Source organism: Amblyomma maculatum, chromosome 11, assembly GCF_055883805.1.
Source record: "Amblyomma maculatum isolate TAMU_Amacu chromosome 11, ASM5588380v1, whole genome shotgun sequence".
In the NCBI taxonomy this organism is placed as follows: domain Eukaryota; kingdom Metazoa; phylum Arthropoda; class Arachnida; order Ixodida; family Ixodidae; genus Amblyomma; species Amblyomma maculatum.
The window spans coordinates 65,923,045-65,975,077 of NC_139354.1; the positions used below are offsets into that span (position 1 = coordinate 65,923,045).

General features: G+C 45.8%; 2 protein-coding genes and 1 pseudogene across 2 annotated transcripts; 2 read left to right on the top strand and 1 right to left on the bottom strand.

Annotated features, from left to right (window-relative positions):
• Window positions 1-6,909: 6,909 nt before the first annotated feature.
• LOC146174007 (uncharacterized) lies at window positions 6,910-10,011 on the top strand. The gene is made up of 3 exons (XM_084585320.1): window positions 6,910-7,497; window positions 8,566-8,665; window positions 9,176-10,011. The coding sequence occupies exons 1-3, from the start codon at window positions 6,910-6,912 to the stop codon at window positions 10,009-10,011; spliced, it is 1,524 nt and encodes a 507-aa protein (XP_084441446.1).
• Window positions 10,012-12,530: 2,519 nt separating this feature from the next.
• LOC146174008 (uncharacterized) lies at window positions 12,531-51,780 on the top strand. Its single transcript, XM_084583913.1, has 5 exons — window positions 12,531-12,784; window positions 26,467-26,627; window positions 26,736-26,830; window positions 49,311-49,400; window positions 51,556-51,780. Exons 1-5 carry the CDS (start codon window positions 12,560-12,562, stop codon window positions 51,705-51,707), a joined length of 723 nt encoding a protein of 240 aa, XP_084440039.1. The 5' UTR covers window positions 12,531-12,559; the 3' UTR covers window positions 51,708-51,780.
• On the bottom strand, window positions 45,949-46,588 carry LOC146174009 (uncharacterized; annotated as a pseudogene).
• Window positions 51,781-52,033: the final 253 nt, after the last annotated feature.

Genomic DNA, 52,033 nt, shown 5'->3' on the forward strand with positions numbered 1-52,033 from the left:
CTGAAGTGGAAGACCTGCTTTAGATAATGAATTAGATTGCTTTAGATAACGAATGCACGTTTTAATTTAATGCAGATTACACGATTAGCAGTTGTAAGCGCGAAAGTGACAATTTTCAAGGAGAGATGTCGACAAAAGCCTTTAGCGTTTTGGCTTCGTACCATTAGAGGAGCAGAATTTGTGTGACTCCAATTGTTTTGATTCTTCTTGCCTTATTTCTCAACAGATTTGTGTAATCATGTCGCGCAGCTTTATTAAAAAAGTGCGCTGGTTCAAGGCATTTCCTTCTAGGGCACGTTTTTTTCCAAAATCGATAGAAATTGTACATAAAGCCCGAAACACGTCAGCATGGTTGGCAACGTGCCCATTTCTCTTGGCTTAAAAAAATAAACATGTATTCTGCATTGGAGTAAAAAAACTTGGCAATTTGCCTTTTTTGTTCTGCATGGTATTGCATCTTATTGTATGGAGCCATTTCACGATGGGCCACCTGGATAGCTCGAGATGTATCACGCAGCTTCTTACAAGAAATCAGCTGAGTTCGACGCAGAGTTTTTAAGTGTGGCCCTGTTCGGTGTTTAGAACTCACAAAAGGAAGGGCGGTCTTTTTTACATTCTATATGGATAGCTGCTGCAGTCTTCGCTTACGCCATGTTCTACGAAGATGATGCACGGCACGCAGCAAGACAACATGCCAGTGACGTGAGTCAAACATTATTTTCCGGTAATTTTGCAAGATTCTTTTCCCCCTGCTCCCCATTCGTTCTTTCTGCGAATAAACACGCGGCATTACAAATTTTCTGAGATGCGCATTCGTAAGCATAAGTGCTATGCATTTCCAAATAAATAGGCCAGGAACTTAGCAGGATGCGGTAAAGCCACTGCTTAGCACCACTAAACAAATCACGACATTGGTAAATGCCCTCATAGTGCTGCTCCAGTTAAAGATCCTGATTCGTGAGTATGAAATTTGATGAGCGCTTAATCACGGATCTCTATTGCAGCTCCGGAAATCTCACAAATAATTGTATGCATACCTTCATGTCTTATCGGTATAAAGAGGACCGGCCGACATAAGAACGAGTTGACAGTACTGTGTAAACTGTGAAAATATCTGTGTACTTTCACGGCAGCTGTCACTTCGAGAGTACCTTCTTGTTCATTGATATTTATTTCCCGCTAGTTATATGCACCTATGTCTGCAATACGTATCTGTGCAGTGAATCAGTCGACTGAACACAACTTCGGTATGTGATGGGCTGAACACTTTATCACCACATCGGATATTTTTCAACCTGACGCGATTCCAAAAAAGTACAATATGGCGGTAGGTGATTGAAAAAGACACACCATATGCATATGTGCCTCATAATAAGGACTCTTTGGTGTACCTAAGACATGTTGAGCATAAAAAAATATTTGTGTAAGTATAAAGAAACGAAATTGGGAAATTATTGTGATTGCAATATGCTTTCTACCTGCATAACTTAGATGAGTTAAGTTAATTCGACAACTGCTTAGACAAAAGATGCGATGTAGGTTTTATACATGGAGTTGAACACATTACATCCCATACTTATTGTTGCTTTGACAGCTCTACTCTCACCAGACAACATGCCAACTCAGTTTTATCGGCATTGAGTAGCTGTTCAGCTGCATTTCTTTGCTAAGGTGCACGAATTGAGATATTTCCGATGCCGTCAAAACCACATGTCCTCGATGCACATGTATGCGCCTATTTGCTGCTTTCATTTTCCTGTGACATCCATCATTACTTGCCTGCTGAGTGATATCGCTGATGGGCATGCGCAAACCTTACGTTTCACGACAATGTAGGATGCATTACAGATTTCGTTTGTCATTTATGCACTTGCTGCTCGTTCAAATATGTTCGTACTTTGCACGGGGATCAGCTGGGTTTTCTGGGGCACATATCAGTTCACATTTGTTGTATGGCCACCACTGCACATGATCTCATACCACATTTGCAAAGATCATTTACATTATTTTTTTCATCGTGTTAAGCATTATCACATGATTATTGGTTCTATAGTGCTGATGTTGACCCATTCTGAAGTCTCCTAGGCATGAATGTAGCATCTGAATTGTGTGTTGACACTCAGGTCACATGTAAATTTATTCCTTTTCTGCTTGGATTGGATTTGCTATTTGCCTTCACAGATTGACTGCTTTGCTTTGCACCTATGCAGACTGTTAACTTAGCATTGCAGAATAAGGTTATAACAGAATGGTTACAACCTAAGCGGGCCGCTTAATCAGGGGTGGAATTGCTGCTCTAATAGCACCATCCTGCTTCAAACTGCTTTCCCTGCTGCATCCTGCTCCAAAATGCAATATTGCACCAAAACTGCTCCAAACTGGCTCTTCTGATGTTCTGCCGTCAAATTTAGCACAACATGGGAACAATGTCATTGCACTAGTAGCAGAAATATAGCACATCTTGCGCTGGGTTTAATTCAAATAAATTTTTGTAAGGGAAGGAAGCATGGGTAATAATAAACATTTGTTCACATGTAAAACTAGTATGACCCACCAGCGACTGGAGATAATTGCGAAACAAAAATTCGCTGTGCATGTGATGTAGCAACTCCTCTGTCTTTTGAATTGCCGGGGGAGAGAAGCGAGATCAGCAAGCAAAGCAGGTAGCACAAACTACTGTTGACCGTTAAGAACACTAGTCCGACTTCAAAAACTGCATGAGTTATTTTATTGATTCTGCTGTGAAAACAAGCAGGTACTTCACCATTGAGCCTCTTTGTCACTGACAACCTTGCCAGGCCTATGGCAGACAAAACCATACTTGAAGAGTTATGGGTTGGTACGTCAAAGCTGTCAATCACTAGGGAGCTTCTCAGTAGTGTTGTAGAGGCATACGGGCTCTATCGCCAAAATATTAAAAATGAGCACCAGCATTGCTCAAGCAAAGAATATACTATTGGCAGGAGGCAGTGAAGTAAAAAAGCTATAGGATGAACAGGCTACCCTTCAATTCCACTATGTCCCAAAGCTGTTCCGAAATGCTCGAGCATCCGTCCACTCCTGTAGACCTCCGCCATATTTACAAATGGACAAGACGATCGAGGTCGTGCTGTAGTTGTCTGCGATCCCACAGTAGGCAATAAGCACGGGAGCGGCACTAGCACCAAGCTTTCCAAGGCGCATTATTGGTTTCTGAAGGTGCCTTTTTGGCAGACGAAATGTCCATGTACTCAGGAATTTATAAGCCCACACATAGGATCTAAAAATATCATGTAATAGGCCATATTGAGGGCTTTGAGGTGTATTCTAAGTAAAAAAAATAAAATAGATATCTACAAGATAGGGAGCGGAAATGTCATGTCGATTATTCTGAACTCCAAATTAGTGTCGCTGCAAGAGCGTATCGAAGTGATAGACTGGACATTTGAGTCTATCGATTCAAAATGGGTAAACGCATTAGGTCACGCTACATGTTCAGTTATGAAGCACACCAGCAAGCGTTACGTTTGTTGCTAGTCTGTTGCAAGTTTTTGCTCAGGTTGGCCTGTGTTGTATTATATATCTTTACATGCCTTGTTCGTTTTGCATGTCACAGATGAGTGCGAAGTTTCACTGCATTGAACTTGCATAAAAATGAATCAGATTTGAGATTTTGTTGATTTGGAATCAGATTTGAAAACAGCAATTATCAAAGGCGTTTGACCTTAGCAACGTGCTCCACAACCAAATTTATATGCTCCAAAACTCGTTTCGTTGCTCCAAAGCTGCTCCAAAATTTCTTTACTACTGCTTCCAAAGCTGCTTGAAATGTTCTAGCCTGCTTCCACCCTTACTTATTTCATTTTATGCAATGACTAGCAAATGAGCTAACAAGCCTTGCAGTGGTTTTTGATTGCTATTTGAGCATAAGCAAAATTGATTTGCGAACCAGTGTGAACTGAAGGACTCAGTGTGCCTCACAGTTTATGGGTTCACAAAAATATTGTGTTCAGTGCAATAAACGATACGATGGCAGTTTCACAGAGTAACAGCCATGTAATTCGGTCTGTTTTACTTTCATACTCAAATACAAGGAGCTTTAAGTGCCCTCACACACTATAATATAGAGCTAACTACCACGGTGGGAGTTTTGTTTGCAAGCACATGCATGCTAATAATGAAAAATACATTTATGTATTTATTTCACTAGTACAACTAGAGGGATCTCCTGGCAAAAAGCTGCTTTTGCAGCTTGACGGGGCCTAGATAATCCTTACAAAGTGTCACACAAAACAGTGGCATCGATATGTAACAGAAGTACTACAGGAGTTTGATGCATGTAAAAAAGAGAGGAAAATAGACACTACAGGATACATAAATTTATTAAACTCGATAAATACAACTATTTGATGTAAAAATATGCCGGTTTTCGGGTCACCTACTACAAAAAATTAGAAGTATGCGTAAGGACATGCAGAAAAGTCACCCATACATGCTGACTGTTCACTAGTGTATAGCTTAGATTTACAGTGTAATCCAACCCCAGCCACAACACGGCCACCGCCCCCAAAGCAGCACTGCGTCGGATGTAGGCGCTTATCAAAACAAATCGATATGTGTACAGTGGGACGCGGAGGTAATGCTTCACATGGCCTGCCACCCAGCTTTATGGAATGGCCGGGTCAGACGCAATGAGGCTTTGAAAGCAGCCCCTGCGCCACAGCTAGAATGGATCACCCTGCGCATTCATAACAAGCAAAATGGACACATCAAATAGTAGACACAATCAAAACTTTATAAAGAAAAAAATAAAATTTCCTCCGTACATTAGTGGGCACCTATAAGATCTGAAGCAACAAAAACACAAATATCTCACAGCTCGACAAAATACTTCCGCAATTCTTTGAATTTGAAATTTCCAGTGTGTTTATATTTGTTGAGTATGTGAGGAAGGTTGTGTTTTAGTGTTTGGAGTTTATAAATAGTTCTAAAATGAGGGGCAAACCAAGTATCGGCGCTGCGAGTATTAGCAGAAGTATGTTTACTTATTAACGACGCCGTTTTCCTAATAAAAGCCTTGTAAGAGCAGTTAGAGAACGAAAACAAACGTAGCATGAGGAATTCATACATGCGGTCAATTCTGATAATTTGATACATTTGAAACAACCGCTTTGTTGGGGATAAGTAATGTACATTTTTGATGTGGCGTAGGGTTTTTTTCTGGAGGAGGATAATCTTCGCAATATTTTAGTTGGTAGTGGTTGCCCAAATTAAGTTACAATAATTAATGCGAGAGTTAAATAGTGCATAATAAACTTGACGCCTAACCTTTGCGGGTAATAGTGTTCGGCATCGTAACAATGCTCCCGTTGTCGCAGCGAGCTTTTTACAGATGTTATTCACTTGCGCCTCCTAGTTCAGATTAGCCGAGAAAACAACTCCCAGAATTTTATACTCATGCACAACTTCAATTTCACTATCAGCGTACCTAATAGCGCTTTGCTTTTCAAATGGTTTAATTTTGTTCGGAAAAAAAATGCTTTTGTTTTTATTGCAATAATATTTCTCTTGTTGCGTTGTGACCAGAGCAAGAGCCTTTCAGGTATGACATTGTACTTTATTACTAAGTCGGATGCATTTCTGTCATCTGCATTAAATATGAACTTCGCCATTTGGTCTAGTGTTACGATGTCAGTAATGTATAAGTTAGATAATAAATGACCAAAATAACTTCTTTACGGTCCGCCATGTGTAATGGTTAAAAAATGTGACTCTTCTCTGTCAACGCATACGCTCTGAACTCTACACAGGGTTACAGGGCCCCAATAGGCTTTTGTTTATTGTCTAAACAGCAAACTTCCATGTTTATGAAGTGTAAAGGCACTGCAAGACTCATCTACAGAAAATGTTTTCGTAATATAAGTCGTACATGTCCAAATAACAGGGTCCATATTGTATCAGGCTTGTATGATAGCCTGATGACGGAGCACATGTCATGCGCAGTGCGTGCGCCGCGCTATGGAAACCTATAAATACGATGGCCATAAAAAAACATCGGCTCTTCTTGTTCTGGCCGCCATGCTGTCGAGAGCCTTCCTGACGATCTGATACATGGTGTCAGAAGTGGCCAGTTAGCCTCGGTCGATGATGGACCGGCTGAAGTCCCCAGAACCCTTGCAGCTCTCGGGAAACCTGTCTCAGAACTGGAAGCGATTTAAGCAGAAACTGAAACTGTTCATCAAAGCGACCACGTCTAAAGAGGATCCTAGAACCGGTACAGCAAAAGCAGCGCTCCTCTTAAGCGTTGCCTGAGATGACGCGCTTGACGTCTTCAACACATTCAAGTTTGTGGCTGGTGAAGACAAAGAAGATTATGACACACTGGTCACGAAGTTTGAGGCCTACTGTGCTGAGGTAAGTAACGAAGTGCATGAGCGTTACGTATTTCGCTCGAGGAAGCAAGGGGATGGAGAGCCGTTTGAAAAATTTATCCGAGATCTCAAGAAACAGGCAACGCAGTGCAACTTCGAAGGTCTGAACGATTCAATGATCAGAGATCAGATCGTCTTTGGGACGAACCATTCAAAGTTGCGTGAAAAATTGCTCCGTGAGAAGGGCCTAACATTGATAAAGGCTAAAGAAATGTGCCGACTAGCGGAATCAGTTGCACGAAGAAATCAGATCTGGGAGAAGGCAGATAACAGTATTGACGCAGTCTCTCGGTATGTAGCGCCATGCCGTCACTGCATGGATCCACAAGAGACGACTGCACTCGACAGAACTGCGTATCGCTGCAAGAAGTGCAACCGACGGCACGAACAACGGCAGTGTCCGGCATATGGGAAAAGATGCAACTCCTGCCGAAAGCTCCACCATTTTGCAATTTGTTGTCCGGCCAAGGCAGTCGTCAGCGAAGTCAGCGAACTTAACATGAACGATGAGTTCGACGTTCTTGACGTTGGCATCGCAAGCAGCGACAGTAAGGACTGGACTGTGAAAGCCCAAACCACAGGTCGTGAAGCACTCCTGAAGGTCGACACCGGTTCACAGGCAAGCATTATACCCTTTTCAGTATACCGCAAGCTAAACATTGCCGAACTGAACCCTACGAGCTCTGTGCTGCGAGCCTACAATGGAGGCGTCATCACAAACTTTGGAACAACCGTCCACAAAGTGACAATTGGGAACGCCGCCACTACGGTGAAGTTTTACGTTGTGAAAAATGGTCGTCAGGCCATACTTGGGCTTGAAGCAAGCGAAGCATTGCGACTGGTGCGGCGGTCAGTCGACACTATCAGTGCTTCCGCTGAATATAGAGCGCTTAAAGATTTTAAGCACGTCTTCGAAGGGTTAGGTTGCATGAAGCAACCCTACAGCATGGTACTGCAGCCAGCTGCTGTCCCGGTCGTCCAGCCAGCGCGGCGGGTGCCTCTGTCCTTGCGTCAACCCCTGCGTGACGAGCTTCAGAGAATGGAGGCGGCCGGCATCATCAAAAAGGAAGACAAGCCTACCGACTGGGTAAGCCCTTTGGTCTTGGTTAAAAAGAAAGATGGCAGACTTAGGGTGTACATGGATCCCAGAATGATTAATGCGTATATAAAAAGGCAGCATTACCAGCTTCCCAGGCGAGAAGATATTGAAGCGGAATTGACAGGAGCCTGCTTCTTTAGCTGTCTAGACACAAATTCTGGATTTCACCAGATACCACTCGACAATAGAACATCAAAAATATGCACATTTGCCACTCCTTTCCGTAGATATCGTTACTTGCGTCTACCGTTCGCCATCGCATCTGCGCCGGAAGTTTTTCACAAAATGCTCAGTCAGATGCTTGAGGGGCTACCAGGAGTGCATGTGTATATCGACGACATTCTTGTGTGGGGGGCTACACGGCAAGAGCATGACGAGCGGCTAGTGGAAGTGTTAAAAGCCGCCGAAAAGGCAGGACTGACATGCAATGCCGAAAAATGCAAGATTGGTCTAACCGAGGTTCAATATCTGGGTGACGTCATTGGAAAAACTGGAATTTCCCCAAGTCCGAAGCTAGTACGCAATTTGGTTCAAATGCCAATTCCAAAAAGCAAAGCCGATGTTCAGTGCATGTTAGGAGTAGTCAACTACTTTGGAAAATACGTGCCTCGCTTGTTTGACAGAACAGCGCTGCTACGAGCGCTTATCAAACTTCAAGTCGAGTTTGAATGGACCGTAAGTCGAGAAAGAATGGAAAAGCGTCACGCAGGTACTCGCGACAGAGCCCGTATTAGCAATATTTGACCCTAAAAAGGAAACAAAAATAACATGCGATGCATCCAAAGATGGCGTTGGGGCGGCACTTCTGCAGTGTCGCGGTGGTTCCTGGCGACCAGTGGCCTATGCATCCCGAGTGCTAACACTTCCTGAGCAACGTTACGCACAAATTGAGAAGGAAACGCTCACAATTTTGTTCGGCTTCGAAAAGTTTCACCAGTTTGTGTACGGACAGAGGGTTATTATTGAGACCGACCACAAACCACTTTTATCGATTTCTTCTAAAGGAATTTGTGACATGCCCCCACGATTACAGAGATTCTTCTTAAGACTTCTTAGGTACGACTATGTGCTGCAGTACGTTCCGGGAAGCACCTTGTCCTGGCGGACATGCTGTCACGAGCGACTCCGGCAGGCGAAGTTGACAATGCGGTGCTACGTAAGATGTAGAAGTTCACGCACTTCAGCTCCTGAACTGCATGGTCACGGAAACAACACAACAGGAACTGGCGAAAGAAACAGCTCGGGATTGCTACTTGAACTTTATCGTCACCGACTTATCAACAGACAAAGAAATTCAAGGTGAACTGAAGCCTTTTTCATCTGAACTGTCCGTTATCAGCGGAATATTCTTAAAGGGTACGAAAGCCGTCATACCGAAGAGCATGCGACGGGAAATGCTAAAAAGAATTCATGCTGGTCACCTTGGTTTGAACAAATGCAAAGAAAGAGCCAGACGTCTCGTTTTTTGGCCGGGCCTCAACACTGACATCACTGAGCTGATTCAGAACTGTTCAACGTGCAGAAAGTTTGCGTACAAACAAGCCAAAGAGCCCTTGCTCATGCGCTTGGTGCCACAGTGTGCATGGTACAGGGTCGGAGCGGACATCTTTTGTTTTGGGGGACATTCTTATATTGCCGTATATGACTCTGTATCAAACTTCCCCAGATGTCGAGAAACTTCCAGACACAAGTGCAAAAAGCGTTGTTGCGGCTCTCAGCGCTATTTTTGCTCGATATGGCGTTCCTGTGGAACTCTGCACGGATAATGGACCCCAGTTCTCAAGCCAAGAGTTCGCGGTCTTCTCCAAGCAGTTTGACTTCTCACACGCCACGTCCAGTCCCTACTACCCGCAGTCTAACGGTCTCGCCGAAAAAGGTGTCCAAGTTGTGAAGCGCATAATGAAAAAACGAGATGATGCAGGAGACGACTTCTGGCTAGGCCTTCTAGCCTACCGCTCAACACCACTGGCTGATGGTCAATCCCCTGGTGAACCTCTTCAAGGGAGGCGCCTTCGATCTAATATTACAGATTTTGGCAAAATCACGGCCCCTGATGTGGTGAAGCATCGTCAGACATGCGAAGGGCGGCCGTTGCCACAACTTGCTAAAGGTGACGTGGTGCGACTAAGAGATACGACTTGGTCACAGAAAGGGAAGATTGTTGGACAAGCTGCTCCGAGGTCATACCACGTCATGACTGAAGATCGTCGGGTTCTTCGACGAAACAGGAGACACCTGCTTCACACTGGCGAGAAGTATGCTGAAACAAGTGACGACGACACCGACAGCATTGGTAGCGTAACACCACAGCTTTCCAGCACTGACACTGCTACAACACAGCAGCCCTCTTCCAGCCCACTTCCAGCCCATGGTGCCACGCCCTCAGCTGCAGTCACCCTTCCAGATCCAACCAGGACGACCACCACTCTCAGAAGGTCGACTCGCACCATACGACCACCACAGCTACTTTATTATGATGCTGTTTTTAATCAATTGACATGAACATTTGCTTTGATCTTGTGTTAACCATGGAAGGATGTATCAGGCTTGTGTGATAGCCTGATGACGGAGCACATGTCATGCGCAGTGCGTGCGCTGCGCTATGGAAACCTATAAATACGATGGCCATCAATAAACATCGGCTCTTCTTGTTCTGGCCGCCATGCTGTCGAGTGCCTTCCTGACGATCTGATACACATATTAACGAGGCATTGCTGTATATGTTAACCTATGTATTTTTAGTCATGGTAAACTGGGACTCAAGACTGGGACTTTAAACTGGGACTCAAGAAGAACATTTCTCTTTGGAAAGTGTGCAAGATAATTACAAAACGGTATTTCATGGAATAAAAAGTTGATAAGTGGAAAATATTTCAGCTTAACCTGCTCTTAAAACTTTTGCACAACACATTAAAATGGGTTTTGTGGAGCTTTAAAAAACACTGCTAAAGGACGAGGATAACAGGAAAGAATAAATGTCATTGCACTAAGTAGCAGTTCTTGTTCTCCTACTTTCTTCATGCAGTTTCCTCTTTTCTTTTTCCACAAGATTTCCCTACAGTGCACTTGGATCGGATCAGGTGCCCTCGGATAGGTGTTATAACAGCTACAAAAGCTGGCAAAGCTACCAGGGAAACATTATTGTTTGCTTGTCCGGGTTTTTATGTGTTTTTCCGGCCTTGTGTGCCGGCATGAGGCAACACTTTAAAAACAAATTCTAAATAACCATTCAGTTGTTGCTCAACGCTAGGTATACGTGTGTTTCTTCCCCGGTCTTCGTTTTTCGCTCTGTGCAATATACTTAACTATAAGGTTGTGTGTTGCCTCATCGATATTATCAAGAAATCTCCAGATGGCTATGGTGATTCTTGGAAAACTTTTCGTCCATCCACTAGTAACATAAATCGTTTTATGCTGTTACCGTACCTGTCATTTGCAACCAATGACCAAAAGGACCAAGCAAGCGTACCACGGATTGCTTGGCTTTTCCTCCACCCTGTCTTTATGTCTACAGCACCGTTCATGATATCCCTCTTTTGTGAACCTGAAATGTGGCAGCAAGGCTAATTGGGGTTTATAGTTATTTATCGGATCGTCTTGGGGGCAGCCGACCAATCACCTCCACATTCTCTCCATCGATATGATGCTAAACGACATAACCTTTTTATTCTTGAGAAAATTGCATCCTTTTGCGACTGACTCAGATCGAAGCGCGTAAGGTGCACGAAGCGATTCTGCCGCTCATCAATAGGCGGAATAAACTTAGGAAAGTAATAGCAGGTAAATGAACAGGGGCCGGTCTTCTAAAAAATATCGATCACCTCAGGTGAGCAGTATACGTTTCTTCGCTTCTAGGTGTGTTTATCTAGCTAGGCAGTGTGCTCGCGTTTCGGTGCACTTTCCAGCGCAGAAACTACTTCAGCAAGCTCGTGTCATTGTTTGTTAATGTACATAGATCCTCTCATAATATTTGGCACAATATGAGCGCTTTTTCTTCGGCTCGGCTGACACTCACGTAGGCAGCCCGATATCTTGACATCATAATTGTTTGTTTAGTGCGAACGAGCCCTGTAAACAACTGATGGTTAAACTGCACGACCAGCCACCAAAAAAGTTATATAGATTTGTCGGTCGCGACCGCCAACTGGTCGCCATATCTATGCAGCGGGTGAGTACGGCTATCACGCTGCTGAATAGGTGAATCTGTCGTGGAAAAATGCGATAGCCTGAGCGTTGCTGCTTCACGTGGTACAGCAAATACTCTTTACTGAATACAGCGAGCTGCCTTTCAAAGAATCAAAGGTCACAGGCGTTCATATAATTTACTCACAGGAAAGGAAAGGCTCAGCATCTTTCAATGGCGGTATCTCGCAGACAGCACGGAAACGCTCAGGCTTACGCATAACTAGAGCTGAAATTCTTCAGCGCTTTTAAAATTTTTACACTCATTACACATTTTTGATCACAATCACGCATTTATTTGGCTCATTAAGTCAAAACACACCCATTTTCGGTTGGAGTTAAGTCACGTGCCTTGGATGTCGGTATTATTCAATGACACTACTTTTAAATCAATGACAACTCCAGAATTTAAGCCCTATGACAGCCTAAGTGTGTTCACGACAAAAAAAAAGAGGTACATTAAATGAAGGAAAGTAACTCTATTATGTCCCAAGATAATGTGATCACGAGAAAAATCAAGTAATAAATCAAACGACATCGCGTATTACTGTGAATTAACACGAGTTTAAATGTATATCTCGCGCCTTAAATTGCCATCTTTATAATTTAAAACTTAAATTGCCATCTTTATAATTTAATTCAAATAAATTTATGCTGACAGCCAAAATTTTCCTGCTCAAGGCTCAGGAATTGTATGCATCATTCATATCTCCAATATTAGCAGTGGCTTTAGCTGCAATTAATTCGCAGATATGCCAAGCAAAGTAGGGTGAATAATAAGTATATTTTTATACTAGTTTTATTATGTGCTAAGATAACGTCGTCAGACAGCTTCAAGGAAGTCATTAGTGATTTCTGTGGGCACGAAATGCCATTACTCATCATATCAACGGCTGGGTACCACTATTCGCCCTACCTACTACATATACAGTTGATCCTACTTCCTTTTCAGTGCAGCCTGTTAGTGTTTAACGAACTGTACAAAACTATGCCAGTCATTGCGGCCTTCTATGCGCTGGGTTTTGTAGTGATCTCTACGGCCATGCGTTACGAAGACAACCTACTTTACGTAGCACACCACCGTGCCAGTTACGTAAGTAAACAATTCATATGTGGTTTCGTGCACGAACACTACTTGCGCGAATGGCTGATGTCAATTATACTGCAATCCTGATGACCCAAAAGTGCTTGAAAGGTAAGTAATATAGAGTAGTAGAAATAGCACGTGGCCATTTAGGAGGTAAGATACATATGCAAATATTTGAAACATTTTCCTGGGAACTGCTTGCCAACCAAGTGCACACAATCATCGTGGTCTTAAGCGGCCCTAGTTCTTCCATCGTCAGCTCTCTGCAGAATATACAAAACACATAAAACCACTTCTACATGTTTTCTTTTTCATGCGCTGATTAAATATTCATGTCACCATATGTATGGAGTAACTAGCATTTCTTGTTAGGTTTAGAATTTTGAGGTGGTGGGGTAAATTTCTAGCTGCCAGGTGGTTTTTGTCTTCCGTAAGAGGAATTTCGAATCATTTATTGATTAGGTCTTGAGACTGTGGGCTCTTAAGAAATGCCAGGATCTTTTTTACCGGACTCTCAGGCGCTCTCAAGGATGAATAATAACGATATATCATATAGAGTCAATGTATACGTTCACCAAGAATAAACCATTGGCTTTTAAGGCATCATTTTCGGTGTTGTGACCGAGCATGGTGCTGTCAGCTAATGGCCGGGAGCGTACATAGCCTGGCACATATAGGAAGCAGGGTTGTTTAACTGTACGTTGGACAGCAGCTGCCAACTCAGGCCTCTCCTTTCATGTCGGAGGCTGTTAGCACAATCCTCCAGCCGTAACCTTTTAGCTCTCAGTCAGGCAGGTTACACCTACACCGCGCAGGTGGGTTCATAAAGCTTTGTTAAATCCAGGCTTCATGTGTCATTTGACAGCCTACGATTTCACCTCATGCCCTTAGAAACGGAGCATTACATCCCGTCGTAATATCTTGCAGATTTGATTGTATGGGCTAGAATAGACTAATATTGGTGCGTCGGCTATTCAGCAAGTACTAAACCACACAAAAAGGACAACGAACAATATGTCACCAACAAAAAAAAAATCGGAATAGATTTGTATAGCAGGCTATAGTAGGCTCAAGATTTTCCGTGCAGTGGTAATCCTAACCTTAGCAATAAATTACCAGTTTAACTCATGCACATAACGTAAACCACAAAATTATAAAACGCGTCTAATGAACGGTTTAATAGATAGGCGTTTTGACACGAGGCTTACTGTTATTAGTCAAAAATATAGTTGTAGCGCCCTCTTGGGTGCTGCCTTGAACCCGAACGTGTATTACCAAACCATATCTCGTAGGCGAACTCGAGCAGAAGACGCTCTCAGCGAGTTAAACCACGATTGTTGCGGAAAGGTCTCTCTTAACGCGCACTCACTGAAGGCAGGAAGTGATTACGGTGAAGGTTTATACTTAGTGTAACCGCTGTCATACCGATTGTTACTGAAAGGTGTCAGTAAACGCAACCTAGAGGTAACATGCACTCACTGCAGGCAGGGAATAATTACAGCGAAGGCTACTGCAAAAAAAAAAGAATTCAGAACAAAATTAGAACACAGGCGTCAAGCAGATGTTTCAGTGGCATGAGCGCAGATATACGTGGTGTCAATTGATTGCCCCACAAAAACTTTGTTTTTTTTTATTTCTTGTTAACAATGATATTTACAGTGGGGCAAAGTCAAAGTATAATGCCACAAAGCGCTTTAGCAAAGGTAAGTGTTCACAAAGTTTCAATAACGCTTTAGGTTGGCCAGTTCACTCAAAACTGGCATCCATTCAGGTTTCTGACTGTGGGTATTGTAGATGGCGGTCAAGTTGTTGATACTGTGAATGAAATACTCCCTCGCTGAGCGAGCATCCACGTCCGCGTGTCTCACAGCCATTCTCGTTTTCCATACACTGTGGAGACAAAGCAACATGAATAAGTCATATGGCACACCCCCTTTATTATGGAGCGGCAGGAACCGTATATCATAGGATGTAATTGGCAAGTCCCTTTTTAGAGTCCTCTGCAAGATATCCCACTGAAAGACTGCATCCTAGCAGTCAAGTAAAATATGGTCTATGGTTTTCGGCTTATGACAAATTAAGCACTCCACCGACAAAGGAACAAAGACACCTTTTTCCGTCATTCACGGTTTAACAGGTAATGTACCACTGTGTAATAGGAAGAACAAACGTTTTGCTGATGACCGTGCTGGCATCTTTTTAACTCTTTTTAGGACATCCTTGACTTTCCCTCCACAGTGTCATGATCTACACAGCGGCACTGGCGTCATTACATCAAGCAAGCAGGTCCTTATAGAGTTGCTTTTGGGTTACAGCGCTTAGGTATTCTATCGAGAATCTCACTTTTAAAATGTTAAAGGAAACCACCACCTCACGCAAAAAAACACTCAGTCTTCTGGGTTGAAAGTTGCTAGAGGACACACAAAATTCGGGTAAGTCTTGGCTCAGTCTAACTTAAAAAACCGTATGCAGAAAAGTGTCGTTTTGTTTCCGTAAGAACATAAACCTGGATACTATTTGTCGTAAAAATAAATGAACCAAACCAAGTCCTCCACTTTTTACGAAGCATAACAAATTTGTTCGACTTGTTTTCTCCCAAACTGAACCCCAGACAAAAACCGCAAGCAATCGGTGAAATTTCTGGACGCTAACTTGACAAAGAAAATGCTTGCAAAAGATACCAGACTTTCGTAACAATGAACCAATTGCATACAGATAAACGCGCGAACATTGATAAATTAAGGCCATCCCACTCTGTTGTTTTTGGAGGGCCGCTGTCAGTCTATTCACAAGAATAAACACCAATCCAAAATAAAGAAGGCCGACAAAAAACAGTAATATAAAAGGCCGCTGGCTGCCCCGTCTTTCGATGCGTAATTAGGAAATCATAACACTCTTGGTTGAAGCATTTCTGTCTGTCATTCCCCGGCGACTGATGAAAAAAAGAGCTTCTGTGGCACCGTGAGAGCCTCTCGGCATACAAGGTTATAAATAAAGCCCCTCGGGACAATGAATGGGCAGAACGGAAATAAAAGAATGAAGAATGGAAGCAGTGGCCACTTAATTCCGTGGATATCAGGAACATTGGTGAGCGCCCACGTCACTGATTTTCATTATGTACCTTTACTTTGCTAATTTATTCTTCCCTCCTAACTTTCACGCTCGTCTCTGGTTTCCTTCTCTGAAAATGACCAACACCTCTGGTAATTCTATGAGGTATATTTTCGAATTCCTAACGCTATTCCAATACTTGTTTTTGTATCTGTGAATATATTTAGACCACATTTCGCAGGCAAAGAGTAGAAGGGGACGGGCAGACGTTAGGTGGGTGAATAAGGTTAAGGCATTCGCAAGGGTCCAGTGGTTACAACTAGAACAGAACCGGATTAATTGGACAAATATGTGAGAAGCCTTCTTTCTGCAGTGGGTGCAGTCTTCACACCCGAGATTCTAACCAAGGCCTCCGCGTCACCTTCTCTCCAATAAGCGAACATCACGGCGTGCAAGATACTTTGTTGAGCGAGTTGGTACTTATTCATTATTGATATAAACAGCGCGAACACGAAGACAAAGGACAAAATAAAAGAAAGACACAGTACAAGCGCTGACTCACAAATAAGCCTAAGCCCTTTACTCCAAGGCCCAGAAAAAAACAAACATGAAGAAAACGAAACAGTCACGTGAAACAACCCCTGGGTTCACCTGCTGCATAAAAAATCACATAAAAAAGACACCTCTTTGCTTCAAAGAGCAAGAGAAGTCTTGCTGACACACTTATTGCCCGTTGAAATAAAATATGATTCCACTCTCTGTCTCGTCATCTTCTCTTTGTGGCGATACAAAATCCTAACACTGTCAAACTTAGGAGTGCACTTCTTCTTCTCCTTCTTCATTATTTCACATGACTGGCAATGTGATACCAGAAACATTTTGTCCTTTCCACTTTCCAAGTTGTTCCGGTGCTCCTGTAGTCTCTTATTAATACATCGTCCTGTTTGTCCTATATAACTGGCTCCACAAGAGAGTGAAAGCCTGTACACAACACCTGTCTTGCATCCAACATATGGGTTTCTATGTTTCACCCCACATTCTTGCTTCTTCGCTTCTCTTTCCCTTTGAATAGCCGGGCAGATCCTCTTCATCTTGAGCGGGGTGGTCAATGCGACGTCAACACTATACCTCTTGCCTATATTTTTGAGGCCATGCGAAATTCTGTGCACATACGGTACCACTGCAACCTTCCTCTTCCTCTCACCCATGCTTGGCAGGGATTTCAGTCTGTGCGTTCTTTTAAGGCTCTTCAGTACCCGGCAACTGGCCTCAATAATAACTGACTCCCGATAACCGGCCTCTGCAATTCTTGTCACTTGTCTTTCAAAACTCTTGCCCATGCCGTGGTAACAAGATTTCTTCAACGCATTTAATAAGCATGTGTTGATCATCCCATTCTTCACTAATTTGGAATGTCCCGAATTGGAGCTTAGCAACGGCTTCATCGATCTCGGGTTGTATTCCCAACAAACATGATCATCACCGAATTGAATCAATATATCTAAATACTGTAACCGATCATTAACTGGTTCTTCAACAGTAAATTCCAGCCCGGATCCACACTCAGTAAAAACATCCATAATGCCCTTCATACGTTGATTGCATCCTTCACGGTCTGTGAATACTAAAAAGTCGTCCACATACCTGAAGGTGGAATAATGTAAGCCCTCCAAGTTATCCTTCAGGTGTCTGTCCACGTATATTAAGAAGATGTCACTCAAGACCGGTGCAACACTCGACCCAATGCATACTCCAGCTTTCTGCGTATACAGCTTGTTCTTCCAGCCTATGAAGGTGGACTCCAGGTAGAACCTCAAAAGTTCAAGGAAACTTCCAACACTTACACCTGAGGCGTCAATGAAGTAACATTCATTATTGTCTTCAGTAATGTACAGGCTTCCACTCTCTTGTGGAGCCAGTTATATAGGACAAACAGGACGATGTATTAATAAGAGACTACAGGAACACCGGAACAACTTGGAAAGTGGAAAGGACAAAACGTTTCTGGTATTACATTGCCAGTCATGTAAAATAATGAAGAAGGAGAAGAAGAAGTGCACTCCTAAGTTTCACAGTGTTAGGATTTTGTATCGCCACAAAGAGAAGATGACGAGAGAGATAGTGGAATCATATTTTATTTCAACGGACAATAAGCGTGTCAGCAAGACTTCTCTTGATCTTTCAAGCAAAGAGGTGTCTTTTTTAAGGGATTTTTTATGCAGCAGGTGAACCCAGGGGTTGTTTCACGTGACTGTTTCGTTTTCTTCATGTTTGTTTTTTCTGGGCCTGGGAGTAAAGGGCTTAGGCTTAGTTGTGAGTCAGCGCTTGTACTGTGGCTTTCTTTTATCTTGTCCTTTGTCTTCGTGTTCGCGCTGTTTATATCAATAATCACGGCGTGCAGATGAGCGACTAAGGATCGCTCAATAAATCTTCGCTACGGGCTTGGATAAAGTGCCAGGAGGACAACACATGATTCGACTCATATCCGTGCTCGCAATTTCAATTACCCTTACTTCATCGCCTATCCGCCTTTCGTGACGTGGGCTGCAGGGATGCGTGGGCCTTGCGAAGATTTCGGTGGTGACCATATAGCTGGCTGATGATGATATTTGGTACAAATTTCAATGCACAAGTTTCCTAAAGAAGGCAGAACTTTACGACAAATGAGAAAGTTTTTTTTAAGAAATTCATTACGCCGACGGTTGTACTAGCATTCCTACCACCAGGGCAGCTTTACAGCTATCAAGTTTCGGGAACATTGGCTTGAAGAACAACAGGAAGGTGGCACCCAGCCTCCACAGCTGGGTCACAGAGATTTGCTCGACGATGAAACCGTCTCAGGCAATTGCGCACCTTGCGTACGTTCGTTACATTCCTCTTGCTTTTGTGTAAGCTTGGGTGGAGACCACGCGACACCCTACATCCCATAGACATCACCGCGGGAGTTTAAGCGGCGTGTTCGAGCAGAACAAAACATAATTGAGGAAGCCAGGCAGAAGAATAAGGAAGAGGATAGTGAATAACCGACACAATTGCTCTTAGAGAACATGTGGTGCCAAACGAATTGGAAGGTGGTGGTGGTGGTGACTATGGTTTATTTTTGGGGAGGGGGTACTGGTCAAGTCTTATGTTAGCCATCTTTGTGGCATCACTCTTGGTGACCAGGGGGAAGGGGAAGTTGGGATTAGGGGAAGGTTGGGGAGGGGAAGGTTGCTGGCGCCGCCTATGTCGCCGCCATTTCCGCACGAAGCACTATGGGCCCATGCAGGCCTACAGAACAGAGCTGAGGCCAGACTCCTCCAGAAAAATCAGGAGGAGCCGGTGAGCAGAAAGTTGGTTCCGAGCTGGGAAGAGCAATTGCCCTTCCGTATCAGCAGGGAGACCAAGATTCCGATAGCCATTCAGAAGTTTCTGGCGATGGCCAGCGGAGGCTGGACACACGAGGAGCAAGTGTCCCAGTGTGCCAGTATTGCCGCAAGAGGGACAGGCTGGGCTGGGAGCTCGGCCACAGGCATACATGCGGGACGGAGTCCACGTGCAGCCTATTCAAAGTCGTAGGAGGAGGGATTTGTCCTTCCGTGAAAGTTTGTCAGAGAGCCGTTGGAGATGCTCACCAGCGGCAATACGACGGTCAGGATGGAAAGACCTTATCGACCTTCTCAAGAGGGGTCTTGAAAAGTCAATAGGTGTGACAGCCTCAGTGACTGGGGCGCCGTTGTCGTGCGCCGCTTTGGCCAAGGCATCCGCCTCTTCATTGCCCTGGACTCCAGTATGTCCTGGAACCCAATATAGGGCCAGTTGATACCCCGAGTCCTGAAGGGCTAGGAGACGGGCTCGGAGAATGTTCACCGAGAGGTTGGTGCCGTGGTAGATAGTCAGGAGCTGCAGAGCAGATCTGGAGTCGCACAGAACATTCACAGGTCCAGGAGGGACACTGGAAGCGATGAACTGTGCGGCTAGGTGTAGACCGGCCAGCTCAGCAGCTGTTGAACTGGCAGGGAATGACAGGCGGCAGGACCTAGACTGGTCTAGCTGCGGTGCTGTCATGGCAGCAGCTGCTTGGAAGGTAGCTGGTCGAACCGAGCCATCTGTAAAGAGGAGTGTAGATTCTCTACACTCCTCAAGGAGGGCTGCAGTTGTCTGCTGGAAGGCAGCTACAGGGGTGTGACGCTTGGTGTGACCATCCGTATCCAAAAAGACAGGAATTGGGGGTCGATTGGGTGGAGGGGGTAGGACTGAGAAACCTGGGACAGGACCGATGATTTCTCTGTACACTGTATACAGCTTACCCATACGAGAATGGGATTTGCTGTGCAGCCGTGCTAGGAGTGAGGCACCATCTGGAGCATGGCTGAGACGATCAATGTGAGTCAGTCCCCTCTGGGCGAGGAGAAGATCCAGAGGGTAGATACCAGCTTCCGCAAGGGTAGCGGGAATCTGTGAGGATTGAGGGACTCCGAGGAATCTTCTAATCCAACGCCTTCGAATCGTGTCGAGACGAATGACTCGAGTCGACCGAAGGGAGACGAAGGGAAGGGCATATAGGATGACCGAAGTCGCCGCTGCCTCGAAGAGCTTGATTGCCCAAGTGGAGGAGCAACCATTGCCATTTGCAAGGAGACGCTGGACTACTCTTCCCACACGATCAAGATGGGGAATGAGGGCTTTGTCAGCTGGGATCCAGGTGAGACGGTCGTCAATTGTGAGACCTAGGTATTTCACCTGGCGTTTCCATGGAAGAGGGGTTCCTTCGATATGCAAAGTTGCAAGACGGCGGGAACTCCGTGCTCCTCTGGGATGGTAGACGAGGGCCTCAGACTTAGTAGCCGAGAGGGTCAATCCCTTAGATGATAGGAAGTACTGGACGCCGTCCAGTGCCTGTTGCATAGCCTTCCTAGCGGAGACAATACGTCTCTTTGGAGCTCGGATCCAGAGGGCTATGTCATCTGCATAGATGGAGCAGGAAACTTTGTGGATTCTGATCTGCTGAACGAACTTTGGCAGGCCAGCTAGGACGAGGTTGAACAGCCAAGGACTGAGGACTGATCCTTGGGGAACCCCAGATGTGACAGGACGAGGAGAGCTAAGTGTTTGCCCAACTCGAACTTGGAAGGTGCGATTGGAGAGGAATGCCGAGACAAAGCCACGCAGTTTCCCAGTCACTCCCAGGGCATCCAGAGCCTGCTCAATGATGGTATGGGGCAGGTTGTCAAAAGCGGACTGGACATCCAGAAGGACCAGGAAGACAACATCGCCCGCATATTTGGCTTCCTCAAGGGTGGAGACCACATCTGCTATAGAGTCTGCAGTACAGCGGTGCTTCCGAAATCCTGTCTGCATCTCTGGAAGGAAGTTGGTTGCTCTGGCGATCCATGTGAGTCGTTCCAGGGCAATGAACTCCATGGTCTTGCAGGCAGCAGATGTGAGAGATACAGGACGGTAGGAGGATAGTTGTTTAGCCGGCTTACGGGGCTTAAGGATGGGAACAACGATGGCATTTCTCCAGTTGTCCGGTAGTATGCTGCTGTCCCATGTGTCGTTGAAGACTGCGAGGAGGCGCTTCTTCTCCGGGGCGTCCAGATTACGGAGCATCTGGAGTGTAAGTCCGTCAGCGCCAGGAGCTGATTTCTTCTTCGAGCGGTTGAGGGCACGTTGAAGCTCATGAGGGGCAATGGGTTCATTGCAGAGGGCAGAGATGGTCTGTGCCAAAGCTGCTGGTGGTGAAGGGGTAGCCCGAAGGGGCGAAGGGGGATTCGCCACTGGAAGTCTAGCGGATGGGGGGGGCGTGGCTGACTTGGAAAGGAAGTCGGCAAGTTGCTCTGCCAAGTCTTGAAAGGAAATGCCTCTTGCGATAGCTGCTCCCAGGACAGGTTGTCGATTGGAGGCAACCTGCAAAAGGGATTTGAGGATGCGCCAGGCAGCAGAGGACTGTCTGGCTGACTGTATAGACTGGCAAATGCTGGCCCAGCTTTCCCGGGAACGACGATTGGCCTGCCGACGGCAGCAAGCATCGATCCTGCGGAAGGCCTTCCAATGTTCGGGATGGTGGGTGCGCTCGGCCACTCGCTCAGCCCTTCGTCTGGAGGCCCTAAGTCCGAGTAGACGTAGGTCCGGGACTGGTGCATGTAGTGGTACTGCGCAGGTGATTGTGGAGTTCTTGGCGCAGCGTCCAAGAAAATCCAGGAAGTCACCTGCAAGTGGGATGTCTTTAACTCGTTCTCTGAACTCGGCCCATTTGGTAATGGGGTAGAGCTTTTCCCTCCTCCTACCCCTCATAGAGGGGTTAAGGAAGATGGGAAAATGATCCGAGCCCAAAGAGTCAGGAGCTCTGGCCCACGAATAGTGGCAGGCATCAGAGATGAGAGCCAGGTCGATGAAAGAAGATCGTCCTGGCCGAATGAAGGTTGGGGAGGTAGGCTGTAGGAAACGAAGGCCAGCCGCGTTGATGGCGTCCAAGAGCTTTTTGCCTCGGGTGGTGCTGGACTGGTTGCCCCATGCCCTGTGGTGGGAGTTGAAATCCCCGCAGATAAGGACATCCTTACCTAGACGGGAATGAAGGGCAATGAGGCAGGAGGGGTCCCAAGGAACTCCTGGAGGGACATATACTGAAGCAACTGTAGTGTTCGTGTCACCCATACGGACGCGCACGGCACAGATCTCCAGTTGTCCTAGGTCAGTTTGGGCAACATCCATCAGTGTGTGGGGTATGTCACTCCTCACATAGATGGCTGTGCGGGGCCTGTGTTGTGGATGCGAAGGATCCAGGCAGGGGGCATCATTGCAGTCCTGGTTGGAGCAGCATGAGCGGCCAGAGTACCCGGTGAATCCTGGTAGTCGGAGGTTCTCCGCTGGGACTCGGGTCTCCTGTAAAGCAAAGACATCAAGCTCCAGAGATTTCTGGAGGATTAGATCTTTGAGGTCCGCGTGTCGTACTCGCAGGGAGTTGGTATTCCACTGCAAGACACGCGGTCTCCTGGGAACAGGGTTGCGTCTGTTCCTACGTCTGGCCATGATGGCGAGTGGTAGGGCTCCCAGTAATGAGAGCAGCAGCTTCTCCCAATCGGCGAGCGCCAGAGTTGGGTGGGAGCTGGGTCATGAGCGCTTGGACAGCAAGTCGTAGCGCTTCGGTTACCGAAGTGAGTGTGGCTTGGATATCCACCGCCACAGGTTGCTGAGGGGGCTCCCTAGCTGGTACACTGGGGTGCTTGGGACTCCGTGACTGGAGGGCCTTTGAGTAGGATTCGAACTGGGTAGACCCAGACCCAGTGGGCTGAAGAGGGCGGAGCTCGTTGAGCACTTGCCGCCGATCTTCAGGTGTTGTTGTGTTGCGGAGAGCCGTGGTTAGCTGCTGTTGGTGTCGCCACTTGGGACACGAGGGATCAGCAGCCCGGTGCCGACCTCCGCAATGAAAACACTTGGGAGTGCTAGAAGTGCACTTCCGAGTGTGGTGTGATCCGCCGCAGATGGAGCAGCGATCAGGCCTGGTGCAAGCGGCGGAGACATGATTAAAGGCTCCGCAGCGGGTGCACTGGAGGGGACGAGCTTTCAGTGGTCGAACAGCAAACTTCATCCCGTTGATGTAGACATGGTTAGGTGGAGGGGCAGCGAAGCGGACGGAGACAGGGTGGCCTCGACGGCGGACGCCGAGTATCTCAACATCAGCCTCAATGCCCTCGGCAATGTCCTGTTCCCGGACCTCGCGATCGACGCCGAAGATAGTGCCCACATGGAAGTCCATGCGGGAAGCCTCGAACGAGCGAACGGGAATATCGAGGAGGGACTTGAGGGTCAGGAGGTGATCGCGGGCTTCTTGCGATGACACATCAGCAGCCACGATGTTTCGTTTCCGGTTGAGCCGGACCTCGATGACCCCCGGCTGGCCATACAGATAGGCACTCATGTGTTCCTTGATGGTTGCCCTGAAAGAAGTGTTCTTCTCTCGAGGGGTGAACAGCACCGTGGCCACACGAGTCACCTTGGGACGGTTGATTCGGCGTGTGACCGTAGTCCAACCACCGGTATCCCGATCGTGATCAGGAGCCGGATGGTTGGAGCGGGAAGGCTGTTGTGCCATGGTGGAGTTTTTAGCCTGGTCCTGAGTTAAATCAGAGGAGGTAAACCAGGGAACCTCAGGAGGCAAACCGGAGGATGGTAGGGCAGCGGTCTTGACAGAATCTTGATGTTCAAGATCCTCGCCTAAGGCTGCAAAGGAGTTATGCAGAGTTACTTCACCTTGGGAAGTGAGCTCTTGCGAGGGTCCGGAGGAACGAGGCTTGCGGAGGCGGCTCGCAGTTGCGAGTACCTCGTCCAGTGCCTTGAGCTGGAAGGCAAGGTCTTCTTTTCCAGCTGGAAAGGTAGTAGATGAAGTGTTGCTCTCACCAGATATGACAGCCTCGAGTGCCTGGAGAGACGCCTCTGGCTGTCCGGTAGGGAGCAAAACAGGTGATCGGCACGAGTCGGACGACTCGGCTGTCGCAGCGGCATCGTCGGTGACCTTGCGCTGTTGGCGCTTGGCCTTCCCTTTGCGCTGAGGCTTGGGAGGTGGGTTGTCGGCAGGATCCTTCAGGAATTGCGCCGCTCTCAACCGGGTCACAGGGGGAGATGGGCTGCGTTTTGGAAAGTCGTAGCTAAGTAAATTTGTCTTGTGTCCATCATGGTGCCGTTAGTTATATGTGTCTCTGGTAATTGCTAATCAAACTGATGGAAACGATAGTAACGTTCAAACATTAAGATTAATAAAAATTAACAACAGGAAGGGAAATGTCAAAATTAATCCATGTACGTATTGTGCAATGTAAATTAAACAGAAACGTTTGGCACTAACTAAGTTTGGGGCCCCGAGTAGTAGCAGGCCTTTGCGCACATAGAGAATGGAAGGATGAGAAATGTTTTGATTAGAAAGAACGTGTATGTTGATCTGAGGAATGAACGGAGGAATCGACAGAAAAAAGGAAAGCAAGAAAAGAAAACCATCTCGCTTCCTTCACTGCGAAGGCAACCCAGTCGAAAAACCTAAAGTACCATGTCAACAGTACAAAATATTCTATAGGTCATTTGTGAACAACATATTTGCTTGTGGTTTCGTAGTACTTCTGTAGTACTGAAGGCCGCCAGTGGTAAACTACCTTTTCCGTAGTACTTTTCTGTAGTCTGTATTTTTCAGTACTATTCCGTTATAACTAAAGAAATTTGAAAACTAATATCTGGGTTTGATTTTCAACTGCTCTTAACGTCGAGGTTCACGACTGTACAATTGCGCAATTTTCGCTTGCTCCGGTGGTGTCCTCGGGCCGCTCACGTGCCCAAGGTAGTGGCGCCATCTGTTCCCTGTCGCTAATGCGTATGGCATCAGCTGCTCAAAAATTCTAACGGCCATATTCTGCCGAGTGTCCCTTGCTCACCAATTGATTTCTCTATAGAGCAGATTTAGTGCTACCCTTTATGTTCGCCAAAATGCGAATGCTATGGTCTAAAAATGACACGCGACTGCTAGCAGTGGTTTGAATACACCACAATTAAGGGATTCTCTTGATGAGATGTGTAAATCGCTGTCAGATTGATGCCTTCTCAACGGTCCACAGCTTAGCATTAAGCTACCGCTATCTAGAAAGTAGGCGTCATTGCTGCATTGGCTTCGCCGAGTTAAAGAGCCATCAACGATTGTCCATTCTTATTTAGCAAAAAGAAGCAAAGTTAAGATACGTCCTGATCAGCGCCCATGGGCTTATTGGGAAAACGTACAGTGGTGGCTGTGGGTGCTGTTGAAAGGCACCGACCGGTCGGAAAAACTGCACAAAAAATTTCTGTTGTTAGGACTGAATTTCTGTGCGGTTGTTGACGGGAAACCGGTTTTGACAACGGAACGTTCGGTAGTAACATCACAAATGTCTGTAATTACAGCAAAAAGTACTAAATAACTACATACAACAGAAATATACTACAGAAAACTACAAAACTACAGAAAAGTATTACAGAAAAACATAAAAATCTTACGTTTCCGACAGAAGTGCAGAATGTTTTGGCGTATTTTTGATGCGGTTCTGTAGGTTTTGTCGACTGGGAAATTTGTTCGCTAGGAGCACGCTGACATGCTCGTTGTTTTTTTGTTTTTAATTAGCACTATCTATCATTATATAAATGTTTAAGCTGAGGTTATCCCACTTGTAACAATAAAAGTTCGGGCAATTCTTACGAAACTAAATAAATTTTTATAATACAGTATTTAAAGGCATATTTAAAAAAAAAACGCTAGTCGTCGACTATTCACTAAAGCACGGAATATGACAAAAGTACCAGTTTTTACATTTGACTCGTAACAAGGCTCACTTATTTTCAATTTCCAATAATTCTCAGGGTGTTTCAGTATTGTGTTCCATTACCTGGAGAGCCATGAATGTATATTTTAAGATATTTTCATGCAGGACATATTTTTCCGCGGGCAGGACTGTTTACATACAAATTATGCTTCTGTGTGGGGTTCTTACACCACGCTGTCAAACAGCCGGTGTGCAGTAAAGTCATGTTGCTTTCAGCAATGCGCACCTGCTTTCCAGAAAGGATAAGTGCATAAAGTGTTGTTCACATAATCGTTAAGGCAGGCTCTTTACCTGATGTATTTATATTATTCTTTTTTTCAGCTAACAAATGTTGATGAGTTGATTTTTGTCACGAAGCAGACAAAACGCTTCTACGGTGCCCCCAGAACCCTATGTCAGGCGATGATGAAGCTGCGTTATATCGGTGACAACAAATTTGAATACATTGTTTACTATGCCCCTCCGTTTGCACGGACCCATGTGTGAGTGCTTAAGAATTTCTGTTATTCTTCGTTTATCTCAATTCATTTCCATTAGCATTATAAGAAGAGAGGTTCTGGATACATTTTGTTGGTCTCCTAAATTTCCAGAAAAGCATTTGTGACAACGCTTCAAACTGGTGTGACTGCCAGAGATGCGGGCCGTCGTTTTCATCATAATGTCATATCTTATCAAACATCGCAACGTAAGTTTTTTTTTTTCCAAGAGCTTGTTTGATAAATGATAAAGTGCATTCGGCACAGATTAAAAAAAACGTGTGAAAGATGAGGGGCTATAGAGTTTTGTGAAGAGAAGCTGTTATTACCTCATTAGTGTGTTACAATAAATTGCACTGAATATCCGAGGGCCACAATGTCACAGAGAGTGGGTGAAATTCAATGCTTGAAAATGCATAAAGGGTTGTTTTAACAAAGCACTGAGCGCAGTTTCTGAAATAAACTTTGCGGACGCTAGCCTTGAAAACTATACTTCTGAATGAAAACATGCCGAAACTCAGGTTGGCACATTGATGGCACATAAACCGGTGTTGAGCTTAGGTCCTTGAAGGAGCTCACGTTTTCACGACCTCAGCAGAGAACAGATCCACGGGCACCTGGCGTTTCCCGAAAACAACACAGGACTCTATTTACAGTTTTTATAACCAATAGATAGTTTGGAGACAGATTTCTTATTTTGGCCCACAATGTTGAACTTAGTGATTATTACTCAGTGGATAAAAGTATTGCTGCTTATATTGTAAATAGGTTTGTGACGTGGCATAGAAGATGCAGTTATTTTGCATCGCAAGGTGGTGTGTGAAAATAGTGTTTTCGATGTGACGTTACTGCCCTTCGCCTGATGGGCGGAGTCATTCTGACCATGATGTGGGGGATAAGAAGAGTCAGTACATAGGCTGAGCAAACATGGGACTAAATGCATTTAACCCCATGCCAGAAGGTAAACAATTAAGCTGACATAAAGTAACCAAATAATTTAGTTTTAACAAGCCGTGCATGCAGGACTGAATTTATCGTTTTTACAAAACAGGTTCTTTATTCAAGTTGTATGGGTCGCTAATAAACGTTGCATAATAACCACGTTAGGTCTGTAAATACAGTGACTGTCGCACCACGATGTCAGAATTTCAGCTTAAATTGCAGGAAATATTTCAAGGAAAATCATTTCAAAAATAATTAATTTGTACACTACTTCTTAGGAGCTATGCCTGCAAAAGCATATGACTTATTTTGCAGTAGACGTTGCAGTGCAGGACATAATTCGCAGTCGAAAATCTTTTAAGCTGCAGGATAAGGTGCGATATGATACCAAGTACGTACATTCGGCTGTCGTCATAAATCAATAATTGGTCTCGACGGGATGTCACACGATAAATGCAACCTCGAAATTGCAGCTCGGTGCTGCATCTGTACTGTAGCTGGAATGCTAGTTCCTAAATTTACGTTAAGGGGAATATGTTCGGCAGTCATCGTAAATTTTCGGCGAAATATAGATCTGCGCGGAAAGTTGACTTCACTGTGATTTAAATATCTATTTTCTGTCAACAACTGTGGTTGGTATTCATGGTTTGTCGCCTAAGTCAGTAGGCTCTCTTATTAAGCATGAACGAGGCATAAATGCGTCGCTCTTTTCCCGCTACATCTAAATAACACATTGGTACACTGCAGTTACGAAAACGTTTGTGATGTAGATGGGAGAAGGGGCATGCGGCAGGAAAGTGTGGTGACAAAATTGTATTACACGAACAAGAGTTCAATCAGGACAATGTGAAGACGAATCAAACTTAAAATCAATGCAGCTTGCCACAAGCATATTGTGCTCAGCCATGAAAGAGTGTCAGGCTTGAACTGCAGCAAAAGTAATATGTTGCTCAGCGTGAAGTGCAGCAGGAAATGTTTTTTTTTAGTTCAACCTCAAGTCGAAGTAAAAAATTTAGGTTAGCTTCTAACCTTTGTGTTCCGTATCTTTTGAGATGAGCAAATTTTAAAGAATCTTAGTCTAGCGCTTTCTAATTTTATTTGCTTGCGATATAAACCATAAAATAGGATACAAATGAACAAAACCTATTTCGGAGCTCTTTCTTACTTTGTCAGTTGAAGGTGTACAGTAACTTACAAATTTAGGCAGTACTCTTTAATGACGTTTCTCGCATATCCAATAAGCTGTTTCACATACTGAAGAAATCCATTTCAGCAAACTAAGGAGCTATATCCACACGAGCTAAAAAGACAAGACACAGCAATGAAATTAATAGTACATGTACAGTCGTGAGCAAAAATGGTATACACCACTCAAAGGGTGGCGCTGCTCAAGAAAACTGCATCCCAACTTTATCTAGCAACAGCTATCTAAGATCGAGACAATAGTGGTGGGGCCCCATTTTGTCCACAGGAATGTGTCGATGTCGCTGTACCTTACGCTGTGGCTAGATGGCATTTCTATGCAGTTTTCCCGAGCTCTGTAACTGGCTGAGTGTTGTATACCACTTTCGCTCACGAGTGTACATGTAGCCAAGGACGCTAAGAAGAAATCAGGCTTCAGGTGCTTCTGAAAAAAAAAACATGACACTGAATGTCGAAGGCATCGAGTGCTCATACGAGGGTGGATGCGGACTAAGATAAATCCTTCATTATGAAGGCAGCAAAGCCGGGTCAACTATGCGGTGCTACCGTACTTTGGTCTGACAGGTAAGCGGAATTTGGCTTGATCGCGAAGCACTTAATGTTTAGTGCTATTGAGTGAGAGGCGTTGCAAGTTCATTTATTATGCTTTCAGTGTGTAAAACGCTCTGTCTGCTTTTCATGCCCTGGGTCAAGGCACACACCTTAATAACAGCTACCAAACTCATCCAAAGATAAGTAATAAAATATAGGGCACCGGGGCACAAGCAAGTTCGAAGAAGAAATGAAAATGTAAGGTGTAAGATTGCAGGTAGAAAAATGAGAGTGAACTCAGTGTCTTACATGATCATCGCAGCCTTCTCTATTGGGTGCCAGATGTTCGTTATCGTCTTAGTTTTTTCATCAACTTTGTAGCACTACCTTTATTCAGACGTTGGAGTTGCCTGATAACTAATGGCTGCATAAAAAATTCTCTTTACCAAAGAGGAAGCTTGTAAACACCTGGGATATACATGTTAAAACTACCGCTGAAAAGCAATTTTTTAAAAGCGCAGGCAGTCCTAATGAAATCTATGGCTTCTAGAGGACGTGGAAGATATGTACAGCATTAGCTTTGGCTTCCATGCGTCGTATTGTGGCAATTTTTTGGGTTCAGGGACAGCAGGCTTTAAACTAATCAAATTTGCCGCAGAAAAAACTGCAGAATAAGCATTTTCTGTGCACACTTGAGCTAGCCAAGATTTCAGGTCCACATTAACGCCAATTTTGCCATAGTGACATTATCTTGTCACAGTGTCCCAGTGCATGCCTAGAGCATGAGTGGATGTGCATTGTAAATGTTTGATGGTCAGTGTAGTGCTTTATTGCGAGGAAAGTGTTCCAATTGCAGAAGTTTCGTATAGGCATGTTTCAAAATTAGTGTGCACTGTCTCCATTTGTCGATTGTTCGAAGAATAAGCATCAGCTTCCACATACGTCAATAAAGCTTATCAAAGAAAAGCGCTTACTTTTAAAATATATCCCCATTTGTCTTCTTTCATGGCCTGATAGAATTTCATTTTGTTCTCTACTTCAATCTTGCAAGGACCACCAATAAGGTGAATGTCTCATCTACGAACGTGCGTGGCATTATTAATAGACAACAAGCGCACGACTGCACAGTATGTTTGGTTAAATTGCTTGACTTGGTTGAATTACAGAAGCATAGCTTTGAAATCGCAACATAAGTAATGCAGCCACTACCATTTCTTCTTGTTACAAGTCTGCAATATAATAATCTGCTGGATTCGTATGCAAGTTCGCCGTTTGTTCTGAGGTGACAGTAATCATTTTTTTCTACACCCGGAATAGAAATTGTAGCGTTTTATGTTTAGCGTTGTTGGCATAGAGAGTAGTGACAGTGAATAACATTTTTAGATTGCCGGAAAGAAGCCAGATTCTCTGCAAGATCTTCAATGGTGCTCTGAATTGTAACAAAAATATTGCGCTAATGACGGAGACAAGATGAGGTGTTTCTAATAGTGAGTCATGGGTTCACAGATGTTCCAACTAGGCGCAGCAAGTGTTCCACCTATATATTGTGCAATATAGGTTTTCTCCCGTGCTTTCTAGTTCGCTTATTTAATATGTGTGTTGAAATTGTTTTACTCCTCGTTGGATTCAAACTCTTATTAGAAGACACAAGGAGAGGCTTTCATCATAAAAATTCGGTAGATCCGGTGGCTCTCATGCTTTACCTGACATCGATTACTTGTATAAAATCTTGAATTCTGTGAAACATGGCGTCCTGAGCTCAGCCTTAATTTCATCACAAGCACCGCGCCCATGGTAGGCCAAAAACTGAGGCAGCACGCCTGGTAGCTCTGAAATTTTAAACAAAATCATTAACGTGTTTTGAAGCGCTGTCTAGGCCTTATGCTACATCCAGCAATTTTCCGGTCCCACTAAGAATTCTTTTAATACACTCAAGACAATGAAAGTGTACTTATCCTACCGGCTGACAAAAGAAAGGCAAAGACTGTGTTAAGCTGTAATCAGTAAGGCCTTATGTATGATGGGTAGCGCAAAATAATCGAACCAAGCAGGAACCTGGCATTCCGAAATAACCACCCTGCCCATGGGTAATGCTGGCATGCTCGCACGACTTCGCTAGCAGGGCTTAATATCTATGTCGTTATATGTTTCTTGTGGTGTGTTAACTTACGACGGTATGTTGATGATGTATAAGATAATAGAGGCACAAGCATGCAATACTGACTAGGTGGATTTTAAATTGCATGCATGTGAACTAGGATACACAGCTGGAGCATCCGGCGAGAACCGATAACTATATCGAGTCATGCCCTCAAGAACAAATCTTAAGTGTACTTTTTTTCGTGTTAGTGGACAGCAAATATATCTACAATATTGGGTGCAACGCGTGACTGATGTTCAGTGATTTAGGTCGTTTCAGTGGCATTCTGCAGCTTTATTTTGATGTCTTGTTTCCACCTCTATACTGCGCTCTGCTGTTTTGTTGTGCAGCCATCGCTCTGCCCTTTCGTAAAATGTTTATGGCTAGATATCAGCCCTATGAAAATTCTCATTGAGAAAACTTTCGTTGCCCTCCCCCGTGCTATACTAATCATCGAACTGCGTGACAGTACCATGGGCTTTCCTGATTATGTGCGGCCGAACTGCGTGATAGTACCATGGGCTTTCCTGATTATGTGCGGCTCATGAAGAACTCATCATCTCAAGCCCGTACAAATAGAGCCAAACTAGTTCAAACATCTCATGTCTTATATAGAAATTCGTGTTAAAAAATTCTTGAAATATGTTTTATCAATCCTCTGTATATTATTCCTTGTGGCTATTTTCCCCAGAAACGTTTTGTTCTTTTGATAGAATTGTGCGCTTTAAATTTTACATCTGTCAGGACTGGTGGGCGTCGGTTAGCCATTAATGTTTGGACGCATATTGTATTTTGTGTTATTCCTAAAGCCTTGAGATTTGGCTGTTCATGCATTATAATAAACATATTTTATGGCCTACAGCTGCAACAAATTTTTTTTTTCTGGCCGCCGTAATCGCTGGAGTTGCAGATAAGCAGTTATTTTTCTTGGCGACTTTGCGCTGTATGAGTGTGATTGCGTTTTTTTTTTTCAGTGTGGCAGAGAAACATATACAAAGACATAATTTCAATCTTTTTGGGATGACCAATGATCTGGTGTATGAGTTCGTGATATCCCGGACAGGTTGCGGAGTTCGCCTTGCGGCAAATTTTGTCTGAAAGGGTGTACAACAATATTAGCTTTCCCTTCAATAATGGTTAATGACTGCTACGTATTGTAGTTTACTTGAGAAATTTGATATACGTCGCAGTATATTATGCGGCCATAAAATTGCAATTTTCTTGGATACGAAAGGGACATGATAGCAGTGGATGAAATGCGCCTTCGTTATATGACCAATTTTTGAATGAAATTCGTTGTAGACTTGCTGGCGTTGGCGTTGTGAGGAATAAAGGGTTGGCATGGCTCTGGCGGATGAAAACTTGCGAATGGAAATACTGGGACATATCGCAAGCAGGTGCCTGATGTCACGTGATGACTTGATAGGGTGGATTAGGCAGGAGCTTGCAATTTGAGCCTCGGATTTAACTTAAGGGACTTTTCAAAATTAAGAAGTAAAGGCTGGGCTGCCAGGGTATTCAAGCGCTTTTCAAAGACTGTGGGAAGTGTGTCTTATATTTTTAAAGTTGCCTTTAGCTTTTCGATGTACGGTAGAACATGGTAGATATGGATACAACTTGAGACATGTGTATTTATTGTCTATCATAGTTCTTGCACAGCAACAAAAGATGACACGGTTAGCTGGAAACAATAGACATTGATGCTGAGTGTGATTCTATAATGTCGGGATTAGGTGTACCACCAATTTTGAGGAAACGAGTTTATATTATTTGTTGTGCCGGTTGGTACGTATTTAGTTTTCCTGTTGTCCAATTGGATTGGTAAAACGTTTATTCGGGGCCTGCAGTAGAACGCGCGCTCGCGCGCACGCGCTCCGGACGGGGCCTACGTCGTCCTCTGGGCACCGGCCGCGCGGCCTGGGTCCCCGCTCGCCGTGGCCGGCTCGCTGGTTCCCTGCCGGGCCAGCGCCTTGATGACCTGCTGGACGGCCCAGAGTTGCTCCTCTTGATTGTCGCTCCCTGCGGCTACTTCCAGTCGCGGCGGGATCCTCCCAGACTTAGCTTCTTCCTGGTACTGGGTACGATTCCACAGCATGTGTGCGAAGCCGGCAGTCTCCGTCCGGCAGACTCTGCATTTGTCTGTCGGGTGCGTCTCGGGATACATTCTATGCATCAGCAACGGACTAGGGAGTGAGCCCGTCTGTAGCTGTCTGAATAAAACGGCTTGCTCTCGACTGAGCCCCGAGCAAGGAGGTGGAAGAGTTCTGCGAGCTAGGCGGAACACGTTGGTTATTTCGTTGTAGTCCGTCATTCGGTCTTTGGTGCTGAACCACAGCGGCCAGTCGACCGAGGCGCGGTCCGCTAGCGCGCGCGCCTCGGCGTGTGCCGTCTCGTTGTGGTTGGCGTTGCGGTCTGACGCCTCGCCCGCGTGCGCCGGGAACCACTTGATTCTCACTTGTCTGCTGCCATTGTCGTTTTTGGTTGTCTGCAGTATGCGCACAACTTCTTTCGCTATCCTGCCTTCGGCGTAATTTCTCACCGCCTGCCTCGAGTCGCATAGCACTGTGTGGTAGTCGCGGTCGGCGATGGCCAGGGCGATGGCCACCTCGTCCGCTTGCTCTGCCTTGGTGCATCTCGTGCTGGCGGTCGTGCGAACGGTGCCGGTCGCGTCGACGACGACCGTCGTGAACCCGTGTATCTTGGCATACTCAGCTGCGTCAACGTAGCGTGCGTGTGTGTCGGCCGCGTGCTGGCCTATCAGCGCCTTGGCTCTCGCTGCTCTCCTCCCTTTGTTATACTCCGGGTGCATGTTCTTCGGTACCGAGTCCACTCTGATGTTGCGCCTGATCTCATCGGGGACGGAGAGCTGCGTCTGCTCCCTGCCTTGATATCCAATTCCCAGGTTGTCCAGGATTTTCCGGCCGGCCTTGGTCGTAGACAGTCTTTCGAGCTGTGCGGCACGTTGGGCCTCCGCTATCTCCTCCAGCGTGTTGTGCACCCCTAGCTGCAGGAGGCGTTTGGTGCTCGTCGTTTCGAACAGTCCCAGTGCCGTCTTGTAGGCTCTGCGGATGAGTATATCTATCTTGTTTCTCTCGCTCTTGTTTCACTTGTGGTAGGCCGCCACGTACGCTACGTGACATACGACGAACGAGTGGATCATTCTGATCAGGCTCTCTTCCTTCATTCCACTTTTCTTGTTCGTGACTCGTTTGAGTAGTCTCGTGGCGTTCGCCGCTTTCGCAATGAGCCGGGTGACGGTCTCGCCGTTTCTGCCGTGCGTGTCGATCGTCATCCCCAACACTCTGATCTTGTTGACTCTTGGGATCGCGTTTCCCTCTCTGGTCTTGACTTTGATTGCCTCGTACTCTCTCGGGCTGCTCTTAGGTTTGCGGTGCTTGACGGGCGGGTAGACGAGGAGCTCCGACTTGCTTGGCGAGCATCTGAGCCCTGTTCCGTCGAGTTGGTCTTCGATCGCATCAACGGCCGCTTGTAGGGTGGATTCGATGTGGGCATCGCTGCCCCCTTCCACCCACAGCGTTATGTCGTCCGCGTTATGTCGTCTGCAGTTGCGTTGCGATTTTAAGCGTTCGAAACTGAGGCAATTTGCTTAGCGTTAACCTAAGTTTTCTGAAAACCCCATGTCCAGAGATACATATTTGTTGTAAAAAGAGTACTTTTCCGGATAAATTACTGCGCCAAGGGTTATATCTCATGGCAGGAACAACTTCGCACCACAAGAGCAGACACCGACATACCATCTTTAACTCTAACGTCCTTGTCGTTTAAAACATCGCCCAAATCCTCCTCGCCGTCTCCCCATATCTCGACTACACATTTCACACACCCCTCATTTATTTATTTATTTATTTATTTATTTCTTCAAAGGTCTCGGTTGAGACATTACATGAGGGAGTGGACGGTATCTGGCAAACAATGGTAAAAAATGTTAAGATGAAAGGTTGGCGACGCTCGGCTTGAATTCTAGTGGGTTGACGATAATGGCAACTTCGGTGGGCAGGTCATTCCAGTCTCGTGCAGTAGGCTGAAAAAATGACTGCTGAAATGTCACAGTATGGGCTTGTAGGGGATACACTGCGTTACTATGGCTGAACCGGGCGATGCGGTGGGCTCTTTTTATGTAGGGGTTATCAAGAGGCAAAGAATGGCAAAGAAAATTTATGAAAAAGGTTAAGACGTGCTATCTTACGGCGCGAGGCTAGGGGGGGGGGCAAGTCGATTCGAGTTTTTAGTGCTGAGATGCTTGAGTGGTAGGAATAATTTGATAGAATGAATCGTGTTGCGCGGTTCTGAACCAATTCGAAGGCGTTAGTAAGATTAACGTGGTGCGGATCAAAAATAGCGTTAGCATACTCAAGCTTGGGACGCACAAAGGTTTGAAAAGCAAGCTGTTTAATAGGGGGAGCAGCGAGTGAAATGTTGCGGCGTAAATAACCTAGAGCACAATTAGCAGAATTTATTATGTGATTAATATGACAGGTCCAAGTTATGTCACGCGAGATATGCACACCAAGATATTTGAATGATTCGGATGTTCCAATCTGCAGGTTATTAATATTATAATTAGGCGCTATGTATTTACGACGACGGTGAATGGACATTAACACGGTTTTACAAATATTTAATGACATGAGCCATGTTTTACACCAGTCCTGTTTGCGAATAAGGTCAGTTTGTAATGCGAGATCGGCGGTGGAGTTAGTAATGCTTCGGTAAACGACACAGTCATCGGCAAAGAGTCGGATATGAGAAGAAATGTTACACGGTAGGTCATTAATATATATCAAAAAAGGAGGGGCCTGAGTACCGTTCCTTGAGCTACCCCTGAGAGCACAGGTGTTAAGGATGAAGAGTGTGAATTGGCACATACGAAATGCTGACGGTTAGATAAAAACCCTCGAATCCAGTTCAGAACACATGGATGAATATTAAGGCGCGATAACTTTAGTAAGAGACGACCATGGGGAACCTTATCGAACGCTTTTTCGAAGTCTAAAAACACTGCATCAGTCGGGATATTACGATCAAGGTTTAAATGTAAGTCGTGCAGGAAGAGTGCCAGTTGGGTGTCACAGGAATGATTCTTGCGAAAAACATGCTGGCTTGAGTGAAAAAAATTAACGGATGATAGGAAGGTAGCAATATGCGAGTATAAAACATGCTCCATTATTTTACAAGAAACGCTTGTTATGGAAATCGGGCGGTAGTTACTCGGCGATGATCGGCTTCCTTTCTTGACGACCGGGATGACCTTGCCCACTTGCCAGTCGCGTGGAATCGAACCGGTGTTCAGGGATTCCTGGAATATGAGCGATAAGAACAGGCTACACGTATGTTTAGTATTTTTTAGCACTTTGGCGTTGATACCGTCCACTCCAGTAGATGACGAGTTCTTCAATGACTCAATTACCTTGACTATGCCGACGGGATGAAATGTGATATTTTGCATGAGCGGGTGCGTAAAATATGGTGGATCTGGAACATTGTTAAGGGGTTCATTAGTAAAGACCGCACTGAATACTGTGTTAAGAAAATCTGCAACCTCAGTGTCGGGAATAGGAGATCTAGAGCTACTGTTAAGTGAAATCTCATTACATTGATTAGGGCTAATGGTTTTCAAAAATCGTTTTGGGTTAGTCTGCAGCATAGATGGTAAAGTAGTAGAAAAAAACTTCCGTTTAGTCTCAGCGGTTAACTTGTCGTATTCTTTTGCGACAGCATGATACTTCTGCCATGTGGAAGAAGAGTTAGACAGCTTGGCCGACCGGAACAGGCGTTTTTTTCTTATTATTGAGTCGTTTGAGTGATACATTAAACCATGGTGATGTTATTCTTTCTGATATAGTAATGGTTGGAATGTAAAGACTTATAAGCCGATGCATCTCTGTTTTGAAAAGTAACCAGTTTGACTCGAGAGAATGAAGTGGATTTCGCGTTCGTTAAATCAGACAACTTCGTAACAGAGCACAAACGACATCCGTTTATTTTGGGTTACACCAGACGACTGACGCCCCAAGCATCTCTCCCTGGTTTTGACTTTGAACCCTTCTCGTCTTGGCTTGTCTGTCGACTCCGGGCTGTCTTGTTTCGGTTTCGATTTCGCAACACATTCCCCCCCGAAAATGACTTGTCATTTTTCTTCGTTTACGTGATCTCCAGGGGGTACAGGAGTTGGATTGGTCGCTTGAGAGATGATCCTCCAAGTAGCTTCAGCAGGCACGATCTCACCTTTCCGTCTCTTCCCGGAAACAGTTTCTCAATTCTTGCAATCTTCCATTGTTGCCGTGGCTGCAGGCCATCACGAAGGAGTATCAAATCCCCTTCCTTGAGTGTTTTTCCTTGGCGTTCATTCTTCTTTTGCACATTTCGCAGTTCCTCGAGGTACTCTCTTGTCCATCTGCGCCAGAAGGCTTCTGTAGTCTGCTGGCGTCGTACCCATAGTCTGTGAACTGATACGTTGACCTCATCTGCTTCGATTTTCCCCACACTAGGCAGCAATGTGAGGCGTCTTCCCGTCAAGAAGAATGAAGGGCAAAGGGGTTCCGGTTCTCCGGGTTCGTCGTAGACGTGAGTTAAAGGTCGAGAATTTAGGACTGCTTCAATTTCTGCCAGTACAGTGGTTAGCTCGTCGAAGGTCAGAAACTTGGATCCGATCACCTTCTTGAGCGCAAGTTTGGCTGATCCGACGAGGCATAAAAGCCACCTCACCATGGGGCGCGCTCCACTATGAACTTCCATTCGATTCGTGCTTTTGCGACGTAGTCAAGAACCTCTGATTTTCGGATAGAGCTCCATAGATTAATGAGATCTCTGTTGGCCTTTTTAAAGGAAAGCGCATTGTCACTGTAAATGACCCGAGGTACACCTCTTCTTGAGATAAAACGTCTGAGGGTCATCAAAAAGGACTCTGCGGACATGTCTTTTGCGAGCTCTAGGCGCACCGCTCTTGTTAAAGCGCAGGTGAACAGTGTGGTATAGTACTTGTACAGCGAGTTTTCTCCTTTCACCAGAAGTGGTTCCGCGAAGTCAACTTCTGTTACCTCAAATGGTTGAGCCTCGTTCACTCGATCAGTTGGAAGCGGTGCTGTCACTTCAGTGGCTGGACGGGCATTGTAGCGCTGACAGGTTATGCACCCTTTGATGATTCTTTTCACTAGCTGACGGGCTCGCACAACATGATACCTTTCTCTCAACTGTACCAGGGTATCTCTTGCTCCACCGTGAAGCACTTGCTGATGTGCTTGACGCACGAACAGTTCTGCTAGTCGATGTCGACTTGACAGTGCAACTGGATGACGTTCGTTGTACGACTTGCCGCTTTGTTGAAGTCTGCCGCTTATGCGCATGATACCATTGTTGTCAATAAACACTGGAATGTCTCTGAGAGGCGAGTCTGCGGGAAAGCGTTCGCCTTTTTTCACGCACTCAATTTCTCTTTTCAGGTCATCTCGCTGAGTTTGCCGTATCCAATATTTTTCGGCTTCATTCAGTTCAACCGCCGTCAATGAACCCTTGTCACTGCTCAGACGTCGCAACTTCTTGATGTATCTAAATACCCATGCAGTCACTCGGAACAGTCGTGTGGCACTGCTGTATCGATCTGTGTCCAACAGCATGGGAACTTCTGTGGCATTCGTCGCTTGAAGGACCTCTACGCTTCGTCTTTCTTCCTCTATTGGCGGAATGTTCCTTGGAAGCGAAGACATCTGTGGCCAAGCGTTATCCGCAGCCTTCATCCAGTGCGTTCCTTTCCACCAGGTGGAGCTCTCAAAGAGCTGATCAGTTGTAACTCCTCGAGTCATGATATCCGCCGGATTTTCTGACCCTGGGCAATGCCTCCACGCGGAGGTATCGGTAAGACGCTGGATTTCCATTACGCGATTCTTCACAAACTGCTTCCATTGCGACGGCTCTCCTAGAATCCAGTGCAGTGCTATCATCGAGTCAGTCCAGAAATACGTCGTTTGCGGTGGCTCTTTCAGGCTCTTCAGAATGTATTGATTCAGTCTGGCAGCCAAGAGGCACGCCATTAGTTCCAGTCTTGGCAGAGTCAGTGGTCTAATCGGGGCTACCCTTGACTTGCTGATTAGGATGCTCGAAGTTGTAATCCCATCCGCATCTGTTACGCAAATGTAGGCCACTGCTCCGTATGCCACAGGACTGGCGTCAGCAAACACGTGTAGGACTGTTTTCGTGGTAGGCTCGACAGTGTCGGATTTGTAGCACCGCTGCACTTGAACTCTTTCCAATTCGTTTAGTTCCTCACACCCCTGCACCCACTTCGTGTCTAGATCCGTCGGTAGGATATCATCCCATTCCACATTTCTCTGCCACAACTCCTGGAATAAAGCCTTTGCCCTGACGGTGAATGGAGCTAGCCATCCAAGTGGGTCATAGAGTCTCGCCGTAGTCTTGAGCACAGACCTTTTTGTGCTTGTACCTGGCTCGGATGGATCGCTTGCCAGTGGGGTGAATGTCAGGTTATCTGTGCTTGGGTTCCACGTCAATCCCAGCACTTTGAGAACTCCTGGGAGGTACCCGAGGTGCCTTGCTTCGCAGTCATCCGCCACAAATCGCTCGTTCAATGCCGGATTGTTGGATGCCCACTTGTGCAGTTTCATAGATGCCGCGCTGAATATTGTATTAGCTTTTTTATAGATCTTCAGCGCTTCGTCTTCGTTTTCTGCTCCCGTTAAAACGTCATCCACATACAAGCACTGCGCCAGTAGCGAAGCAGTCTCCGGATAGCCTCGTTCCATTATCTTCAAATGATGCTGGAGAGTCGCTGTCAACAAGAAAGGACTTGCGGTGGTTCCGAAGGGAACTCGCTTCATTCGCCAAGTGTGTATCTCGCCTGTTGCTCCATTTGCATCCGGTTTTGCATGGTGCCACAGAAAGCGCAATGCATCTCTGTCGTTCTCTCTGATCTCGATTTGCAAAAATGCCTTTTCCATGTCGGCTACCAAAGCTATTTTGTGGCTTCTGAAATTTAGTAACAGTGCTACAAAGTCGGCTGTCAAATTCGGACCACTTTCGAGGTTTTGATTCAGGGAATTTGCCTTCTGTCCATGCGATGAAGCGTCAAAAACTACTCGCAATCTCGTTATATTACTCGTTTCCCGAAAAACCGGCTGATGGGGCATGTAGTAGATTAGCTTTCCCTCTTCCTCTTTTTCTACTATCGGTTCAGCTATGCCTTCCATGCAATACTGTCTGATGACAGCGTCGTACTCCTCCAAGAGATGAGTTTTTCGAAAACGGTTTGTCAGTTGTGACAAGCGTTTTTCAGCAACTTCCTTGTTGTCACTTAAATCTATATTCTCCTTCCATGGAAGGGCTACCTCGTATCTAGAACCACTGCGCCTGATATTCTCTTCGAAAGAATCAAGCAGCTTGTGCTCCGCACAGCTGTCATCATCCGTGACTCGGATCGACTCGAGAGTCCAGAATCGTTCCAAGCAGTTTGCAGCTTCTCTCTCGGCAAGTGATACGCGAAGAGCAGTGATTTGCATGCATTGCGAGTCACAAGTCTTGTACCCTACTGGGCCCTGAATACACCACCCAAAGGGTGTCTCCACTGCTCGCAGTTTCCCGTTGAGCTTCTTGTTTCTTCCCGTTACAAGTTCCCAGTAGTGCTATGAGCCGATAAGCAGGTCAACGTCACCTCTTTCGTTATCGCAGGTCATGTCAGCGGCAGTCAGGGATCCAAGTAATTCTTTAATCTTGAGGTCAGGGATCGGGATCCTTTGCTCACAGATTATGTTGGTCTTAATAACTTCGATCTGATACATCTTCTTATTGTGCGCGGTTAGCGACACCAGCACTCTGTTAAAATCTCGTTGTGACTGGTGTCCGCCGAACACACCAACTTTCAGCGTTTCTTTTCCAACAATTTTACAACCGAGTTTTGCAGATGCTTTCTCCGTAATGAATGACCGTTGGCTTCCGCTGTCAAAGAGAGCACGTAAGTAGAGGGCTTTACGTTCGCCGACACACAATATCGTTGCCGTTTATAGCAGTACTTCTCGCTGTTTAGGTACTTCTGACGTAGACTGCAAGTTCACGGGGACAGTCGTCACATCGTTCACATTAGCCTTGACTTTCGGATGGGTGAATTCCGGATCACACATGGTTGTTGCGTGTCGTCCTGCACAAATTGTGCATCTAATCTTGCTTCTGCACTCGTTGGCACGGTGACTCGGTTTCACGCATTGAAAGCAAAGTCTTCCCGATCGTAACATTTCCTTCTTTTCTTCTAATGGAATGCTAGCACAGCAAGCGGCAGTTTCGTGGTCACTCTCCTTGCAAAAGAAACAACTTGGATTTGCGGTTTGGTGAAGTAGAGCTGCTGACGATTTAAATTTCGTTCCAGCGCTGTTCTTTTTACTCTCTGCTGGGCTGAACATCTTCGGCTTTGACGCCTGCTGCTTCTTACTCATACCCTGCTGCTTCTTACTCATACTTTGCTGCGCAACCAGGTTTTCGCGGCTTTGCACTTCGATCCTCAGAAAGTCAACAAGCTTGTTAAGTAATGACAGCGTACCTTTTGTAGCTGTTTCTCTTTCTGTTGACTCTCCCGATGCGTCGTCGTCCCGCAGCGGAATTCCTCTTCCGGCCGGGCTCCGTGTTATGGTTTCCGACCCCTCCTCCCTCGCCACGGTCCGATGGAAGCCGAGCAATAATTCTTTCGGCAGAGCGCGCTGTACGAGGGGGAAGAGAAGTGTTCCGTACGTTTCCTGCTCCTGGCCAAGCGCCTGCAGGCCGCGGATCCGGGAGACGAGGGTATCGTATAACCTCCGGAGGGAACGTATGTCTTCGGCGCTCCGCACTGGCTCGAGGTCCAAGAGCGCACGCATGTGCGCTTGCACAATGGCGTCCGCTTTGCCGAAACGTCTGGTGAGCAGCAATATGGCGTCGTCATAGCACTGCGATGTGGGAGGGAGGCCTTGTATCGTTCTCGCTGCTTCGCCTGTCACCACCGATTTTAGGTATCCGAATTTATCCAAGGTCGTCAGACGGTCGTTTTTGTGAATCATTTGCTCGAACTGCTCCCAAAATTCTTGCCATGACACTTCTTTGCCGTCAAATTTTATGAGCTCTAACCTTGGAAGCTTCACCTGGCAGGCCCCGTTCGTCGTGGCTGCGTCGTTGGGGGGTGATGCTTCTTTCGGCTGCCTCTTTCCTTGAATTTCCTCTTGGAGCTTCGCGATGTATGTAACGACCCGGTCGTCATACTCGATAGAATCCTCGTAGTCCTGCTCAGCTTCTTTCTTTGGCACTAGCGTCTCGACAGAGGCGTTAACTTCGTTCAGCTGAGTCTGCAGAGCGCTAATACCGTCTTTACACGGGCAGAGTTAACCACGGTTAGCGTAACTGTGGTTACGCGAAACCATGGTTATCCCATTTACACGGCAGACCAAACCATGGTTACACCCCTAACCGCGGTTATCGCAAACCGAGTTTGGCGACCTCGGTTTGCGTCGTTAACCGAGGTTATATATGGCGGCGTCTGTTGACGGAGGCATGCTCGTCGGCACCCGAGTGCGCGATGCGTACGAGCGTGTCTGCTTCAAAAGTGTACTCGTTTTCTCGTATTGAATAGGCGGTGTCTACTGTGCCACCCGGCGTCTTCGGTTACGGCCTACAGCCAAGCCTCTGCGTACTGAAGCCCCGTCCGGCCGTGTCTGCAGTATCGTTTGCGCGGCTTGGTGCTGAGCGCGGAACGTAAAAAAATGCGCGGTCTTAGCTTTATCATGAAAGTGCCCAAGTTCGCAACGCTTGCAGCGCGGGATGCTGCGAGCAGGCTGAGGTGCGTTACACTTACCGCGGCGGTGAAGCCTGCGAGCGCGGCGAACGACGGCGTGGTGCGTAACCCCTAGTCGTCGATAAGCCTAAATTATTTCTCTTCGAAGCCGCGACGGTCGGAGCTTTGTAACTGATCAACGCTGTCGAAATGGTTCACTCATGAAACTTCCTTATTGTGAATCCTATTCTGCCGCCATAAAATAACGATATAATTAACTTTGGCGACGCATGCAGATCTAGTATAAGCAGAGCGGTGAGCCGCAATGTACCGGCGGCAGCTGGCTTGAGCAGAAGCTTGATAGTATCGCGGTTATCGGTCTTGCCAGCAATTTGCCGCTAGTCAGTTATCCTCAAGAGTGATTCAATCCTCATATTCGGCTCAGTATTCCAGATGCCAATAAATTTAGCACGCTTTATTTCTGACGTCTGCGCTAACGAGCCGCCGTGTCGTTCGCGTACGGTCTGCGGGAGGAGGGGCCAACGCAGCGGTGTTTACGGTGTCCGATGAGGTGCTACCATCGTGCGGGGCTTGACCGCGCTGTTGACGCCTTGTCGGATGGCACTCCGGAAACTAAGTTAAAAATAAGATATTTGTAAATGCTGCTTCGTTCCGCAGATCACCCCGTCGCTTCGGTTGTACTTTATGGGCAATGGCGGCCGTAACCGAGAACGGTGGCGGGCAGTGTAAGCACAGCTAACCGCGATTGGCGGTTAACAGTGGTTAAGTTCGGTAACCGCGGTTGAGAGTAACCGTGGTTAAGCCGGCCGTGTAAAGAGGGTATAAGTCTCGCCAACAAAACACGGAGTTTTTTTACATTGTCCATGCGGCTCTTCATGCAGGAGTCAATATCGGAAAAGAGGCGGGTCACCTGAGACCGAAGAGCCGTTCTCTTCGCTTTGTGTCGTTCCATGTCGCTGCACTCTGGTAGCACTGGGCGGCGGCTTCGGGGTAGAAATTGGCTTTTTCTTCGTTATTAGTCGCCTCCAGGACTGGCAGTTGTCTTCGTTAGGTCGCGGCGTACATCCCGGGTTTCGGCACCAACGTTATCTTTATGTCACGTTCGTTAAATCAGACAACTTCGTAGCAAGGCACAGACGACACCCGTTTATTTTTGGTTACAGCAGACGACTGACGCCCCAAGCGTCTCTCCCTGGTTTTGACTTTGAAGCCTTCTCGTCTTGGCTTGTCTGTCGACTCGGGGCTGTCTTGTTTCGGTTTCGGTTTCGCAACAGTGGAAAGTGTGCAGCGAAGGTTTCGAAGTAATCTGATAATTCACGGTTCATACTGGCATAGTCTCCTTTATCATAAAGCGTAAGTGTTTTTTTTTATTTTTTTGTTTCTTTAGTACGTTGCAATAAAAAGAAGTATGTATCGTCAAATGATCGCTGAGACCGCGCAACAAGGTGATAGGAGTAAAATTATCAGGATGCGTTGTTAATACGAGATCTAGAACGTTGGACGAGTGGTCAGTAACGCGTGTGGGATCAGTGACGAGTTGAGTTAAGCGAAAAGTCATACACGTGTTTAAGAAATCGCTAGCCGGGATGCTTTTCGATAATGTAGCGGCGGGATTAGACCAATCTATTGTGGGAAAATTAAAATCACCGAAGAGAAGGATAGGGCTAAGGGGATATATGTTTTAGTTAACACATTTAAGGCATCATGAAATAAGGGGGTGAAAGAACTGTCAGCATTAGGAGGGCGGTAACAAATACCAATGAGGATGGGCGGATGTGTAGTAGTGCATCGAAGCCAAATCATTTCCAGTTGTGAAGAAGGTTAACAAATGAACAATGCAGATCCCGTTTAGTGGCGAGCAATACACCCCCACTGCGCGAGTTATCGGGTCTATCCTTCCGGAATATCTCAAAATCTGGGAGAAATGGAAGAATCTCAGAACCGTGAACTGATGCGTTAAGCCATGTTTCAGTTAGTAGTAAGATATCGCATGAAGATGAACCTATTAAACTGCACAATGAATCGCGCTTGGGAACAACACTTCGAATGTTAGCAAGCAGAAATGATAAAGGGTGACGATTCGGCGAACGGGGTTCACAATTTAGTTTTAATGGTGGCTACAAACTGTCCTCAACGACATGGTTAGAAACATGGTCGAAATGGTACGTTTTTTCACTTGTGACAAGCTTTTCATTTCGCAACTTGTATTTCAGTTTTCGAGCCTTTCCAAATTCGATGAGGTGTTTCTGGGCAAGGCGCGTGCTGGGAGATAGATCTTGAGCAACCGCATATCCTGTGTCTGAATTTCCGAGCGGAACACAGGACTTGCTCTTTGTCTTTAAAGTGAGCAAATCTCACAATTATAGGTCTGCACCTACCAGTTTGGAAAGTCCCGAGGCGATGTGCACACTCAATGTCGTGTGGCTCTAACTGGATGTCTAAATACTGATTAATGTGTGCAATGATGATATTTTCAGAATCTGACCATGTTTCTTTATCTTTATCTTCAAGGCTGTAGAAAACAAGGTTGTTTCGTCTGGACCGATTTTCTGCATCATTTAAACGGGCAGACAGAGCATTTATCTGCGCCGTGTTCTCAGTGCTGATTCCATGCAGTTCTTTCAATTCAATCTGCATGTCATCAATACCAACACATGCTGTCTCAATTTTATCTAGTCACGCCTTAATCTCGCAAAACGTTTTATCATGATCAACTAGTTTTATTTCAATCTACTTCAGCTGCGCTAGCATTGCTGTCTGCCCAGTTTGAATTTCCTTCAAAGCATCAAGAATGTCATTGTTAGGGCCGGGGTTAGATTCTATATCACCAGCTACCATAAGAAGTTTTAACAACATATGCGCACAGTCATACATGATGGACCGGAAACGCCGTGGGCTCGGCAGCACCAAGAGTGCACGGTAGCTACTTGGCTTAGCGTAAAGGCAATAAGGTTTCATTACCTGCACCAAGAAGCGTAGAACGTTAGCACGGGCCATCGCTGGCGTGCTGCCGAGCCCACTGAAGGGCGCGCCGCTCCGAGCTGTCTTTTTAGAACAAGTCCACGCATGCGCAGGATGTACAGGGGCGGTTCCGGCGTTCAGGCGGCTCAGGGAAAGCCATGATGCTTGAAGATATGGTCCGTGGCCGTGTAGAAATTGCGCGGACCGGGATGCGTTGTCGATGGGCTGGCCATTCGTAGCCGAGAAAGGCTCAACCGTGTGAAGTCCGGAAAGCAGGAGTGTTGCGTCTGGACTGGAGTTGACGGCGGATGCTAGGCACGGGACCCGGGGGCTTGAACACTCCAGCAGCTACGAGCTCGAGAGTCCGAGGAACTGCATCAAGAAGCTTAGAACGTTAGCACGGGCCATCGCTGACGTGCTGCATCGCGGAATACGCACGGTCACAGTGCATGCTAAAATACGTATGCTAAGCGCATACTAGTCCTTATTAATAGTACATTCTACGCATCAAATATTGCTGAAGGAAAGATGACATTTATCTTACGCAGCAGGTGGATAATGGGTGGCAGGGAAGGGTCACGATTCTTCACGGCACGGATGCGGAGAAGTTCTAAAATGGACAACCTTTAATCGTCAGCAGTATGGTCATTCGTTTGGGAAGGATCAACGAGATGGCGCCAAAAGAGTTCAGTGTCTACGTAACCGGCTTGGTAGGCAGACAAAGGTAATGTGTATTCTTGCAAACTTAAGTTCTTGCTATCAGCGCCGGTAGGTGCTTTTTCACTCGTCAGAAGGCTTCTTAAACAAACAAGCGAAAATTTTTGTAATCGTCCGAGCGACTGCAGCCATTTACAATTTGTAAATGACTAGATTCATTCGGAGGGAAATAGCAGATGGACGGCATAAAAGATTACGCAAGAATGTACATGCTGGTATTCAACAAGAATGGTCCCAATACCTTAGCCCTTGACATCGGTTCAGTTTCATAGGTACAGAACGTTTAAAATGGGAAAACGTACATATGATACCTAGATTACGTTTGAGTAATCTGTTCAGGATTCGAAACCTGCCTCATCTGTGTTTCCGTCATTTCCGTCTTGTGCCATGCTATAATGCAGTTGAATGCTAAGAAACGCAGAGTCGGCAACTGCAGATAAAGGTCTTTGTCTACTTGGTTATTACCATTGCAACCAAGCCTGACCCTTCTAGAGTTCGCGCCACGCATCGTTAGCCAGTGCCTCGACCAAGCTCTAATGGGGCATTTGCGTCCAGAAAGAGCCACACTGCAGTCAGTAACACCTCCAAAACACCACCGCAAACACTAATATATTGGTTCGAAATTCAACCTATTTGTCGTTCGACGCGCCGCGCATAACATTGTTGTCGTTTGCTTCTTCCCCGCTACATTTCAATTTAGGGCAGAAGTATATCATGCAGCTTGGGATCCAAAAGGGTGTGGTTTTGTCCTGTTTAAATATAATTTTAATTGTTTCGCAAACTGTTTTGCATCTTCTGGAGGGATTGCTAATGTTGTATGGCTGTCGCTGCCATAACACGGCTGAATTCAAAGCCCCGACCAGATGACATTCCTACTCGGCGATTTCAGATGGTCATCAGAGACCACACAACCAATCAAGTACTCAGACCTCTGCATTTCCTCTGGCGATAGATATGTTTTGCAGTACGTGCCGGTGCAGCAACGACATTTAGTTGTCTGAAGTGTAAGGTAACGCGAAGGTCGGACTTGGGGAATCAGGCTTTATTGCAGACCTGAAGCCTTGGTCGCACACTGCAGCCAAACACACTCCGCGATGACGATGGGTATCTACAAGAGGGAGCAGGATGAAGATGAAGCAGCACTACGGTGGCTGCAGCACGTTCAGCCGTGTGGAAGAAGAAGCGCCACACAGTGCTCACAGAAGGATGGCAATCTGCCGATATGATGAGTCCTTCCGTAGTGCGGGAATTTATGCGAGATGTTCGGTGTTTTAGGGATGCGCAACCTCTTTTCACAGGTCGAAAATATTAAGCAGAGACACAAGAACCTCTCGGAATTGATTATTGTCTAATACAGGCGCAGGACTCTGCCAGCCCATGGACTGTTCTGACGAGATCTAGGCCGCTCGCTGTTTGTATGGTAGTGTGCTCCAGTGTTTCAGTTCATCATGCGCGAGGAGTGAAAACTCTATACAGGATTTCTTGTACAGAGATGCTAAAACTGTTTAATAAGGGCTCTCCTAAATAGAGACCAAAAATATGTTCAAACTGAACCTTGACATCTCAGATTTCAATGTGAGCATAGAGTCTTCGATGACAAGAAAAAAGGTTTTCAGATATATCATAGTATCTTCAGAAGTGATGACAAACAAAGGTGGCTTAAAAGAAAATTTAAATCATTTGCTTATGGCAAGCTAGAACCAGATCCTTTAACCGGCTCAAACATTTCATGCTGTGCTATTTCACTAGTACTGCTCTGTGTGTCTTTTCTCGTCCCTGTCCGGTCGCTGCGCTATTTTTGTTTAAAATGTGTTACCACCAAGTCCAAACTGCCACCTTACTAGGTTAATTTCAACTTACGAGGCAAATGAGGGTCTTTTTGCGAACAGTGGCGAAAATAATGAGATTCTCAATTCACTAGTAGAAACTACGCATTACAGGAGCAGTTTGCTTCAAGTCATCGGTAAATTACCAAAACTTCGTATATGAAATTGCTACAAAGCTTCAATCATGTCATCTGCCTCAACGTGTTTAAATTGTTTGTTTGTCCCAAGTGTTATTGCGTTTCCCACAACAAAAAAGGAAGGTGTGGGGAACGCAATATGCGCCGGTTCCGGATAACGTCTACCATCAAAGTTCTCAGACAGCATGCGCGTAGCCTTCACAAAAATGCTTGTTGTAAACTGCTGTCGTGCAGCTGATTTCAAAGAAGTTGAAAAATATAGACTAATACTCTTTTGTGCTCATAGATACCCGATATTCTTAGCGATCAGTGATTTTTTTCGGAGCTATTGCTATTAAAGAGGCTGCAAACTTACTGTAGTGTACACCTCTTGACGCAAGTGTGGACATCTTTAAACATCTCCATCTGCATGCGCCAAATGTATATTAATTCCAACTGTCTTATTTCCAGAGGGTTCCACTGATTCATACAAGGTTATGTACGCTAACCCACAAACCGGCTGCTTCATTCTAGCTTATTCTGGCCTGCCTGGTAGCAGAGGTAGGTTTAACAACAATTATAATGAGAATATATCACCCAGGAACTTCTTTTTTATGCTCCAGAATGTCTTATATAGACCGAAATCGCCCTAATGAACAGAGCTGTAGGGCAGCGCCCGAGGATAATCACTTGCAGGTGCGCGTAACTGCACGGCGCCGCCACCCGCCTGTCTGCTTCTGGTATTGTAGAAGCGGTCCCCCTTCTACAGGCGTGCCGCGGGTGGGGAGAGCCGACCGGACCGTCGCGCCGGATTTGCGGGACCGTTTTAGCCCGAAGGTCATTCATGGGAACATGCGTAGCGGAGCGTGCTGCCGGGTGCTCGCATGTATGGCACCCTTCGTACTGGTAGCGAGCACCCAAATGACCCTTCGGCCCTTTTTTTTTACACTGCGACTTTGAGCAGTGCGAAAGGAAGTTTATCCTGTCTGCAGATGCGACAAAAGAGCACCCGAAGAAGCATCCAGGAGTTGACTCGGGTATTGTGCTCAGAGCGGGCAAGCCAGAAGCTCCCCTTTAATCCGGCGCCAAGCCTGCAGAATGGCGGCTGGTTGATCTTTCCCTTTCCATGTCGTTGCTCGTAGTGGTAAACACGGGTGGCGCAGGGCAATGCACTGTGGAAAGGATTCAGCCAGCAGCGGCAGCGTGGATTGGGCGGCGGTGTGCGGGAGACAAGTGGGAAGAAAGTCTCCCGAGAGGAGAGGGTTCGACACCCTCACTGGGGAAAGAGCTGTGCTTTTTTTGTTGTAATTTGTATTGCTAGTGGGGCCCTGCGTTAAAAGCTAAGGCCAACCAATGGGACTGTGCCCATCTAGCATTTTTCCTTATTCGACAGTTGATGTGCGGGGCTGGCCTCTGAAAATGACCGCGCCTATTTCTTTGTTTTGTGAAGTTGTAAAATAAGACGTGATCCAAGAGAGTTCAGTCCAGTCTGAGCTGGGGCTCCATGCGTAGGCATGTAACGCGGCTGTTCTGCTTAGGCTCTAAACAGTTAGGTCGAAGAGTAAAGTAGCGCAGAGTGTTGTTTTTGTAAATTCATTTCATGTTCCAGTTTTACTCTGTATATATATATGTCATGCTGTAAATACATGCTCTACCATCATCACCTTCAAGTACGCCTCCTGGTCTTCTCTACGCCGAGCTACATAACGGGAAGGGTTTAAAGAAGCTTCCGAAAAGGAACGAACGACATAAATTATACTGGAACTATTTTCGTTTTTTTTAATTTATTAGCTTTAATTTACATGCCTGTTAACATTGAGAGTACTGTAATAGAACAGGGACTCAGAGCAAAACGCTGTCTTGAGAATGCAAAAAAGATACGTCGTTGCGTGTTTATTCAGTAGGTACTGTTCACTTGAAAAACGCTTATACTAGATGTTTCGCCGAATATTTAAATACCTTTGAATCGATGCCACAGAAACGTTTAAACTATTTTTCCTATGTGGCGTGCATATTATGTCGAACCGAAAATCTCAACACAGATAATAAAAAGCAGGCTATAAATTGATGTTTCTCACAACCGCAACTTGACAGCTTAACGCCAGTCGGTGATGTCGGTTTATTACTATTTATTGAAGAAAATAAGTTAGTGTACAATAAAAGCGTCGCCAAAGCACTAGGCTAACGTATTTTCTCTGTATCTACCTAACTCCTCTGCGGAAGGAAATTCCGTCATCTCATATTTGCAAATATTCGTGCTTTTTTAACTGGGCGCTTCGCTTATGCTGTGATCTTGAAGTCGCTTGAGGTCATCTGTCTCAGCAACAATTTGTATGACATCATATGCATCTATGGAATCCGCGATTTACGCTTAAGCCAGGGATTTCGGCGTGCCGCCGTCACAGTACCTCAATATGGGTGGGATGTCGTGCTGGCAATGTAAATGCTATGATGATGCAAGTGGTAAGTGGAGTATAATGGAAATAAATCCAAGATCTCCAATACTTCATACACTATTGCCCCTGCACAATGTTTTGACGTTGCTTCCCTGCAAGATTTTAATCCTGCCTACATAATAAAGTGCAGTGATATTTCCCTTCAAATTGAAGAAAATTTCACCATTTATTGAAAATACTGCCGAACGTCATGAGGTTGGTGTTTTGATTTGGTTCTGGGTACAGTCGGGCAATCGCCTGATTTTTTTGTCTGAAAACAGGATGCCGGCTTCTACAGACAAGCAGCACTGTGAATAGAGGAATTCCGCCGGAATGCGACCAAATCTACACACAAAACTGCCAAGTAGACCACTTAAAAATATATTATCCCATTTGCGGGATGCGGCTTCCGCACATCGTGCACAGGAGCTGAACTGTGCGAAGCTGTATTTACCTTGAGAAGAAAAATATCTGCACAAAATAAAATCAGGCATGAAACGTGAAAATGTTTGTGAGTGGTGGTTAAATTATTAACCGACTTCTCTCCTTCTACAACACGTATTCGTGAGTAATCACTTTGTCACTGACAATCTTGCCGGCGCTTTCTGATTCTAGTAATATACGGGCTTTTAAAGTGATCTTTACTCAACGTAGGAAAGTTTTACACCCTGGCAGGACGTTTGCATGTATATATGTTCCCTGTAACGTTTGGCAAGTAATGTACTATTGTCCTGGACTGCATGCCAACATTGTTATTCC

What these genes read in the sequence shown, in the direction of transcription:
- LOC146174008 (XM_084583913.1), top strand. Translation starts at nt 12,560, where the DNA reads ATGCCATTACTCATCATATCAACGGCTGGGTACCACTATTCGCCCTAC. An exon ending in CCGTTTGCACGGACCCATGT is followed by an intron (nt 26,628 to 26,735) that starts GTGAGTGCTTAA and finishes CTAAATTTCCAG; the next exon opens with AAAAGCATTTGTGACAACGC. An exon ending in TGGCCTGCCTGGTAGCAGAG is followed by an intron (nt 49,401 to 51,555) that starts GTAGGTTTAACA and finishes GTCTGAAAACAG; the next exon opens with GATGCCGGCTTCTACAGACA.
- LOC146174007 (XM_084585320.1), top strand. Translation starts at nt 6,910, where the DNA reads ATGAACGATGAGTTCGACGTTCTTGACGTTGGCATCGCAAGCAGCGAC. An exon ending in AAGACAAGCCTACCGACTGG is followed by an intron (nt 7,498 to 8,565) that starts GTAAGCCCTTTG and finishes AAGACTTCTTAG; the next exon opens with GTACGACTATGTGCTGCAGT. An exon ending in AGTTGACAATGCGGTGCTAC is followed by an intron (nt 8,666 to 9,175) that starts GTAAGATGTAGA and finishes AAACTTCCCCAG; the next exon opens with ATGTCGAGAAACTTCCAGAC.